The sequence below is a fragment of the Magallana gigas genome, chromosome 8 (genome assembly GCF_963853765.1).
Source record: "Magallana gigas chromosome 8, xbMagGiga1.1, whole genome shotgun sequence".
NCBI classification, from domain to species: Eukaryota; Metazoa; Mollusca; class Bivalvia; order Ostreida; family Ostreidae; genus Magallana; species Magallana gigas.
In genome coordinates, this window is record NC_088860.1 from 17,692,300 (window position 1) to 17,764,388 (window position 72,089).

At 34.8% G+C, this 72,089-nt stretch overlaps 4 protein-coding genes and 2 long non-coding RNA genes across 7 annotated transcripts; 1 reads left to right on the top strand and 5 right to left on the bottom strand.

Annotated features, from left to right (window-relative positions):
• Positions 1–201: 201 nt before the first annotated feature.
• LOC105319517 (uncharacterized) lies at positions 202–3,758 on the bottom strand. 2 transcript variants are annotated; one of them, XM_011417091.4, is made up of 7 exons: positions 3,615–3,758; positions 2,207–2,418; positions 1,883–1,961; positions 1,480–1,655; positions 1,030–1,211; positions 732–897; positions 202–410 (listed from the first exon to the last, which is right to left on the bottom strand). In XM_011417091.4, the coding sequence occupies exons 2-7, from the start codon at positions 2,412–2,414 to the stop codon at positions 286–288; spliced, it is 936 nt and encodes a 311-aa protein (XP_011415393.3). In that variant the 5' UTR covers positions 2,415–2,418; positions 3,615–3,758; the 3' UTR covers positions 202–285. The 2 variants fall into 2 exon arrangements, with proteins under 2 accessions (XP_011415393.3, XP_065926417.1); XM_066070345.1 differs by lacking the exons at positions 2,207–2,418; positions 3,615–3,758 and adding an exon at positions 2,668–2,890.
• Positions 3,759–21,822: 18,064 nt separating this feature from the next.
• On the bottom strand, positions 21,823–23,313 carry LOC136270571 (uncharacterized). The gene is made up of 3 exons (XR_010708366.1): positions 22,942–23,313; positions 22,620–22,659; positions 21,823–22,459 (listed from the first exon to the last, which is right to left on the bottom strand). It is a non-coding gene; the product is annotated as an uncharacterized lncRNA (long non-coding RNA).
• Positions 23,314–32,659: 9,346 nt separating this feature from the next.
• On the bottom strand, positions 32,660–34,471 carry LOC105341146 (uncharacterized). The gene is made up of 3 exons (XR_010708367.1): positions 34,332–34,471; positions 33,919–33,958; positions 32,660–33,283 (listed from the first exon to the last, which is right to left on the bottom strand). It is a non-coding gene; the product is annotated as an uncharacterized lncRNA (long non-coding RNA).
• Positions 34,472–36,400: 1,929 nt separating this feature from the next.
• LOC105319512 (uncharacterized) lies at positions 36,401–37,703 on the bottom strand. The gene is made up of 3 exons (XM_011417087.4): positions 37,566–37,703; positions 36,689–37,194; positions 36,401–36,578 (listed from the first exon to the last, which is right to left on the bottom strand). Exons 1-3 carry the CDS (start codon positions 37,657–37,659, stop codon positions 36,567–36,569), a joined length of 612 nt encoding a protein of 203 aa, XP_011415389.3. The 5' UTR covers positions 37,660–37,703; the 3' UTR covers positions 36,401–36,566.
• Positions 37,704–44,871: 7,168 nt separating this feature from the next.
• Positions 44,872–59,162, top strand: LOC117689975 (heat shock 70 kDa protein 12A). Its single transcript, XM_034472575.2, has 5 exons — positions 44,872–45,262; positions 48,257–48,563; positions 49,012–49,236; positions 49,536–49,665; positions 57,432–59,162. The coding sequence occupies exons 1-5, from the start codon at positions 45,210–45,212 to the stop codon at positions 58,490–58,492; spliced, it is 1,776 nt and encodes a 591-aa protein (XP_034328466.2). The 5' UTR covers positions 44,872–45,209; the 3' UTR covers positions 58,493–59,162.
• A 52-nt stretch (positions 59,163–59,214) lies between these two features.
• Positions 59,215–70,401, bottom strand: LOC105319526 (uncharacterized). The gene is made up of 5 exons (XM_034472576.2): positions 70,271–70,401; positions 69,641–69,781; positions 62,291–62,390; positions 61,955–62,085; positions 59,215–59,671 (listed from the first exon to the last, which is right to left on the bottom strand). The coding sequence occupies exons 1-5, from the start codon at positions 70,307–70,309 to the stop codon at positions 59,411–59,413; spliced, it is 672 nt and encodes a 223-aa protein (XP_034328467.2). The 5' UTR covers positions 70,310–70,401; the 3' UTR covers positions 59,215–59,410.
• Between the last annotated feature and the right edge of the window lie 1,688 nt (positions 70,402–72,089).

The window sequence follows — 72,089 nt, forward strand, 5'->3', positions numbered from 1 at the left end:
TTTGGGACGAAATTAACTTCCGTAAAGTTTCTGTGATTATAAACATGTATACAGGAAAAAAAATATCATTATGATAATAGATGTAGTGAGTTTGACCCTTTTTCTTTAACAAAATGCTCAATATAAATTTCATCACAGATATTATGATTTCGCAACCAAAAATTAACTAAAATTTTCTTATTTTTAAAGAAGACACACAAATGTGGTGACACAAAACCCGTTTATTGTTTTTGTAGGAGGTTTTATAACAATTTATACAATATAATGGTTTCTATTTCAGATGTTTTACTGTGGGTTGGCAGCTGTCTCGGATGAGGTGGCTGGGTTGTGGGAGAGGGTCTCTGTAAGAGCTGAGGCTCCGTGCTGGAGAATGTTAACGATGTGTGGCTGCATGTTGGTCAGAGTTTGCTCTGTTAAAACATAAAAAAAATATTTGGCTGACAAATATAACAATGATATGATAAACTTAAGCTATATGTAGATAAGAATCGACTAATACCCAATACATGTACACAAAAAGCCCGATGTATCCATGTATCCACATAGATGCACTGAAAAATTTTACGTCAACATTATGTTTTGAAAATACTAGTACCTTTTACACCACATTTGGAGTTATTCATTGTATGGAAATGTCAAACTTTATTTGACGAATCGCAGATTTGGAACATATTTTGTATAACTATCAGACAAAACAGCGACAGAATAAAGGTTTTAAGAGCTTTACGTACGGAGGATATCAGAGACGGCGTCCTTGAGGGCACTGAGGGCGTTCTGTCCGTGCTGGGCGAGTTGAGAGGTGGAATCAGTGATGGCGGCACCATGGGCTCCAGTGCTCAGGCTGGTCTGGAAAGCGCTGGATGTTTGCTTCAGAGACTCTCCAACTCCGCTCACCAACTACAATGTGTTATTAAAAACCTGAATTAACTGGAGATAATGCAATTATGGCACCACCAACGATTCTCTAGCTAAGAAGACAAACTTTATGGAGAAGATTTTCCTAAGCTTTGTAGAATCTACTGAATGTACCTGTTGGACAGCTTGAATATGAGGCTGGAAGAAGTTGGCGAGACCGGATCCGAGGGAACTGAGGGCGTCAGTGAAGGTGCTTCTCTTGGTTCCTGGGTGGTAAGACAAGACCTTTCCGAAAAGGGAGGTGAGATCTGTCACAAGCTCATTTTGGAGATTGTTAGAAACGGTGTGGTGGGCAGCTGTTGTGAGAAAAAACCCACCATAACTTAGTCTGTTCCAAAGATTATAAAAGAATGCCATTCTAAGCAACCTAATGGCTATCACCATTAATGTGGTTTCATTTATATTCGTTGGCATAAATGTTCGTGGATCAAATGAAAATGACTGCAATGTAAATTCGGTGCCAATGATTCTGTTAATACAAGACGATTTAAGATATGGCTATTCAATGAACATTAGATTTCTTGGATCAACTTAGCAACGACATCCTTCTAAACTGGTACTGACCTACGATCTGGTCAACTTTCTGGATGAGCTCAGAGGCTGGCATGGTGGTGAGCTGAGAGGAGAGAGCCTTGAGCTGGGTGAGGGCCTCTGCGTACACTCCGTTCATGTTGTCCATCTTCTGCTCGACGATGCTCTTGGCGGCATCAGTCAAAGGTTTCACCTCCTGGAGGAGATCACTGCCAAAGGCGAAAGTAATAAACCAATGACTCAAAATATCGTGAAAAATATCACATTTAATTAATTTTTAAACTCACATGTTGACAGTCTTTTTATTTCCAAACGGATTGAATTGCTGTTTCAAGACAGATCTTTATATATATATTACATATATACGCATTTGTGATTAATAAAGAAAACCGGAAATAAGTTGCCGATTTATAGTAACACAGTTGAGACGTCTTACCTCAGAGATCTCTTGGTTCCGGTGGCGGTGTCTGTGGTTCCCTGGGAGCTGAGAGCATTCATGGTTCCCATCAACAAACCTTTTGGTCAATACGAAATGTACATATTATTTTCACTTTTTAATTTTGGGTTATCTTTATATGCTTATATATCGAAATTCAAATCTTCATGTGAACATGTATGCAATGTAAAACTTTAATTCGAAAATTAATACTAATAAAAAAAACTTTGTTTTTTTGATTATATTTTTAAAACACCAATATAACATAAGGTTCTGATGCATGCACTACAACGAGCGGGATAACACATGTTTTGCAATTCTCACTTTGAAGAGCCTGGGAAGCAAGCTGTGAACCCTGTTCTTTGGCTGTGGAAAGAAGGTTTTGTCCTACAACTTTAGCCTGATCCCCAACAGCATGGAATGTAGTTGTCAAAGAGCTTCCGATATTACTGAAAGCACTTTTCAAATCGTCTAAGAAACTGGCCTGACTGCCAGCGGTCAAGCAGAGCAACACCAAGAATGCAACCTTCATTATGCTACAAGAAAAGCATGAAAGCATTGGGATATGTTGTTTGCTCATTATACCAAACCCTGTACCATAAAATTATGTAACATGTATTTATTTTCTTTAAGCAAGGTGTGTATATTCTGCTGCAAGTTTTATAGAAAGACTGCTATAAATCAGCATTAAACGCCCATCGAAGCAAATCACCATGTTTCAAAACCGACACCCATGGAAGTGAAGGAAAGCTATGTGCTGTTATTGTTGATTGCACATTGCTCACTCTGTAAGGCCTGGGAAGCAAATTGTTTTCCTTGCTCCGAAGCTGTTGTCAGAAGGTTCTGGCCCACAACTTTAGCCTGGTCTCCAACAGCATTGATTGTGGTCGTCAGAGAAGTTCCAATGTTATGAAAAGCATTTTTCAAATCGTCCAAGAAACTGGCTTGACTACCAGTGGCAATGCAAAGAAGTAGCAAGACTACAACCCTCATTCTACCGTTTTGCAAAATAACAAATAGTTTTAGCTTCCTTTTCTTGCAAGACATATCAAAACTAGACAGGCTTAAGCTTGTTTTGAGTAGAGGCATTCACCATTTAACATGTTTAACGAACTATACATATTTCAGTTCGACTACTAGTAATTCAACTTTATTTTTTCGGAATGTTTATGGTTTATGGTTTATGTGTTGCTAAAACAAAAGTAAAACAAATTAACACACAGGACAAGTAGGAAAGTAATTTTCCTTTGATCGACGAGTTCCGTCTTATCTTTAACTATGTTAAACGTGATTGCTACCTGAAGAACACTCCAATAATTGATATGCACTCTCTTGAAGTTATCGAAGAAATTTTCTTGACTTTATAGACGTCAGCTGGTTGGAAGACGAAAACGTGGTTTACGCTATTCTAAAGATTTTTCACAATAAGGAACAAGTTTTTATGCACAATGCACAGTGTCATATAATTTCAATGAAATAAAATTCATTGTCCGTTGGATTATTAAACGTCATACTCAAATTCTTTTTCTATCTTACACCCATAAAGTTGACAAATTACTAATTGAAACCATTTTTTACGAGTCCAAATCGTTTTGTTGAATACGGCATTACTAATGAAAAAGTGGCATCTTATTGTATTGGATCATTTTAAGTGTAGCTGTTATTGCAAAGACAAGATAAAAATATAAACAAGGTTAGAATGTAGGTTACCATTCCTCATGGCAATACTTACATTATCTGTAAAATCCGAAATATCAACTGACTCTATGAGATGACCCCTGGTCACTGGGGCCTTATATACCAGTTTTTTCCATCTGTCTCCGTTCTCATCACGATCATGCGATCCAACAGAAATTATTTGAGGAATTTCGATAAGAAAATCCCTCCCAAGATGGCATCATCCATTGGTAGACTGACTGAACCAATGGTCAACTTTTTGGCCTTCAGATGTCATTAAAACATCCCTTTGAGTCATGCTTGCGCGGATCTAGATACATGCATTTCCCAGTGGATGATCATGCAAACTCCAGAGCCGTGTTTTTGAGACCACCGGAGCTACAAATTATTGGCATAAACATTATAAAATTCTTGGTCTATTTAATATAAGCAGAAACGCTTTCACCAACAAGAAAGAACAATCCAGGAATGATAAGTAGAGAACCAATTTTAAATTTATCTTCTTTTTTTCATCTGAGGTCCATATAAAGTCCATATAATGAATTGCAAGTAGTAATGTTAAAATAAAGGCTCGTATCATGATTTTGTTTACACAGTTTATATGTTCGGATGATGCTAAACAACCTTAGTCTTGTGATCCTCAGAAAAATCTTAATTCTACTAATCAAGCAACAAGAAAAGAAACATAATGTTTTGCTATATACATGTACTTTCTCATCATATTTCAGAAATCGACATTTTTTGTATTAGAGTTGCGGGTATTTTAAATCCTTTAATGATTTGAAGGACAGCAGTTGTTTAAACAATAAAATGCTTTCTTTGATGATTCATGCGGGATATGAAGGTGGCGACATTGCAGAAACAATTTACATAGTATATTTTTTTTGCAATGATCACTGCCTTCTAAACCCGAATGAATCATCAAAGAAAGCATTTTACTGTTAATATTAATTAACATCTTTCTTTTAACTTATTAATAAATTGATCATAAAAAGAAAGTAAAATTTACTTACTACTGTTAATGTACATAAGCACATGTACGTTAGCTAAAAGAAACAGCCAAATCGTCTCCAGCGAGACTTTAAATCTGACATTATCATGATTATTTTTAGCAGTCTTTGATTTTTCTTAGGTTGCTGTAGGTTTCGATCAATTGATAATCAGGGCGTGTCGATTTCAGTTCTGTCTGTTTCTGACGCTGTAGATTTCTTCGACCAATCGATAAACAGGCCGCGTTTAGATTTCAGTCTAGCTGTTTCTATAGAGCTATGAATTTATCTATTAGTTTCCGTAGGAAATAGAGGGAACTGGACAAAATTGAGATGGTGACCATCTCAAAGGGCCCCGCTTAAATAATGGACAATAGGATGAAAAGCATTTCAGAGAATTTTTCCTTGACCTTGACCTATAACATGGACATTTTCCAACTGGCTTAAAACTTTAAATTCAATCTCATTACCCCTTAAAAACAGGCATTTTTCTTTAACCGGGGCAAGATTTAGCAAATGGGAAAAAATCTACGGTCTAAAACTGATTATAAAAAGATCAACTTTGACCTTCACATTGACTTTGTTCAAATTATAAAGTCACTGGACACCACTAAACCAACAGCTCTGTTAATGTGAAGTAAGAGCCGAATAGGGCTAAGTGGAGAGTATATATATGGTCTGAAAAAAGAATTTTGTGTGATCCAATACGACCTGGACACTTGATCTACAAACATCATTTAAGGTAACTGCTTATCCTTTAATTGTAGGCACTCTGTAAGTGAGGTATCAGCTAGCTTGGACCAAAAGGAGAGAAAACATGCTCCGGACAAGGATTTTTCATATAATTCTGCTATTATCTTCACATTTGACCTTGAAACTTGGTTCAAGGTCACTGCAAAACCTTACTTAGAAGCACGTTTTATGTGAAGTCTGATCCAAATAGGGTTAAGTAGAGAGTAAATATATGCTCTGAAAGAAAGAATTTTTGCATGATCAAATATCTTGACCCTTGGCCTATAAACTTTATTCAACATCACTGCACATCCTGTGATCATAGACACTCTGTGAGTAAAGTTTGAGCCAGATTTGACTAAGGGGAGAGAAGATATGCTCCAGACAAGGATTTTTCACATAATTCTGCTATGACCTTCAGCTTCGACCTAGAAACAAAATTCAAGGTCACTGCACACCCTTTACCCAAAGGCACTTTTACCCGGACGGACAACGGACGGATGGGCAGACTGATCATTACAGGGCGCCTGCAGAGCGGGGCCCTAGTAATACTCGGTAGATGTAAATATTCTCTTATGCTTGTTGAGATGTGATAAATCATATCATTACATATGAAATACTCTCGATGCTTTTTTTACAGAGAGAGCTCATGTGCAATAAAATGTTTGTTGTCTTTTGCAAAAAAATTCCGAGTTAAGAGTCCTTCAATATTCTATACACGCATAGTTGACATATACACAGATTCTCCCCCCCCCCTCCATCTCTCACCTCAAAGTACATGTATTTAGACACCCGGGACTTAACTCATTTTTTCTCTTATAATTAAATGTATACATTAATTGCACAAAATTTCATTTAAAAAAATTACATCCTCTCTCTCTCTCTCTCTCTCTCTCTCTCTCTCTCTCTCTCTCTCTCTCTAGGGGATATGATTTATTTATAGGGGGATATGAATTTTTTTTAAAATGTTTGTTTTATGTAGTTTTCTGCAATGAATGTATATAAGGATAATTCAAAAAAAAATAAGCAAGATGCTTGGGAAGGGAGATGGAAGGGGGGGGGGGTGCCGGTCGGTCTTGTCCTCAAGCATCTGTGATCAATTGAAAACACAGATAACTGACCTGGAGCATGAAATCAAGTACATTAAATTTTCAAGTCAATTTTTTCACCTTGTACCTATTTCTATATATTTAATTCATACCTACGACTTTTTATAACAATTGTTAGCGTACATACGTACTTCCTCAAGAACCGTCATATTAATAGTTTGAATGAAATAAAATAAAGTTCAGCTAATTACAGATGGCCCATAGGCAGTGGGCGTATGGGGCTGTTTTGGGGTTTTACAACAATACTGATATAGATGAGCGAGTAAAATGCGCGAATCTATTCTAGAAAGTCAGGAGGTTCCGACCCCACCACCCTTTCTGAAAAATTCAATTTTGTAGAATTTTCAAGGTAAAGTTAATGGCAGTAGGTATCGAAACCCCACCCATCCCCCAACCACCGGCAAACAATATCTCTCAGCCCCCCTCCCGAAATTTTTTTTAGACGTACGCATTACAACTATACAGCTAAATTGCCGAGAATTATGTTTTGTCTTATGGATATCATCACATTTTAAGGTGATTTGGATAATACGCACATATATTATCAATATACACAACAGGAAACGCGCATTATACAAATGGCGGAAAACCCTTAAAACACCCTTATAAATTCTTTACATCATTTACGTTGTGAAGTCTGTTTAAAGTTAAGTTCGGGAAAAATTTAGTTCTCAATGATTTTCCTTATTATATTGTTCAATATATAGGTTATGATTTTGTTGTCCTAAAGATAAACAAAATCTATAAATAAAGTAATTAATTTTCAAATCAATGCTAATTAGATACCGTGGTAATTATCCCAGGAAGATGACATTATTTATACATCCCCGTGTGGGTACTTCCTTATTCAAAATTTTAATTTAAAATAAAACTTTGCAAGTGATTAAAATGATGCCTTTTAACGTCTTTAATTCTGTATTTTTAAAGAAGGTGTGTCAAGTTAGTTATCAATTACTATTAAGTTATAAATATCAATTATTATTAAGTAATAAATATAATGCATCCCCTTTTCCATCGGACACCCTTTATAAGCCCTCGACCAATATCAGCCCTTGGGCCTTGGTCTTGACACACCTTCTTTATAAAATACAGAATTAAAGACGTTAAAATGTATTATTTAAATCTGAAAATTGACGTTAGCTAAAAGAAACATCCAAATCGTCTCCTTTTAGAATTTGAGGCCGACATCATCATGATTTTTTCGTGCGGTCGCTGATTTTTCTTAGGTCGCTGAACATAGGTTTCGACTAATTGTTAAACACAGCGTGAAGATTTCAGTCCTGATGTACATGAACAGTATTTTTTGATTTATTTAAAAGAAAGATTTAAATACAAACAACAAAATGCTTTCTTTGAGAACTCGTGCCCGTTATGAAGGTAGCGATCATTGCAGAAAATTTTACATAACACGCTGACGCAGGTTATGTATTTTTTCTGCAATGTCGCCACGTTCCAACCCCACATAAATCACCAAAGAAAGTATTTTATTGTTTAAATAATAATTAACGTTTATGTTGTTGTAATGTGAATTTTCTTATGTAAAATTTCTACATATTTTGCACAAAATCTTTTCTTAATAAATTCTGAAATCAGCGCATATAACAATGTCCCAGTGTACAAAAAAATATGTGATAGTAGTGCACGTGAAAAATGTTTTGTATGCATAGTGTAATTTTTTTTATTATCATAACACACAAAATTTCAGTATGAATATGATTACAAAACACTATAACCAATTTCTCTAGATGGTTTAAATATTTTTTAATATATATAATATAAGAAATTGGTAGAGAAAACAATCGAATAAATCGCAAACATGTTAGATTTCCGTTGAGTTTCCAAACTTTTCACAGCTTAAATATTCCGAAGAAATTCGCGTAAGGGGTGTTATCTATAAAACTATGATCATTGACAGATACTGAGATCTGATGTCCCTTGTAGAACTCCGATATTCCACACAGATAGCCCGTATGTCGCTTTTCCGAGAATGGAGACCCGCCATACTTACCCATCAAAACAAATGTGAAACGAGAAATTACGGGTAGGAAGCCAGTGATGTTGTAGTAGACCTGTGGAACTTTAGTGACGGTTCTGAAATCAAAGACGACGGCGGCATAAACAAAATAGTGTCCAGTTTTTTCAATGACAAGTTTGTTCTGATCTACGATTGGTATTTTTGAAAAGGCGGATCCAGTTTCTTCGGTAGCCGTCCAGTGCAACTGAGTCCGGTACAAATTTTTCAGATACAAGTGTGCTGAATTTGGCCTCTCTCTCCACCAAGAAAAAGAATCTGATAAAAGAAATGCTTTACAATTATTTTGGTTAAAAACTTTAGAAAAACATTGGGTTTTGTAATGGTACAATTTCAAACTATTGTGCCAAAGTGACTGCTTCATATTAAAGGTTGTAAAGAATCAAATATCATTGATTAAGCCTAAGGGCAGATTTTCATTCATAAAACCTGAAATGTAGTTGGTATGATACATGTATACTGTTTTGACCCAACATGCAGTAAATACTATACTAAAGTGTTGCTAAAGTAGGCCCATTTCCCTGTTACTAATATTGAATGTGTCGAAATAAATTATCATTTCACCGCAGTCATATATGGTTAGTACATGTATTTTAACGAGATATATTTACATTTTCCAGTGTCTTTGCCTGTGATAACACTACGTATCGATTCTGTACTATAAAATCCATAGAACCATTTTAACAAGACCTTGGAATTTTGGTTGGACGTAGCTATCTATTTCCTGCGTCAGAATAAGTTAAAATTGACGCGGTTTCAAGCGAAATGTGCACCAATTGTGTCGTCTTAGCACAACAGCTAGACAAATCTTGTTGATTTCAAGGAGCAATGGCTGAGTGGCCTACAAATAAATAGACAGGCCTACGTCACATTGCTGTTTGACACAACTATCCAAAGTCCAATTGCAAGCTCTTGTTAAAATGGTTTTAACTTCAAATAACGCCAAATGGAGGCGCCAGCGGGGTTTGCTTACTTATAATTAAATATTTAATCGTACGATGGCTTAAAACTATAAAACTATAAGTAACAAGGAATCATTCTTTGAATATTATGAGGTGATAATTTCGGTCGGGGCGTGATCAAATCTATCATAAAGCCCTTCAGGCTTTATTGCATTGATCACGCACGGACCAAAATTATCACCTCATAATACTCAAAGAATGATTCCTTATTCCTTAAATACATGTAAATTCGTACAGCTAAAATATACCTTTGTCGATCGGTTTTTCACTATCACCTATTTTCAAAACCTGAAAAATAACACTTAGAAATAAAAAAAAAAGTTTTAGAAAATAATCAAATCATTAAATGATATTTCATTGTTTGAAAAATTAAATAATTACTAAATAAATGTTGATATCATGCTTTCAAACTTCGAAGACTTTTAAACATCAACTACAAATACTGACTTCGAATAGTTTATACTCAAAATAAATCCACCCCAACTTTGCTATCCGATTTTTAAAAAATGCAGTTTCTAAAATGAAATATATAAATGTTATACAGAACATAAATTTCTTGACAAAATTCTTGACAAAACTTTCTACAAAAGTTAAGTTTTATACACCAGTTAATTTTACTTTCGATTTCATATGTGCCTACCTTTCGTGCGAGGCTTGCTAGGCTTCCATCTTCCAAACAGCACATCCGTGACCCATTTTTTGAAATCAATATTTGATTGTACAGGGTTTCTTCAGCTGAAATGTTTTCCCCTAAATATCCACACTCTACACAGAGAGTATTATCCGACACCGATATAAAGTCAGAGAAATAATTCTTTGCCAGCTGACCATTGGCGTGTGCACCTAATTCTTCTGTTGCATTGCCATCATCCTTCCTAATGTCGTAGAAATATTGCAAAACGAGAAGCGCAGTGAAAAGCATTGCATTAATTCCAATTGAACTGCATAATGCTCGCCTCGTATTCAAAAAGCATGTTTCGCGCGCCATAGCCGCATTTCTACTAAAATACAAAGTACTTTACATGCCTACACAATGCAGTGGCTAAAAATAGACTAATCAATTAGGTATTATTGAAATTATCAAACGATGATTGGTTTTATTAGCTGTTTATTTTTTAAACACAATTAACAATCATCGCCTACTTTCGTTTTCAAAGGTTTACTTTTTTTTGATATTGATGTTCTGCTTTCGATATTGTTTTTCGATAATCTAGTTTTGCAGAGATTTAAGTAAAGTTAAAAAAATTAAAAAAAAAACTCACTAAATATTATATAATTACTTTACAAAAACAATTAACTTGATAAGATTTTCCCGATTAATGTATCAAAAACTTGTCATATTTTCATGATCGTTTTCTCAAGAATCACCTTCATAATTTCCGCCAAACTTGGCGTAAATCACCCGTTTGTTGAAGAGGATTTATCAAGACCCCATTACAAGGGAGATAATTAAGATCAATGAAAATATGATGGTCTACAGGTTTTAAAATCTTCTCATGACGTGCTAAATGACCATGCATTGATGTCAAAACTTTAACAATGTACTTTTTTATGATAAATGATTCAATTTTTTCCCATAAAGCTAGTATAGTTGTTACTTTTACCAATTAAAAAAAGATATAAATTACATTTTAAGATTAAATTTGGTTAATTGTGTCAGCTGAAATTGAAAAGCCATTATCAAGGAAGCTCTTAATCAATCAAGGAAGAAATCATTACGGAATTTTCACGAAGATCCCAGTAGGGGCGTGTGCGGATCTAATGGGAGTCACGAAGTGTAGATGAGTCGTTGGTTAAAAACGAAACTTAATGTTTTGATAATTTGTCTGTTTTTTCATTGATTAAATATTAAAGAAAATAGCTTAATCTAATTCAAAATAAATTGTATTTTTTTATACTATTCCGTCTTCGGTTCCGGATTAATCCTAATATTGGACAACTGACAAAACTGGAAAAAAATCAGTGTATTGTGTCAGCCAAATGAAAAAAAAAACAGTAATAAAACTACGTGAATAGTTGAAAAAAATATCAATGAGCTGTTTTATTTGGATATGAATTTTAAAATATGAATTTATGTGAATCGAAAATATATGACTACGGCGTTTAGTGCAGACATCCATTGTTTTCGTTTTCGTTTTTCCCATTTTCGTTCTCCGGGAAAAAATAGATGACGTGTCAATGAAAACATCTTGATTTTTCCCCTTTAATCAATTTTAATGGAACTTACTTGACATGTGACTATGTTTGTTTTCGTTAAAAAACTTCAAAATGACGTATACAATAACTTGGTGCAGACTTGAACAATTTATTGGAAATTTATCAAAATCTCTACGTGAGAGTGTTAATTAAATCGATATTCACGTGGTTGTCTGATTCTAACCAGATTGCCTCTTTATAAGATTAATTAATCAATTACATCACCCCTGCAAATGTGTCCGGAATGTTTTCTTTTCCGTTGCTAAGTATGCAATAAATCCAGAGGTGCTCGAATGAAAGTTCACGAGACTTCACCGAGATTTGTTCGGTACCTGTGAAATTTCGAGCGGAAGTGTAAGTGTTTTGATAATATTCTCAAAATATGTAAGAACTGGTAGTTTTTTTTATATCATATTATACTTTGTTTTATGTTAAAACACGGAAATCTATTAAGATGCATGTCTTATTTCACCATCTAACAGTTATTTAGATTAAACGATGATATTCAGAACAGAGTTATCGTTCGTGTTCAACCACTCTACACGTGGTTGAAAATATAAACATAATACAAATATCCATGGACAGTGGGCGTATGGGAGTGTTTTGGGGTTTTTACAACAATACTGATATAGAGGAGCGAGTAAAATGCGCGAATCTAGAAAGTCAGGAGGTTCCGACCCCCCCCCCTTTCTGAAAAATTCAATTTGATAGAATTTTCAAAGTAAAGTTAATGACAGTAGGCATCGAAACCCCACCCATCCCCCAAAACCCCGGCAAACAATATCTCTCAGCCCCCCTCCCGAAAAAAAATTCTAGACCTGCGCATGAGAGCAATTCAGCTAAATTGCCGAAAATTATGTTTTGTCTTATGGATGTCATCACATTTTAAGGTGATTTGGATAAGTTTGTACATCAAAATGTGATCAAAATACGGACATATATTATCAATATACACGACAGAAAACGCGCATTATACAAATGGCGGAAAACCCTTAAAAATACCCTTATAAATTCTTTTATATCATTTACGTTGTGAATTCTGTTTAAAGTTAAGTTCGGGAAAAATTTAGTTCTCAATCATTTTCCTTATCATATTGTTCAATATATAGTTTGTCATGGGTTTTTTTTGTCCTAAACATAAAAAAATCTATAAATAAAGTAATTAATTTTCAAATCAATGCTATTTACCGTGGTAATTATCCCAGGAAGATGACATTATTTATACATCCCCGTGTGGGAACTTCCTCAATCAAAATTTTAATGTAAAATAAAACTTTGCAATGGTGATTAAAATGATGCCTTTTAAGGTGGATCTATACACCACTTTTTGATGACGCAGTACGCAAAAAAATTTAAAAAAAAAATGGCGTCGCCCAGTGAGGACGCCGTTATTCCGCCTGAGAGTGAAATCTGTGAAAAAATGAACTGTGGAACCAGTCTCGTGCCTGTAAGTAGTCAAGACCCACAGTTTAGTTGTGCACTGTTAGAAAATCAAGCTCATATTAATTGTCGCTCTGAGTATTATCCTCAAAATACAGACTTTGTACAAGCTGTCACCAACGGCTTATGTAGTGGTGTGAGTGACGCTCACTCTACACTCGAATTTACAAACACAAATAGCACAAATGTTTACGCTTCGTTTGATCATGCACTTCAAAATCTTCCTAGTGAGTTATATGTGCAAAAACTTCTCGAAATCACATCGAACAACGAACAGCTTATTAAAGAATATAGATATGCACTACTTGTGAAAGCAAAAACTATTCAGGGGTGCCCAACGGGTAAACTTATGACCAGAAAAAAATAACGAAAAGTTGCCCAAAATCCACTAGATACGCAAGAGACTGTTTTGCTCTTTATTTGTTCTGCAATGGCGATAGTTCGCATGTGTCGGATGTGTTTGATAAATCAAAACCAGATCATAATAATTATAATGATAATAATGAGTTTCCGATTCAATCGGTTATCGAACTTCGTTCGCTTACTCAAGCGTTAATGCAGAGAGTTACCGAACTTGAAAAAGCACAATCTAGCTATGTTAAGACTATAGAGTCTCTTAAAAAGTCAGTCAATGCTCTGAAAGCAGAAAATGTAACCCTTTCGAATACAACCAACAAGTTGCAATCCGACTTTGTTTCATACGCAACAGTATGCGAGACTGCTCGCAAAAACACCAAAGCTCAGTTAAAGAAACTCGACGGTCTCGACTTTATTGAGTACCAAGCTGTAAACAAAAAAATGAGTGACGAACTATCAAGATTATCCAAAGTATGTGTTAATTTACAAAAACAAATTTCAAACACAAAAGCACAAAAATCGTATGCTTCAGCTGTTTCCCCGCAGAAGGCCCTTACGCCAACCGAGGTGGAACTTAACGGGACTTCACACCTGAACGAACATGCTAACAGTACCTATTCAAATAGTGCTGACTGTACTGTTATGCGTCTGCCGATAAACGCCAATGACAAACCTTCCCCGTCTGAAACACCCCTTCGAATGTTATTGTCATTCAAATTTTAGACCACGTGGTTTTATTTGACCCTTTCAGTTTCGCAGTAAAAATCGTACCTCGTGTATAAAGTCTATTTCACAGTATCTAGGTTCTTGTAGTCAAATATAAAATCTAGAGGTTTATTGATTTTAAACTTTATCTTCATTAATTTGTGAATTAAATGTGTTCTAGAAATAAATGTGACTATACAAAAATTAGTTTTTGTCTGCTGTTGCAACAACTAACATGCTTAAAAGAGATCCCTCCTGAGGATTAATTTTCGATCCGCGCCTGACCTAGTAATAACATCAATAGTGAAACAGACTTTACCATTTTATGCAGAATGTTTCTTGAAAATGGCTCGATATACTAAGTTTTAATGCAAAACAGACACCCATTATTTTTTTAAAACATGGTATTGCACACCACAAGCATCAAATATGGCTATGATTTTATTAAGCAACCCAATGTTCATATTTTCAACCACTCTACACGTGGTTGAACACGAGCGATAATCTGTTCTGAATATTATCGTTTAATATAAATAACTGCTAGATGGTGAAATAAGACATACATCTTGAAAGCTTTTCCCGTTTTAACATAAATCAAAGTAGGATATGATATGAAAAACGACCAGTACTTAAGTATTTTGAGAATATTATCCGAACACTTATACTTCCGCTCGAAATTTCACAGAAACTGAACAAATCTCGGTGAAGTATCGTGAACTTTCATTCGAGCACCTCTGGATTTATTACTTACTTAGCAACTATGAAGAAAACATTTCGAACACATTGGCAGGGGTGTGAAACGATCAGACCGAATTCAAAGTACTCGTCTAATCGTTCCGACAAAAACGACTCTGTCGTTAATAAAGGCAAAAATGCCACAAATCAGCACACACACTCGGACAAGAAAACAATGGAAGACCACTCTGGTCAACATAATTCCACCCCAGACTCACGTTCCTTGTCGTCTGCAGTCCGTACTCGAGAATCTACCAACAAGAATACCGAACCCGGTGACCGCAGTGATCGTAGTGATCTTGTTCACGCCAACAATGTTGCTAGAGACACGCGTACGCCATACGCGGATGTAGCATCTCCAATCACTGTAACTCTTAAATCAACAAACGGCGCTGCAAGGTCGCAAACAATCAACATCTCCAACGACAGACCTAAAAACGCTTCTGAACCGAAACGACTCTATTTTCCCAGAAAAAGTCAAGTTTCCGACTTGAAGCAAGCGCCTGCTTCTTTCACACTTACAAACAATACTACAGGTGCCACAGAGGACGCTGACATATTTGAAGGCGTTACCCGCAGACGTAATGCACGTTTCTATATCTCCGGAATAAGTCCGCGGTCTACACAACTCGGTATGATAAACTTCCTTAAGGACAGAGGAATATCCGTTCCATTGTGTGTTCTCTTTAAACCTAAACGCGAAGGTGCACGACGGAACGCTAAAATCAATGCATCTCTGAAAGATGCGTCTACAATTGAGTCCGAAAATTTCTGGCCTAAAGGGATTTCCTGTAGACCCTGGCTTAGCAACAAACAGTGGCAGGACAGAATTGCGCGTTCGGACGATGGCGAATCTGACGACGAAGACCAGGACCCTCAAAACCGCGATGTTGATTAAAGATACATTTTTTGTGTCTTTTTTCTGTGTATCTTATCAATTGTTTTACATATGTCTCATAACCTCAGCATCCTCGCATGGAATGTAAGAGGCATCATGTCCTCTTCATTATGTTTGTCAAATATGCTTGATCTTGTTAAATGTGATATTGCTATAATATCTGAGCACAAACTTAAGTGTGACAACGTTTCATATCTGGACTCTGTCCACCCTGACTACCTTAGTTATGTTTGTATAGAACCTACTGGTACCAATACATCTATACAGTGCTCACGCTATTTGGGTAAAGGGGGCATTGCTATTATGTACAAAAAGGAGCTTGAATTGTCTATATGTTTGTTAACAGATTTAGATTCTACTCGCATCATTGGAATAGAACTCAAAACGTCATGTGACCGATCTTTGTTCATTGTTGGGGTTTATCTTCCCTCTGATAGTGCTATTCAGCCATATGCATCAGAACTGAACCTTTTGGAAGATCTTGTAGCTCATTACTCATTACTTGGTGATGTAGTAATTGGGGGTGATTTCAATGCTAGCTCCTATGAAGAAGACCTTCAGCATACAAATTTGTACAAATCAAAATTGCTAAAGGGATTTCTCACACGTAACAATATAGGACGTCCTCGTGCTGATTTTAGTACATCTGGTTCAGGCTATACATTTACCTCAACACAGACTACTCTAGATTTTATATTTTGTAGTAGTTCTCTTTGTAAGCACGTTAATTCGTACCATGTGTATGAGGAAGGTTCATTTATCTGTACATCAGATCACCTCCCAGTTGCAATTAATATTGATATTCATGTTAAAAATCGTATTTTACATAAATCGTTTAAGAGCTTACCTGCATGGCACAAAGCTGAATCTTGTAAACTTGAACAATACCAGGAGCACGTTTCTAGAGAGTCTACTTGGTTATTAGATAGACATCTTGATTGTGTTAATGACATTGAAAACTTTTGTTCTGATCTAAATCATATGTTACATGACGCTGCGTCCACAACAATTCCAACTTCCAAATATAGACCATACTTGAAACCCGAATGGACACCGAAAGTCAAGCATCTCCATGACCTAGAACGTCAAAAACCAGAATGTGGATAAGTGAAGGACGGCCCCGTGGCATGTGTCATGAATCGTATAGAAACTACAAGCGTGCTAAAAGGGATTTTCGGAATGGACTCCAATCTGCACACGACGAATTTACGACAAAAGCGTTTCAGGACATTGACGAGGCTTCAGAATGCGACGTTCGACTCTTCTGGAAGTTGATCAAGCGCCAGCGACCTCGAAGCTCTCGCTCTTATCCAGAAATAGAACTCGGTGATGACACATTTACAGATCCTAGTGATATTGCTAACGCATTTGCACATCATTTTAAAGACGTTTACAACCCTAAGGACAACGACTCGTTCAACCTGTGTTTTACCAATCTATTGAAACCCTGTACAAATCCTTAAAAACCGAAACGAAACAATTTTTTTTCCTGGAGGTGACATCAGCATGGACGAAATCTCCACACTTATTCGTGATCTGAAACGTAGAAAAGCTCCAGGAAAAGATTTCATCCAAAACGAACACATCATTTATGGTGGCTAAGAACTAAAACTCTGTTTGCTTCATTTATTTAACTCTATTATTAAATCTGGCCAGATCCCAGATTCTTGGAAAAGGGACATTATTGTCCCCATACACAAAGGAGGTAATAAGCCAAGGAAATCCCCAGATAGCTATAGACCGATAGCTTTACTCCCTTGCCTTTTAAAACTGTTTGAAAAGATTTTACTTACCAGGATCAAAACCCATGTTCTATCCTCATCCGACTTTCCTAACGCCCAGCAACAGGGATTTCAACCCAAACTCGGCTGTCTCACTGCCTCTTTTAACCTTCAAGAAACCATTTTCCACAACATTGAACGCGGAAGCCCGGTATACGTTGCATTCCTCGATACTCAAAAAGCATTTGATACTGTCTGGAGGCACGGTCTAATGTACAAGCTTCATCGTCTTGGAGTTTCTGGACGGTTATGGACTCTCATTGACGACTGCCATACTGGTACATCTTGCTCTGTCGTGGTGAACTACACTAACTCTGTTTGGTTCCCTGTCTCACAAGGAGTTCGCCATCAGGCATACTCTCAACTTTTCTCTATCTTGTGTTCATCAAAGACCTTCTCCAAGAAATTCAAAGTCAATGTTAAAATACGGGAATCTACAACATCGCTAGCTCCAACCCCACGCTTGCAGACGATATATCTTGCATCGCCCTGACGCCTGTAGCCATCCAAAACATCCTTACCACCGCTTATAAGTACTCCACAAATTGGAGATTCAAATTCAATGCAGATAAATCAAGCGTTCTTAGATTCTCCTCTTCATCAATTCGAAACCTGTCGAATCTCTCATGGCTTCTTGGAAATGAATCTGTCGAATTATCGGGATCATACAATCACCTAGGAATCCTCCTGCAATCTAAACTGGTCCATACCGAAAAAATCGAAAACGGATGTAGAAAAGGGAGACAAGCGTATTTCGGTATCAAAATACGGGATCATCTTAATCCCGACACTTTATCCCGACTGTATAAAAAAGTTGTCCTTCCATCTATTCTCTACAAATGCGAACTCTGGTGCGACCTTCGGCAACGAGATCTCCAAGCACTCAGCACGCTCCAACATTTCATATGCAAAAACGCTATGGGCCTTCCAAAAACAACGAGATCGGACATTTGTGAATCTCTCTTCGGACTTCTTCCCATATCATCCGAAATTGATGAAAGAAAACTTCTTTTTTTCGGTCGATTATGTGATCTAGACACTAAAACCCTTACCAAACAGATATTTCTACATCGACTGTTTTCCTACCTACAATCCCCCGAACGCAAACAACTTGGCTTTATTCACGACATCATTGCTCTCATGCTTAAGTACAATCTCCTTCAATACCTCACAGTTTATCTTCAAGTTGGCTATTTTCCCCCGAAACTTCTATGGAAAAAATCCGTAAAAGAAGCAGTAACGAACTCTCATATTGACTCAAGACGCCATCGGATGTTTTCTGACCCAGATTTTTACCTTTTCAGTACGATAAACGCAGGAAGACCACCTTCTGCTATATGGAAAATCCCATCCAATGTTTTCGAAATAGAACTCTGTAAATTTATTGTTAAATTATGGACACTTCCTGAAATTTCACCGGAAATTTGTCTTATGTGCCGCAACCATTTTACCAACGTCTTTGAGCACATCTCTACCGTTTGTCCAGGGACGTCTGCATTTCGAGAAGCTTGGTGGGATACAGTTATCGAAAACTTCGACATCTCTCTTAGTGCTGAACTCAGTGGTCTCTGTACACGTGACCTCTACCTCTTTTTGCTCGGGTCGAGACTTATCTCCAACATTACAGCTAACTTTGATTTACGCACATCCTCAACTTCCGCTTCTTGAGGGACACCGCAGCATGGTACAACCGATACCTGTGTTCTATTCAAAACACGACGTAAATAGTCAAGAATAGTCAAGATACTTTTCTACACTGTGCACATTGTTATAGTTGTAGTTTACATCAAGTCATACTCAAAAGGATATCCCCATGTATATATGTTTCTGTTTTTGTTTTCTTTGTCATTTTTTTTTCTCTTCGATGCTAAGTGGCAATAGGGTAATATAGTTTTTCTTTTCTTGTTTGTGTGTGTGTGTAATGATTTTTGTATATTGTTCTTTGTAAAATTTCATGCCACAATCTCCTAAGGGAGGAAATAAAGAATGAATGAAAATATAGTTTTTCCCCTCAGATCTTATAGCGTAGCGCAGTTGGTTAGTGGGTTCACTACGAACCTGTACTGAGGTCTTGAGTTCGAATCACGTGGAGAACAATAAAATTTTAAACTTTCCAAAATTTTCTAAAACGTATTTTTTGGTTGAATTCTGTGAAAGAAAATTCTGGTTTCAATTATAGTATACTTTAATCCACATTGACAGATGTTCCTTACCAACTTAAGGGGATGGGAGGGTGGCTTTGAATTTCTCTCAGGTTGGGAAACATAAATCACATAAGTCAATTTTCCCCTTTATTTATTTGACTTAGTTTTGCATTAAAGCGAATATATTCACTTATACAGGCCTATAATGAAATATGTATGTATTTATCATTCCAACATTATATTTAGGAAATTTTCTTCAACTCAAAAATGAAAAGTCCCCAAAATGTTTGGCCCTTGGGACTTAGGAACGATAACCCTTACCTGAGGAATACCATACCAATTAAAATTTAAAATATTTTTTGTGTTTATTTGCAATGGTTTTAGATTCAATTTTTACGTCACATTTATTAAAATACATTTTCTTCTAACATCAAGCACTTTTTCCAGATCATTTGTCAACAAAGTAAGAAATTATGAAAAAGTATGTTTTGGGGAAATAATTTAAAAAAAATGTAATAATAACATTTTTAAATGTTAATAAGTGTTATATTTTTTTTGGGGTGTCCGAAGGAAATATTCATCACATGACCAAAAAATTCTCTCAATTTTTTAATTGTCTTTTTAAAAATTATTTTACAAAAACACGAAAAAACATTAAAAAAAATTCCTTAAAAATACCTATAGTATCCCTATCATCATTTTAGTATTTGATAAGTATATGTTTTGTGGTTTTCTATTGAAAATTGGAATAAACTGTGGGTGTATAGAGCCACCTTAACGTCTTTAATTCTTAATTTTTAAAGAAGGTGTGTCAAGTTCGTTATCAATTATTATTAAGTAATAAATATCAATTATTATTAAGAAATGAATATAATGCATCCCCTTTTCCATCGGACACCAGTATACAAATATTGACTGGGGTTGAGGGCAACATTGATTATATTAGCCCCCGAGGGACGAAATATTGCCCGACGCGAAGCGGAGGGCAATATTTTCGTCCCAAGGGGGCTAATATAATCAATGTTGCCCGAAAACACAGTCAACATTTGTTTTGTTATATGAAGAAACAAACCAAAATTAAGAAAGTAGGCCCTAATTGAAAACAGATCGCCATATTTTTCTCGGCTCAACAAAGAATTCACGAATTCAGTTCTGTGCAAAGTTCATTTCCAAAATATCCTCAGCATCAAACGATCACTGGTGATATTCCGCCGACCGAAAGAATGAATATACAGATGTTCTACCTGATTTTACTTCGCAGTAATTCGCAAATCCTTATATCCGTTATGATAGCAAACCGTCGCATTGCGCGCCCGTTGTTTACTTGACTGTCTATTATGACGTCACCTTGTTTTAGAGCAGCGAAGAGTTATTTACGTCATCGTTTACGAATCAACTAATCAGAGGCGATTATTTGAAATAGAGGGAATGTTCTCTAGATATTATTCCTAGCCGGTCAATATCAAAAAAATATTGACCGGTCAATATTTTTCGGACGAGCTAATATTACAATTATTGACTATTCGTCTATATAGAGTTATATAGTGAGAATATACTACTGAATATAACAATACCCTTTATAAGCTCTCGACCAATATCAGCCCTTGGGCCTTGGTCCTGGCACACCTTCCTTAAAAAATACAGAATTAAAGACGTTAAAAAGTATTATTTAAATCTGAGAAAATTTACGTTACCTAAAAATCGTCTCTTTTTGAAATCTGAGGCCGACATCATCATGATTATTTTGTGCAGTCTATGATTTTTCTTAGGTTTCGACTAATCGCTAAACAGGGTGTGAAGATTTCAGTCCTGGTGTCCATGAACAGTAATTTTTGATTTGTTTAAAAGAAAGATTTAAATGCAAACAACAGAATGCTTTCTTTGATAACTCGTGCCCGTTATGAAGGTATCGATCATTGCAGAAAAATTTACATGACACGCTGCAGACACAGGTTATGTATTTTTTCTGCAATGTCGCCACATTCCAACCCCGCACGAAACACCAAAGAAAGCATTTTATTGTTTAAATAATAATGAACATTAATGTTAATGTAATGTGAATTTTCTTATGTAAAATTTCTACATATTTTGCACAAATTTTTTTCATAATAAATTCTGAAATCATCGCATATAACAATGTCCCAATGTACAAAAATATGTGATAGAAGGGCATGTGAAAGATGTTTTGTATGCATAGTTTAATTTCTTTTATTATAATAACACACAAAATTTCAATAATAATATGGATTACAAAACAGTATAACCAATTTCTCTAGATTGTTATAATCTTTTTTTCTATAAAATATAAGCAATTGGTGGAGAAAAAAATCGCATAAATCGGAAACATATTAGATTTCCGTTTTGTTTCCAAACTTCTCACAGCCTAAATATTCCGAAGAAGTTCGCGTAAGGGGTGTTATCTATAAAACTATGGTCATTGACAGATACTGAGATCCGATGTCCCTTGTAGAACTTCGATATTCCACACATATCCCGTATGTCGCTTTTCTGAGAATGGAGACCCGCCATACTTACCCATCAAAACAAAGGGCTGTAAATGAGGAAGTACTGGTAGGAAGCTAGTGATGTTGTAGTAGACCTGTGGAACTTTAATGACGGTTCTGAAATCAAAGACGACGGCGGCATAAACAAAATAGTGTCCAGTTTTTTTAATGACAAGTTTGTTCTGATCTACGATTGATAATTTTGAAAAGGCGGATCCAGTTTCTTCGGTAGCCGTCCAGTGCAACTGAGTCCGGTACAAATCTTTCAGATACAAGTGTGCTGAATTTGGCCTTTCTCTCCACCAAGAAAAAGTATCTGATAAAAGAAGTAAATACTTTACAATATTATCATTTTAGAAAATTACTTGGGCTTTTGTAATTTTAAAATATTGCACCAAAGTAATTGCTAAACTAAAAGTAAAGAATTCATCATTGGTAAATCATTGATAAATTATACATTTACAGCTAAATTATACCTTTGTCGATTGGTTTTTCACTATCACCTATTTTCAAAACCTGAAATAACACGTTTATAGTTGTAAGAACATTATAAAATCATTATTTCATTTTTTTTTAAAAATAATTATTTAATACATGTTAAATCATACTCTCAAGCATTGCAGACTTTTAAACTATTGACTTCGAATACTCATAATAATGTTATTTTATTTTTAAAAAATGCAGTTTCCAAAATAAAATTTAAAATATATTACGTAACTTTCTTGAAAAAGATTTTCTACGAAATGGATGACCAGTTGTACTTTTACTTCCGATTTCGTATATACACTGACTATATACCTTTCGTGCGAGGCTTGCTAGGCTTCTATCTTCCAAACAGCAGATCTGTGACCCATTTTTTGAAATCGATATTTGATTGTAAAGGGTCTCCTCAGCTGAAATGTTTTTCCCTAAATATCCACACTCTACACAAATAGTATCGTTTGACACCGATATGTCAGGGTAATAATTATTCGACTGACCACTTACGTGTGCACTAAATTGTTTTGTTACAGATTGCATCAAATTGTCACCATCCTTCTTAATATCGTGGAAATATTGCAAAACGAGAAGCGCAGTGAAAAGTATTGCATTAATTCCAATTGAACTGCATAATGCTTTCCTTGTATTCAAAACGCACGTTTCGCGCGCCATAGCCGCATTTCTACTAATACAAAGTTTTTTTTTCATGCGCATGCATTTGTCGATAAGCCCATGCATTTTCTGAAAATCCGTTGGCGTTTATTTTCTGAAAACGGGGCTAAAAATAGATTCTAATCAATAAGGTATTTCTCACTTGATCGATTAATAATACCTTTTATTTATAAAAATGTACACCTTAACAGAATTTGCCTTTTAAAGATATATTTATTACAAATAAACAATCTTTTTCTACTTTCGTTTTACAAGATCGATTAATTTTTTTTTTTTAATTCTCTACTTTCGAAATTGTTTCTCGCTAATCTGGTTTTTTAAAAAGCTGGTAATAAATACAGGGATTTACAGTAAAGTTCAAATATAAATACACATCACTAAATAATATTTTGCAAAAACAATAAACAATTAAGGAATTTGATTTTGCTGAGTAATATATATCGTAAATCTATCAAATTTTCGTCTTTTTCTACAGAACCACCTTCCTAATAGTTTGACCAAACTTGGGGCAAATCGGTCTTCTTCTTTTTTTTAAGAGGATTCTTCAAGACCCCGTTACAAGGGAGATAATTAGGAATAATGAAGTCATGATGTTCTTCTCATGCATGTGCTAAATGGCCATGCAGTGATTTCCAAAAACTTTAAGAGTTTTCTATGTGTAAACACATGTACATACGATATATTTCAATCTTTTCCAACAATAGCCAGAGATATAAATAATAGAGATTGGCAACTGATCGAAATCCTGCGATCCCTATGGTAAAGTATTCCCAGTTTACATCAGTATATCTTTCTAATAAACAATCATATTGAAATATATAACAGATAAAACCTATTACCAAAACAATATTAAAAAGAGAAGTTTTAGGAGGCAGTTGGCTACCCGTCGTCCGAGATTTCGCCACTGTTTTATAGCTGGCCAATATATTTTCTATATCTTAATCTTATTTTTCAATTTTTTGTTTCAAAATGTCTAAAACCTATGCATATTTTTCATGAAAACAATATGCTTTTGGTTTAAGATCATTATCTCAAAGTAAGGTTGGTCCCGTAACATTTATTAACATCAAAACACGCTAATGGCGGAGTTGCCAATCTCTGTTATTTATGTCTCTGGTTTAGGTAATGGAGCTCCATTTTTAAACTATAAACAATGCAATTTTTTATGAATTTTTTTTCCATGTTTGTTTGGTCGTAAGAATGAGGCGACAAAACGTAAAGAAAGCTACATGTAGCTACGTCATGTTCATACTTTTACCAATTTAAGAACACATGTACATGTATATATATATATATATATATGTGTGTGTGTTACATTAAAGTTTTAAAATTCAGAGAATTTAAAACTATCTATAACGCAAAACCTATCAAAATGCCATTTTACAGAACAACACCCAAAAACCATGCAGAGATTAACAGACAAGTAGAGGACCTACTGCAAAATGACATTATTCAAGAATCTAACAGTGAATGGCATTCTCCTTGTCTTCTTGTTAAGAAATCTTCTGGTGAATTTCGTCTGGTTACTAATTTTCGTCGTCTCAACAAAATTACTAAGCCAATGTCCTTTCCACTCCCTCGACTTGAATGTGTTTTTGATACTATTGGTCAAAGTCATGCTCAGTACTTTTCAAGTCTTGATCTTCATAGTGCTTTTCTTCAAATTGGTATGCACCCTGACTCTAGACACAAAGCTGCTTTCATCACTCAGAATGGTATATATGAATATAAACGTATGCCTTTTGGACTAATGAATGCCCCAGTCTCTTTTCAGATGGTCATGACTCAAGTTCTTAGAGGACTGACTTGGCGTCAATGTTTGATTTATCTTGACGATATTTTGGTTTTCTCTAAAACATTTGAGGATCATTTGACTCATCTTGAACAAATCTTTACTAGATTGCGTAGGGCAAATCTTAAGCTAAAGCCATCAAAGTGTGATTTTGCTGCAAAGGAGCTCAAGTATTTAGGTTATATCATTTCAAAACATGGAATTCGAACAGACCCAGAGAAAACACATGCAGTTAGTACTTTTCCAGTACCTAAAACCCAGAAAAATGTTAGGTCATTTTTAAGAATGTGCAACTACTACAGAAAATTTGTTAAAGATTATTCAAAGATTGCATCACCTCTTAACAGACTTTTGCACAAGGACGTAAAATTTATTTGGACTGAGGAATGTCAAAATTCTTTTGAGACTCTCAAACAAGCTTTACTTTCATCTCCTATTCTTTCTTATCCTGATGTGCATAAAAACTTCATTCTAACATGTGATGCTTCAGCAACTGCTATTGGTTATGTTTTGGGACAATTAGATGATAAAGGAAAAGAACATGTCATTGCCTATGGTGGTAGAAGTCTTACAAATGCTGAAAGGAAATGGTCAACCTCAGAGCAAGAAATGTTAGCAGTGTTAGAAGGAATTCGGTCTTATCGCATCTATCTCTCCGATAAGAAATTTACCATACACACCGATCACAAAGCTCTCAAGTATGTTATGGATCAAAAACGTGCTACTGGTCGACTCGCAAGATGGGCAATGGAAATCCAAGGATACCAGTTTGACATCATCCATAGACCAGGAAAACATAATGAGGTAGCTGATGCATTAAGCAGGAGAGAATATCCCATCCCTGATTCTCCAGAACAACACAAAGAAGCATGCGCTTCCTCCTTAATATCAGCTGACAACAAACTATCCCTTCCACTCGAAGAGAACACAGTCACCCAATCAACAGTTGATGACATCAATGATGATATAGCTTCCGAACAACCAGAAGACACCGACATCTGTGAACCTACTCAAATCACTTTCTTTTATAATGACACTCCTGATATTTGTGCTATTGAGCCAGAAATTGAAATTTGTTTTGAAAACCCTGATGTGTCCCATATGTCCAAGCTTTCAGAATTGCAACAAAATTGTCCTGATTTTAAACATATCTATTCTTATTTGGCAAATGAAACACTCCCTGATGATGAAAAATTGCAGAACAAGATCATCCAGACATCCAAATTCTATGAAATTTGCAACGGAATATTGTATCACCGGTTCCAAAGACGAGTCAAATGCAATCAACAATATGAAGATAAATGGATTCAGCAGCTTGCTTTGCCCCGAGACCTTCGACTTGAAGCCCTCAAAGCTTACCATGACAACAGTGGAGGAGGAGCTCATCTTGAATTCGAAAAAGTCATGGCAGCTATGAAATCCAAATATCACTGGCCCAAAATGCACCAGGAAATCTATGATTACATACATTCGTGCGACACCTGTCAAAGAATCAAGCGTGATACCCATGCCCGACCCCCTCCCTTAACATCACTTTCAGTAGTTGGTCGATTTCAGCGTTGGCATATGGATTTCCTGAAATTACATAAAACCAACAAAGGTTATCAATATGTTCTTCTTATTGTTGAATCTTTTTCCAAGTGGGTTGAAGCCTTTCCCATGAAGACTCAGGAAGCCACAGAAGTAGGCAGATGTCTATTTGAAAATATCATCACAAGATATCGTTGTCCAAAGTCTCTCGTCTCAGACAGAGGAAAGTCATTCACGAATAATCTCATTTCATATCTTTGTGACATTTTTGACATCAAACATTTCTTGACTTCAAGTTATCACCCTCAAACAAACAGCCAAGTTGAGCGGACAAACAGTACCTTGATCCAATGCCTTAGAGCATATGCTGACAAAGAACAAAACAACTGGCCTTCTAAATTACCAGGAATTCTCATGGCTTTACGAAATTCTCCTTCAACTCAGTCGACAAGTTTTTCACCCTTCTGCATGCTTTTCGGAACTGAAATGAATCTCCCTTTTGATGCCAACAATCTCCCAAAAGACAACAAACTAACCAAAACATCTAAATTTGAGCTTCAAGAAATAATTCAAAACCTGAAAACAGCCCATGAGATTGCTTCAAAGAATATCCAGAAAAGTCAGGAAAAGTTTAAAAACAGATTTGACAAACATGCAAAATCCCTGATTTCAAGCACTTTGATAAAGTCTTAATCAAGAGTAACAAAACGCTAGTAGGACTTTCGCCAAAATTAGCAGAAAAATTTCAAGGACCTTATTACATCTCAGATATTGGACCAAATTTTACCTACAAACTCAGGAGATGCTCCAATCGAAAAGAATTGAAGTCGTTCATGAATGCCTTGCAATTGAAACACTATTTTGATCCTGAAATAGAAAGAAACAACATTGCACAGCCTATGCAACAACCAACCATTCAGGATGAAGATGAACAGAACACAGATGATACTCAAACCCGTAGCCAACAGGACAATAAAAACACACAACCAGCCACAGAAGTTGATGTTGATCAACCCCAAGCACAACCTCAGAGTCAAGCAGATATTCTGGATGAAGACAACGAACGATATCCCTATGACATTCGGAAACTCATCAAATACCGTCACAAGGATGAGTATTTCAGAATTGAGTGGACTGATGGATCCAAAACATGGGAACCACAAGAAAATGTTAGACCAGACTTAGTTGAAGATGGATCCAAAACTACATGAATACTTGAAAAAAACATCAATGAGCTGTTTTATTTGGATATGAATTTTAAAATATGAATTTATATGAATCGAAAATATATGACTACGGCATTTAGTGCAGACATCTATTGTTTTCGTTTTCGTTTTTCCCATTTTCGTTCTCCGGGAAAAAATAGATGACGTGTCAATGAAGACATCATGATTTTTTCCCTTTAATCAATTTTAATGGAACTTACTTGACATGTGACTATGTTTGTTTTCGTTAAAAAAACGTCAAATATAACGTAAACAATAACTTGGGACAGACTTGAACAATTTATTGGATCAAAATCTCTACGTGAGAGTGTTAATTAAATGGAAATTCACGTGGTTGTCTTATTCTAACCAGATTGCCTCTTTATAAGATTAACAAATCAATTACATCACCCCTGCAAATGTGTTCGGAATGTTTTCTTTATCGTTGCTAAGTATGCAATAAATCCAGAGGTGCTCAAATGAAAGTTCACGAGACTTCACCGAGATTTGTTTAGTACATGTGAAATTTCGAGCGGAAGTGTAAGTGTTCGGATAATATTCTCAAAATACGTAAGAACTGGTAGTTTTTCATATCATATCATACTTTGTTTTATGTTAAAACACGGAAATCTATTAAGATGCATGTCTTATTCCATCATCTAACAGTTATTAAGATTAAACTATGATATTTAGAAGAAAGTTATCGTTCGTGTTCAACCACTCTACACGTGGTTGAAAATATAAACAAAATACGAATATAAAATAAAGTTCAGCTAATTATAAATGGTCCATGGGCAGTGGGCGTATGGGAGTGTTTTGGGTTTTTTACAACAATACTGATATAGATGAGCGAGTAAATTGCGCGAATCTAGAAAGTCAGGAGGTTCCGACCCCCCCCCCCCTTTCTGAAAAATTCAATTTGATAGAATTTTCAAAGTAAAGTTAATGACAGTAGACATCGAAATCCCACCCATCCCCCCAACCCCCGGCAAACAATATCTCTCAGCCCCCCTCCCAAAAAAAATTCTAGACCTGCGCATGAGAGCAATTCAGCTAAATTGCCGAAAATTATGTTTTGTCTTATGGATATCATCACATTTTAAGGTGATTTGGATAAATTTGTAAATCAAAATGTGATCAAAATACAAACATATATCATCAATATATACTACAGAAAACGCGCATGATACAAATGGAGGAAAACCCTTAAAAATACCCTTATAAATTCTTTTACATCATTTACGTTGTGAAGTCTGTCTAGTCGAAAGTTAAGTTCGGGAAAAATTAAGTTCTCAATCATTTTCCTTATCATATTGTTCTATATATAGTTTGTCATGTTTTTTTTTGTCCTTAACATAAAAAAATCTATAAATAAAGTAATTAATTTTCAAATCAATGCTATTTAGATACCGTGGTAATTATCCCAGGAAGATGACATTATTTATACATCCCCGTGTGGGTACTTCCTTATTCAAAATTTTAATGTAAAATAAAACTTTGCAATGGTGATTAAATGATGCCTTTTAAGGTTGCTCTATACACCACTTTTTGATGAGGCAGTACGCAAAAAAGTAAATCTGGAAGCATGCAATTCCGGTACTGGCTGATTTAAACTGAGGCGAATTGTATAGGGGCCGCTCTTTTGAAAAATTTGTTAAATGAATAGATTTAATTTAATAATTGGAAAATTCATTACTTACAAGTAATGTGGTATGTGACACCTCCACGTTGTGTGGTATTATTTATAAATAAATAAACAAAAAAAACTAAGTATATTTTTTATATAGTTTTTCCCCATCAGATCTTATAGCGTAGCGCAGTGGGTTAGTGGGTTCACCGGGGTCTTGAGTTCGAATCACGTGGAGAACAATAAAATTTTTAACTTTCCAAAATTTTCTAAAACGTATTTTTTGTTTGAATTCTGTGAAAGAAAATTCTAAACCGGTGAAAGTATTTCAATTATAATATACTTTAATCCACATTAATATTGACAGGTGTTCCTTACCAACTCAAGGGGATGGGAGGGTGGCTTTGAATTCCTCTCAGGTTGGAATACATAAATCCCATAAGTCCATTTTCCCCTTGATTTATTTGACTTAGTTTTGCATTAAAGCGAATATATTCACGTATACAGGCCTATAATGAAATATGTATGTATTTATCATTCCAACATTATTTTAGGAAATTTTCTTCAACTCAAAAATGAAAAGTCCCCATGGTGTTTGGCCCTTGGGACTTAGGAACGATAACCCTTACCTGAGGAACTTTCATACCAATTAAAATTTAAAATATTTTTTGTGTTTATTTGCAATGATTTTACATTCAATTTTTTACGTCACATTTATTAAAATACGTTTTCTTACAACATCAAGCACTTTTTTCAGATAATTTGTCAACAAAGTAAGAAATTATGAAAAATTATGTTTTGGGGAAATAATAAAAAAAAATGCTATAACATTTTTAAATGTTAAGAAGTGTTATATTTTTTTGGGGTGTCCGAAGGAAATATTCATCATATGACCAAAAAAATTCTCTCAATTTTTAATTGTCTTTTTAAAAATTATTTTACAAAAACACGAAAAAAACATTAAACAAGAGGCCCAGGGGCCACATCGCTCACCTGAGCAACAATTGCCTTAATTCTGATCAAATTAGCATTACAGTATCAAAATATGTTGACAACTAAGTACAATAGATCTTGCTAAAAAAAAACTGAAAATCTGCCAATTTTTATCCACCTCTTTTTTTATTGGTAAATACCAAGCCCTTTTTGTTGTTGTACCTGTAAGAAGATTTTCTCTATTCCTATATAACCCCCCCCCCCCCCCCCAATTTCGTGGCCCCACTTTTCTCTAGAAAATCATGGTTTCGTCAAACTTAAATCTGCATAACCTATGCTTTCACACTAAGTACTGAGTTTTGGACCGAAAACTTTCCCAGAATATTTTTAAAGATTTTCTCTATATATTCAAACCGCCATCACGACCCCGCCCTATCACTAGGGACTGTCTTGCAAACTTGAATTTACACTACCCGAGGATGCCTCTACACAAGTTTAAGCTTTTTCTGGCCAAATAGTCTTTAAAAAGAAGATTTTTAAATATTTTCTCTATATATTCCTATGTAAAAATTCATCCCCCCTTGTGGCCTCACCATACCCCTGAACTATTATTTAAACAAACTTGAATCTATACGATCTGGGGATGCTTCCACTCAAATTTGGGCTTTCCTGGCCTAATAGTTTTGAGAAGAAGATTTTTAAAGATTTTCTCTATATATTCCTATGTAAAACTTTATCCCCCTGTTGTGGCCCTACCCTACCCCTGGATACCATGATTTGATCAAACTTGAATCTACACTACCTGAGGATGCTTCCATTTTGATTTGAGCTTTTCTGGCCTAATAGTTTTTGAGAAGAAGATTTTCAAAGATTTTCTCTATATATTCCTATGTAAACCTTGATCCCCCCATTGTGGCCCCACCCTACCCCCGGGGACCATGATTTGAGCAAACTTGAATCTACACTACCTGAGGATGCTTCCATTTTAATTTGAGCTTTTCTGACCTAATAGTTTTGAGGAGAAGATTTTTAAAGATTTTCTATATATATTCCTATGTAAAACTTGATCCCCCTAGTGTGGCCCCACACTTCCCCCGGGGACCATGATTTGAGCAAACTTGAATCTACACTACCTGAGGATGCCTCCACACAAGTTTAAGCTTTTCAGGCCGAATAGTTTTTGAGAAGATTTTTGAAAAATACAAACAAATTTTCAATAATTCTCAATTATCTCCCCTTTAAAGAGGGCGTGGCCCTTCATTTGAACAAACTTGAATCCCATTCAACTAGTGGTGCTTTGTGCCAAATTTGGTTGAAATCTGCCCAGTGGTTCTTGAGAAGAAGATGAAAATGTGAAAAGTTTACAACGACGACGACGACAGACAACGGACAAATTGTGATCAGAAAATTCCTTTAAAATACCTATAGTATCCTTATCATCATTTTAATATTTGATAAGTATATGTTTTGTGGTTTTCTATTGAAAATTGGAATAAAATGTGGGTGTATAGAGCCACCTTTACGTCTTTAATTCTGAATTTTTAAAGGTGTGTCAAGTACGTTATCAATTACTATTAAGTAATAAATATAAATTATTATTAAGTAATAAATATAATGCATCCCCTTTTCCATCGGACACCCTTTTTAAGCCCTCGACCAATATCAGCCCTTGGGCCTGAATCACCTTCCTTAAAAAATATAGAATTAAAGAAAAGACGTTAAAAAGTATTATTTAAATCTGAGAAAATTTACGTTACCTAAAAGGAACAGCCAAATCGTCTCTTTTTTAAATCTGAGGCCGACATCATGATTACTTTGTGCAGTCGGTGCTTTTTCTTAGGTCGCTGCACATAGATTTCGACTAATCGCTAAACAGGGCGTGTAGATTTCAGTCCTGATGTACATGAACAGTATTTTTTTTATTTGTTTAAAAGAAAGATTTAAATACAAACAAAAAAATGCTTTCTTTGACAACTCTTGCCCGTTATGAAAGGTAGCGATCATTGCAGAAAAATTGACATAACACGCTTACGCAGGTTATGTATTTTTTCTGCAATGTCGCCACATTCCAACCCCGCATAAATCACCAAAGAAAGCATGTTATTGCTTAAATAATAATTAACATTAATGTAAATGTAATGTGAATTTTCTTATGTAAAATTTCTACATATTTTGCACAAATTTTTTTCATATTAAATTCTGAAATCATCGCATCTAACAATGTCCCAATGTACAAAAAATATGTGATAGTAGTGCATGTGAAAGATGTTTTGTATGCATAGCTTAATTTCTTTTATTATAATAACACACAGAATTTCAATAATGATATGATTACAAAACAGTATAACCAATTTCTCTAGATTGTTATAATCTTTTTTTTCTATATGATATGAGTAATTGGTGGAGAAAAAATCGCATAAATCGGAAACAGATTTCCGTTTTGTTTCCAAACTTCTCACAGCCTAAATATTCCGAAGAAGTTCGCGTAAGGGGTGTTATCTATAAAACTATGATCATTGACAGATACTGAGATCTGATGTCCCTTGTAGAACTTCGATATTCCACACAGATATCCCGTATGTCGCTTTTCTGAGAATGGAGACCCGCCATACTTACCCATCAAAACAAAGGGCTGTAAATGAGGAAGTACGGGTAGGAAGCTAGTGATGTTGTAGTAGACCTGTGGAACTTTAATGACGGTTCTAAAATCAAAGACGACGGCGGCATAAACAAAATAGTTTGCAGTTTTTTTAATGACAAGTTTGTTCTGATCTACGATTGATAATTTTGAAAAGGCGGATCCAGTTTCTTCGGAAGCCGTCCAGTGCAACTGAGTCCGGTACCAATCTTTCAGATACAAGTGTGCTGAATTTGGCCTCTCTCTCCACCAAGAAAAAGAATCTGATAAAAGAAAAGTTTTACAATTATTTTGGTTAAAAACTACACTTTAGAATAACATTGGGTTTTGTAATTATACAATTTTAAACTATTGTGCCAAAGTGACTGCTTCATATTAAAAGTTCAATGTAAAGAATTAAATATCATTGATTAAGGGCAGATTTTCATTTATTAAAACATGAGGTGTTGTTGGTATGATACATGTATACTGTTTGACCCAACATGCAGTGAATACTATACCATAGTATTGCTAAAGTAGGCCCATTTCGCCGTTACTTATATTGTATGTCTCGAAACAAATTATCATTTGACCGCGATCATATATGATTAGTATTTTAAAAAGTTATATTTACATTTTCCAGTGTCTTTGCCTGTGATAACACTACGTATCGATTTGGTACTATAAAACCCATAACTTCAAATGACGCCAAATTGAGGCGCAAGCGGGGTTTGCTTATTTAATTATAATTAAATAAATCATACGATGGCTTTAAATTAGATAATTATAAGTAATAAGGAATCATTCGTTGAATATTATGGGGTGATAATTTCATAACCTCAATCATATTGACTCATTATACTCAAAGAATGTTTTCTTATTCCTTAAATACATGTAAACTCGTACAGCTAAAATATACCTTTGTCGATCGGTTTTTCACTATCACCTATTTTCAAAACCTGAAAAATAACACTTAGAAATAAGAAAACGTTTTATAAAATAATCAAATCATTTAATGATATTTCATTGTTTGAAAAATCAAATAATTACTAAATAAATGTTTATATCATGCTTTCAAACTTCGAAGACTTTTAAACATCAAACTACAAATACTGACTTCGAATAGTTTATACTCAAAATAAATCCACCCCAACTTTGTTATCCGATTTTTAAAAAATGCAGTTTCTAAAATGAAATAAATACATAATTTTCTTGACAAAAGATTAAAAATAACATTGCGTAGATTTCTAAGAAACTCTAGTTTCAGTTTAAACTAAAGTTTTTCTGCGAAATAAACCAGTTAATTTTACTTTCGATTTCGTATGTGACTACCTTTCGTGCGAGGCTTGCTAGGCTTCCATCTTCCAAACAGCACATATGTGACCCATATTTTGAAATCAATATTTGATTGTAAAGAGTTTCTTCAGCTGAAATGTTTTCCCCTAAATATCCACACTCTACACAGAGAGTATTATTCGACACCGATATAAAGTCAGAGAAATAATTCTTTGCCTGCTGACCACTGGCGTGTACACCTAATTCTTCTGTTGCATTGCCATCATCCTTCCTACTGTCGTAGAAATATTGCAAAACGAGAAGCGCAGTAAAAAGTATTGCATTAATTCCAATTGAACAGCATAATGCTCTCCTCGAATTCAAAAAGCATGCCTCGCGCGCCATTGCCGAATTGCTACTATGATAACAACCTACACAAAGACAACAAGCCGATTTTCTGAAAATGCAGTGGCTAAAAATAGACTTATCAATTAGGTATTGTTGATATGATCAAATAATGATAGGTTTTATTTGCTTTTTCTTTTTCAAACACATTAACATGATTTGCCTGAAGATATAATTGTAAAATAACTTTTATTACAAAATTAACAATCCTCCCCTACTTTCGTTTTCAAAGGGTATATATATTTTTTTAAATAGGCCTATTGACGTTCTACTTTCAATATTGTTTCTCGATAATCTAGTTTTAAAAAAAGCTGCAGGTTATAAATACAGAAATCTACAATAAAAATAAAAAATAAAATACACCTCACTAAATATTATTTAATTACATGTACTTTACAAAAACAATTAACTTGATAAGATTTTGCTGATTAATGTGTCATAAACTTGTCATATTTTCATGATCTTTTTCTCAAGAATCACCTTCATAATTTCCGCCAAACTTGGCGTTAATCACCCGTTGTTGAAGAGGATTAATCAAGACCCCATTACAAGGGAGATAATTAAGATCAATGAAAATATGATGGTCTACAGGTTTTAAAATCTTCTCATAACGTGCTAAATGGCCATGCATTGATGTCAAGACTGTATGTAAATACATGTACTACATATTCCAGTCTGTTCTAAGAATTACTTCAATTCAGTGCTCCAGTTTTGAAATATAAACAATGTACTTTTCTACAATAAATGATTGAATTTTTTCCCATGTTTGTTTGGTCGCAAGAAGCGACAAAATGTCAAGAAATCTAGTATAGTTGTTACTTTTACCAATTAAAAAAAGATATAAATTACATTTATGATCAATCTTGGTTAATTGTGTCAGCTGAAATTGAAAAGGCATTATCAAGGAAGTTCTAAATCAATCAAGGAAGAATTCATTACGGAAATTTTACGATGATCCCAGTAGAGGCTTGCGCGGATCTAATGGGAGTCACGAAATGTGGATGAGTCGTTGGTTAAAAACGAAACTTAATGTTATGTCTGGGTTTTTTTTCATTGATTAAATATTAGAGAAAATAGCTTTCTCTAATTCAAAATAAATTGTATTTTTATACTATTCCGTGTTCCGTTCAGGATCAACCCTAACATTGGACAACTGACAAAACTGGGAAACAAATCAGTTTATTGTGTCAGCCAAATGAAAAAAAAAGAGTAATGAAACTACGTGAATAGTTGAAAAAACATCAATGAGCTGTTTTATTTGGATATGAATTTTAAAATATGAATTTATATGAATCGAAAATATATGACTACGGCGTTTAGTGCAGTCACCCTTTGTTTTCGTTTTCGTTTTCCGGGTGAAAACAGATGACGTGTCAATGAAGACATCTTGATTTTTCCCCTTTAATCAGTTTTAATGGAACTTACTTGACATGTGGCTATGTTTATTTTCGTTAACGTTAAAATCCGCAAAAATGACGGAAACAATAACTTGGGACAGACTTGAACTAGTTATTGGAAATTAATCAAAATTTCTACGTGAGAGTGTTAATTAAATCGAAATCCACGTGGTTGTCTGATTCTAATCAGATTGCCTCTTCATAGGCGTCGTTTTTTGCGAAGTTATACCTAACCATTAGGCACATAGCATCATAGCACCGACGCCACTGCTCTTTATAAGATTTACCAATCAATTACATTATAACAAAATAGGAACGAGTTGAGACGTTTTTATAAAACATTTTATTTCTTCAATTGCAATTTTATAAAAATAGAAATAACACATAAACCATGACAACAAGTCGGGACGTCGATGAATGAGTTTAGGCGCTTGGACCTCCTAGGGCTGACAGGAGACAAGGACCCTGGTAGGTGGTGTACTTGGTCACTTTAATAGTATCCCTGTAATATCAAAGGTCGCCCGTTAGTATAAATCAACAAGTGTACATACATTGATGAATACGAACAATTCACAATATACATGAATGATAATTCTGATGGATTATGCTTACCTTTCCTCTGGATCTGCGTCCGTATTTTCCACCGAATCCACCGCTGCTGTATCCAAGACTGCCTCCAATGATTCCTCCACTTCCGTATCCACCTCCGATACCACCGTATCCACCACCGATACCACCGTATCCACCTCCAATACCACCATATCCACCTCCGATTCCGCCGTATCCACCTCCAATACCACCATATCCACCTCCGATACCGCCGTATCCACCTCCAATACCGCCATATCCTCCTCCGATACCACCGTATCCGAATCCGTCATCAATACCGTATCCACCTCCGTATCCGCCTCCGATACCACCGCCATATCCACTGCTATATCCAGCAATTCCTCCTATTCCACCATATCCACCTCCGTATCCACCTCCATATCCGCCGCCGTTTCCGCCTCCATATCCACCTCCGTATCCGCCACCATATCCACCTCTTTTGTAGGTGGCGCTAGCGTAAACGACACAGAGGGCAAGGCATACAAACTTCAGCATTTTGAAAGGTGGGTCTAAAAGAAAAAGAAAAAGTTTTAGAATCAAGTAATTTTCATCACATTCAGAAAAAATTTATTTCATTAAAACACCACCGATTTGATCATTATACAATAATTACTGGACAAGATAGAAGTACTCTCTCTAAGAAAAGAAACATTCGCTAAATAGTCACACAAATTAAAAATTAACATATTTTTATACTTCTTATTTCACACATAAAAGATTATCCAAATGATAATATGTCCCTTTTATACCAAAAACAAAATGCTTCAACAGAAAATGCAGCCCAAGATTGTTTTACAATTAAGAATGATAGCGTTTGGTTTCAGCCTTTAAGGATGTTCACCCTCTTGGCCCAGGGAGAGCTCGGAGAACACCGTCTTACCTGTTCTGACGGCTGATCCTGTCTGCTTGGTCCTCTGCACCCGCTTCTTTATATACTCTCCCAGGAGATAATGACCGAATAACCGCGGACACATTTATTGTCCCTTTCTCTACGTGACCCTTGTGATTAATTAACCCCATCAATCAGACAGTTAGTTCTCACCGGGAATAAAAAGCGTATTCCTTATTGGTTTCATAATGTAAAATGTCTTGTTTAGATGACAATTATGACTTTGCAATGTTTGTACATGTTGCATGTTGGTGATTTCAACAATCTTCAAAGAGATGCCGACGCGGACGTTTAACTTTAAACATGCTTTTATTTATTTATTTATTTATTTATTTATTTATTTTTAGTTTAACTTTAAACATGGTTTTATCTACATGTATTTGTTCATTTATTCATTTACTTACTTTTTCATTCATTCGTTCATTTTTTTGATAATTCATTCATTTATTCCTTTAATCATTTTCATAACTTTATATGTATGTGTTTGTTTTTAAAGATTTTTTTTATTCAAACGTTCTGCCATTCTGAATGTTAAATAGATAATAAATGATTTATAAATACAAGTGTACATGCACCTCTTTTTTAATCAAAATGATAAATTACATATACTCATTCGGATATTACATAAATACTGAACATGTTTTGCATTAAGTGAGAACGTTAAAGTGAACACAATCTTGTTTATTTGAGACATGATTTGAAGAAAAATTTCTATGTTCTGGAAAGGGGGGGGGGGGGGGGGGGTACACGCACGCAATTTTGTATATCGTGTCATTCTTTTCCTGTGTTCTATGTTCAAAGATATACTAAAGATAGTTAATAAACAGTCCGTAACTCTCACTACTGAGTAATTACTAATTAGTTAGTGATTGCATTGGTGTTTCTCTTTGTGACTCATCGATATATAGGTATATTTTCAATAATCGTACAGTAAATGTTATTGGCCCAACATTGATCTGAGTCACTCACACGCTTAATAAGCAACCGAGACTACTGTTTACGAGATTTCCATGCCAAACAATAGTAGGGAAATAAATTACGGTGGTAATTACTGTTTCATCACATAATAAATGTACGTGCAGGCCCTTGTACACGAAATTCGCTGACCATTACTAACTGTCAATGTTTAGACGCACGCGCCTTTTGCCACATTCACGGGGGCATTCGAAGCGCGGTCTGGCATATGCTGGTTTTCATTGCTAGAGGCCCATGGCCAGATAGGCAGAACATATCAGGGGTGTGAATCTGCATGTCGTTATATAATTTACAAGGCGCATTATTTTTCTGTATAATACACTTTGTTGTTAACAATTTTCTTGGGTAAAAAAAACCCAGAAAGGTACTGATCTCGCTCGAAACGATCAAATTTGGAAAGCTGTGTAGTACCAGAGACAAAAATAATGTTATTTATGTCTCTAGTAGCACCTTAAAGGTATAGTGAGTATTATTTACATCGATGATTTCTCCAGTATCAGATTCTATTCGCGGTTCCATTTTGAATCATATTTGATTATGCTTATAAAATTGAACATAAAAGGTTAAAAAGCATCGGATTATCTGCTTGTGGTTTGAAAGATTTTAAGTCAAAAGTTAGGAACCCACTGGTCCTGGCATCATAAGCGTGTACATGGTCTTGCATGTGACATCTATCACCATAACCACAGCCAATATAAACAATCAATATGACATTCAATATCGGTGCAGTTGCGGTTGGTTCCTAGCATGGAGTTAGTTATGAGTAACCGTCACAGAATGTTACTGGGGGTTCGCTAACAAGACACAAAGTCTGGTCCTGGGGTACGGATCGCAATGTCCGTCCCTGTACAAGGCTTTATAATGGCTGATCCATGTTCGTTAAAAAAGCAAACAAAATGCATACATGTACATGTATACATAAATATGCATATACATGTAAATGTATGTCTAGACTGAGTAACACGTTAATTTAGACGGGGGATCTTTCAACCAATTTTTAAGGGGGCTTTTTGTTTTCTAAAGTCGACACCTTGAGTAAACGTCAAGCATGTCATATGTTCTAGTGTAAAAATGCGATTTCCTCAAGTGGAACAGGGCGTTGCAGTGTAAAATTATTTGTCAATGGATTTTTTTGCTTTTTTTTCAACACATCAGCATTAAGATGTCTTCTATAACATATATCATTTTCGTGACTACTTTCTCACTTTGCAAGGGAGATATTTTGACAGGAATCCCCTTTTATGGCATTATAAAATTTTCTGATGATATCAATTTTCTGCAATGGTTATTTTTTTTCTCTGGAATTTATTTGCATATTATTATATTAATTGATTTTAAGAGCAAAAATAAATTCTAAAATTATTTACAACAATGGCTATTTTACATTGGCAATATCATAATTCTACGAAAATATTGCTAGAAACAACACTTCAAATTTTGGAGTTTATCATTCTCAATTTGAACACAAATATTTTACAATACATTATATCATAAATGTCATGTGATCAATGAAAGTCACGAGCTCAACGTTCTATCCCCCCTTAAAGGGACTACGCTACAAAGTTGGAAAATGAATACAACGAATTTTACATCAGTATATAACCCTGTGTTTGCTGAAACTATAGTACGGCTTTGGAGAATATGTCTTCCAAAGAAATTGAATAAATTACCTATGCCTTTGTCCGAGAAGATATTTATTAAGGCAGTTATATATTTCTTATGTACGGGAGTGGACACATATGGGACAATATATCCATTTATCGTGTTGATAACTGCAGCCTAGATGCTCAGAAGACGCAGAAAATCCTAGGTAAGTGTCACCTCCATGAAGGCTCTACTTTGTCCACGTTATGATTAACTCGGTGATCAATGGATGCGCGCCCCCGAGCTGACACAATTAGCGCGGACTGCATTGGGGCGATAATTGTGCCTCTTTCTGTATATTCCACTTCCTGGTCCACGGTTAGTTTGCTCATTTGAAATTGATTCTCCTTAAAATGGATTCAGGGAGAATATTTACAAATAAGGTGCCTCGCCGTTTCTTCAAAAAAATATTTTTTTGAAGACCAAAATAATAGCAAGGAAAGAACACTTTTAAATAAAGAATGGTTCTCAAATGTCTATTTGCAGGCATCTTTGATTAAGTGAAATACTAAGCTTGCTGTTGGTTGATTTAAGTTTTATAATCATTATTTACACATGAAATGAATCAATCATTTAGTAATGCCTTGTTGAAGTGGTGTATTCAATAATTTTAAAGCTAAATAATTTATTGAATTTTGATATCACAAAGACCTGTCAATACAATTACAGATTGCGAGAGACAAACCGTACAAATGCATTGTTTCTCTGTTGCAGGTCAAATAGAATCATTCAAGGATGCCGAATCATTGATTATAGAGGAAAAAATAATATATCTGTGCATATCTTACACATGCTTTGATTAAACACAAACCAAAAAGCCCCAGTATTTGTGTGCATGTTAAATGTAATTTATGTAAATATTACTTACAAAATATATTTATACACATTCATGTACATATTAAAGCAATAAAGCCTTTTGTACAAAATCCGTTTGATACCACAAAACTACGTAAGTGTAACACAATTTTTTTTTTAATTTTATAAGTATATTCTTTGATTTTTCTCGGCAATAATGCAACATATCTGACCGTTTTCATATCCACTCTTTCTCCAAGCATGCCCCCATATACTGACCGCTTGGCCAAGTGCCTTTTGATTCCATTGTTTTGTGAAGCAGCATGTGTTTTTTTTTATGTACAGCAGTAAATTATAACGTTTCCATTCACCCTGAGGTTGACATGTTTATATTGCAATTAAATTTTCATATCTGCAGTTCGTACGTTTCATGACATAACAGAAGGATTTTCGCCGTTAAACGGACATTATATTGGGCTTTTTATCTTCCATTGGTTAAAACACATGATTTCACCGTTATGAATATTAATGATGTTTACATGTTCTCCGTTATCCGTCAATGACCACGGACGGTTCACGTATAACTACCGGTTATGATATTATACATCACATTGTTGTTGTTTATCTGTATACAGCCTTTCCTTATTGGTTTAAGATCAAGGGTTGGCTATCGCCATCAAACTGTTTGTATTCATGGGATGGACATGCTTTTTTTTTTAAATAAATGTAATATTAAATCGAATAATTGAATATTAAACAAATACTAGTAGGCCATATGTCTTTTATAATCGATTTGAATCAAAATTAAGATGAACAAATAAAAGAGAGAAAAAAGGAATAAATACATTTTAAATAATTTTATTTTACATTTTGTTTTTATGCATTAAGCCGTTGAGATTGTACATGTATTTGAATGCATGACTGTATAAAAACGTAGTGGTATTACATCTTTGTTACATTTTTAACACTAGCGACGTGACGTTTTTAAAATTATCAACTATAGGGGATTTGGTGATGAATAATTCGGATTGATTTTTTCCGAAAAAAGGTATATAAAAGCTTTAGAAAGCACCTTTCATTATTTTATTGAGGGTAAATCATGGATGAACACGAACACACACATGTATATATATTCAAACACATGAATATATACTGCATTACATACATGTACATACAATACAAGCATTATCTGTACATATATAATTTATATAAATATAAATAAATATTATAAGAAAACATACAGTAAAGTAAAATAAAGTGGTTTGATAAAGATATATGTAGTTATTCTTCCGATACATCGGTTACTTTCTTCGTCAAAGTTCGGTCTTGTGATAGCAGCATATAGATACATGTTCTGATGACTTTTAATAACAATCGCAAAATTAATTAAGCATTTTAGAAGTTCACAATCCTCATAATTCACCAACTTCAACTTGAGATAAAAAAAATCTTTAAAAAAATTAGCAAAACACTTTCGTCCTTTAGATATGCATCCATGAAATCACAAATATGTACATAAAAATAGAAAATGGCGTTAAAGATATAGTAGCACACTCATGAATTCTCCGATAAGATAGGTAATGGGTCCGTGATGAAGAATTCATCGTTTTCAAGAGCTTTGTTCGTATTCTCGATCCACCTGCCAATCCATTCCTGTTTTTCGTCCGATAAGTTCTGTGGCGACGCCGGGTGCATCTTGTCGCTCGCGGGTCTACGGAAACCCCTTTTCATGAAGGAATCACCATTAATTATGGACAACTTTGGCGGTGACACTTTCGTTTGGCGGAAGGTGGCGATGCTAGGTAAGTTAATACTCCTGGCTAGCGGCGGATCCATCTGTTTTGTAGCAAATCGTGCATTGTCTTTCTTCATAAACGAGGTAGCCACATTGATCACGAGTTTCTGCGTCCCGTGACTCTGGGGTCGCTCGATCTCGAAGGAGGTTTCCCGCGGGAGCTGTAACCCCCCGAGGGTCTGTGAGCGGTCCAGGCGGTAGGGGTTCTTCCCATTCTTGGTCAACCTCAGCCGGTGGTTCCGGGGGTGCTCGATGTGGCGCCGAACTAAGGTGGGCACAGGCGTGGCGTCTATTTTTAACGATTCCAGTTGCATTTTTTTCATTGAAATTAGTGTTTCACAATTATTGAATCACAATAAATCACATTGCAGAGCGCCCCATTTCTGGAGCACTAAAATCTACCAATTTGACACTAATTATAAAACATTTCCAATTGGTATTTTTTCATAATTATTAATCCATTCTAAAAGAATATTTAAATCAGACTGTTCTCTGATACTAGCTACCAAAAAAAAATCATGCCATGTAGCAACCCTATCCGAAGATCGCCATACGTCACAATTAGTCTTTTATCATGTAAACTATCAAAGACTGTGCCCCTGTGTACTTCAGGCATTTAAACATTTTTTGCTACCGTGAGACGCAATTATAAATCCGATCGTTAAAATAGATACATATTGCTGATTAATGGTGACCGACTACCGGCAATACACAGATAAGGCGAGCAGTTAAAAGACAACGAACCGGGTGTTAAAACTCAACACAGGGACCTCAACCTCCTGCGGTCCAAAAAAACAACCGTCAGCGAGGATTTTGGACTGTGGACGGTTTATAAAGAGAGAGATATTTTGTGCAGAGGAGCAGTGTAGGTAAATACACAAAACACGCACATATCTCCTACAAAGCCGGGAAAGAAAACTCGTGTACGCCATAGTATGTAGGTCATCGAACTCGTTTAATCATAATACAAAGAATTTTTATTTAATTTGCAATTTTAAAGAGGACTATAGATTTATAATAACACGAGTAAAAACAAATCAATTTAAATAAAATTCTTCGTCACTTTATAAAGTATGTACAGTGTATGTGTATACGCGATAGCGTGAAAGATGCGAAATACATACATATACATGTAGCAATTGTGAATTCAATAGTAAACTTCGTCAAAACAATAGATAATTAATTAAAACGCCATTGATACACATGTTTTAAAAATATGTACCAGAGGCAGTATTTAGAAAATACCACGAAAATCTACAATTACTGCGAGAGCTACACGAAATGATTAAAAAAAAATGAAATAAAATTGCGATTTGTCAGAATGTTATTTATTATAACCAGAGCAAAAACAACCAAACTACATATAATTTTGTACTGCTTTACCTGTCTCGTACAAGTTTCATACCACAGGAAAATTTATGTGTGGGTTCAACCAGGAACGAGCGACGGAGGAGACTCGAAAAGGATATGTGAAGCAGTTTTAAAAATGTAGTTGTATTGAACTGTTGTGAGAGACGATATTACAAGATGCCGTCTTTTTCCTTACCTCTTTAAAATCCTTGGATACTAGTAATATGTTGAAATTATGTGAACGCAGACCATTCGAACACATAGCCATGGTAGGAAAATAGCTTTTATATTATATATTAAACATTAAATCTTACTGTTCAGTTCGGTACATTTTGTGGTCTATTATTCATGTACATAGCTTATGACGGTCACGGGGAATAACTCTTGCAACAGCTTACATTTTTTCTTAACTCTATGAGTGCATAAATCGTAATTGTTGTCATGAAATAGACGGAATGGCAGGCCCAATGAAAAAAAAAAAACAAAACTCGGTACAAATTTGAAAGGTTCTGATTCGTAGAATAAAATGATACTAAATGGTTAATGAATGTGCTCTGTAATTGATGTTTTATCAGTGAAAATTTAATCGATCATTGTCTTAATTAAGTTATTGCTATCCGATAAACATAATTACTTACTTAGTTTCTAGAACCTCGTGTGGGTCTAAATTTTGTACATAGAGATTAGATCTAAATAACCTGAGGAATAAGGAATCGTTCTTTGAATATTATGATGTGATCAAATACGGCCCAAAAAATACAATACAGCCCAAAGGGCTTCATGAAAGATTTGATTACGACCGACCGATTTGATCACCTCATAACATTCAACTAAAGATTCCTTATTACTTACATTTATATAATTTTCAGCAATAGTATGATTAAATACTAAAACTGTCATTAATAACATGTATTGAATTACACGTTACAAAATCGATTCGTAGTGTTATCACAGAGAGTCACTAGAAAATTTAAATATTGAAAGGCTAAACATACTCTTGATCTAGATTTGTATATCGCGCTTTATCTTTGTACAATAAGAAGATCTGACAACTAGATGCACTTTACCTGTGCAATATGGGGAACTTTACCTCCACTGAAAAAGCGGAGGGAAAAGAAGTCAATGCACAGTAAGTATCATAACACATGTACAATTCACTATTTCAGTTTTTATCAAATATGTATTAATAGATGGTATGTAGCAATTATAAAGAGATAGTATTAATTTTCACTTTATGATGCACTTTCACTTTGACCCCTTAAAAGTTACATGCACATGTATACTATAGTATGTAAAAGAGCAAGAGAGAAGAAAATATATGCGGCTTTAGAAACAAATACGTTGCATGTTTATCCCGATTTGATATACTTAAAAAAACCAAAAACAAAACAAAACCAAAAAGTTTTCAGAAGTTAAAATGCTATTAATTGAACCTTATTCTATTTATAAAAAGTCGATAAATCACCTTTAGATTTGTGTATGTAACGCAACGTCTTTAAATCGTGTAGCTTATCGATTTATAATGTCTCAAGAAAAGACGACAACACATTTCGTATTCCCCATTGAAGCTACTTGGTCAATTTTTGGGCTATTACAGATAACTCAAGTATTTTTTCTCCTAAATCATTTTATCCTATTGAGATATAAACCTTTACGGATACACACCCGCAGAGTTGGTGTTTTTACAAAGAAAGGAATAAAATAGAGTCTGACACAAAATTAAAATACACACAGATGAAACCCTGGGCAAGCGCGGGAATTAAAACTCCACAGATTAATATGATACAATGCTTAAAATATGTTGAACGGTATTTTTTTTTCATTTTTGTATATACTTTGTCCGATCATTTTTGCTTAATTGCTTGTTAACGTATTCTTTAAAATTAAAATAAGCAACCAATTGTGTGGCTGGATATTTATTGGAGCGGGCAGGGATAAAAAATATAAACTGAAATGGATAATATATACATGTACATGGTCTGTTGCAGTTGATTGACAAAATAATTTTTTTTTAATTTCATATCAAACTAGTGAGTGGGTATTTAGTGCATCACTCGCTCTAGGTACATTAGGTCTAATTTTAATATAACTTGTACAGTGTATTACTATCATTGTTTATAATGTCATTGACAAAAAAAGGTCTGTTTTGAAAAAAATACATCATTTATCACGTAGAACACAATCTGTTCATTGTTTACAAATTGATGTTCAAGGTGTACTACCAATCTGTCGTGATATAAAATTATATGGAATTAAATATCGCCAGCGTATGCATAATTTTTTTCAAAACAAGTTGTCAGATTCAAAGGTTTTTAAATAATTTCAGAATTATTACTTATCAAAAAAATAAAGTTAAAGCTTACGGACATACTAAAGACGAATAGGGCCACATAAGAAAATATTTTTATCTCGTAATTAAGAGAAAAAATCTCGTTATTACGAGATAATTATCTCGTTATTACGACAACGAGAAAAGATCTCGTTATTACGCGAAAAGATTTTGTTATTTCGAGAAAAGATCTCGTTATTACGAGAAAAGATCTAGTTATTACGACAAATGATCTCGTAATTACGAGTTAGTTATCTCGTTTTAACGAGAAAAGATCTCGTTATTACGAGAAAAGATCTCTATAAAATGGTGCGATTCTGAAAAGAATTCCAAGTCGACTGAATCACCCTTTCAGTCTATCTTTTTTATTCAGAAACGTTGATTCAATTTTGATTAATATTTAAAGAACAACGATCATTATTTATTAATTTCTACCTATCAAAATGATTGGATTTGATATGTTATCTTATATGAATAAAAGGAAAGAACTTCATGTAATTTTACTATTCAACTTATATATATTATAATCCCACTCCGAAGTAAATACCAGGTAGTTCTATAGTCGTAACAAGTGAAAAGCTGTCAATGTGACAGCAAACCGGATTTTCTTTTATGTGAACTGTATCCATAATCCATGTCAACCCGTATCCAGTGAAATAGAGTACCCTTTATGCAATATTTTGCCAAAAAATGGCTAAGTTCAAAAGCTGGTATTTTTTTCATAAATAATCAGAAATCAAAATTCTAGCAATATGCACACCTCTGATATATGTTCCATTAATCTGCAAAAGAACAACTTCCTATCTTGAGAACTGTAGGAGGAGTTATCCGTACAATTAGGGTACCATATTAACATTTTGGAGTCTGAAAACAAATTACACGTATCCTTCTTAATTATTAATAAATAGTTCAATGAATCTATTAATCAATCTGCTTTGCTACTTCTTCTGAAATTTCTTTAAAACTGCTTGGTCTGATTTTATATCAAATTATGTGGACTTTTAAACGATGATTATGCTAAGTATGTGTTTATTAAAAGACATTGCAGTAGTTCATACACTTTACATAAAAAGAATAGAATAATGAAACGCGCCATTTCGAATAGTAATAACGAGATAATTAACTCGTAATAACGAGATCTTTTCTCGTAATTACGAGAAAATTATCTCGTAATAGCGAGATAACTAACTCGTAATAACGAGATCTTTTCTCGTAAAAAAGAGATAATTAACTCGTAATAACGAGATAACTAACTCGTAATAACGAGATCCTTTCTCGTAATTACGAGATAAAAATATTTTTTTAAGTGGCCCTATTCGTCTTTCGTACGGACATCATCTCACACGCGTTGAAAAAGCAAAGGTGTAAGCAGTTACTCTGGTGCAGGCATTCTGAACTTTATTTGCATCAAGAGACCGTTTAGTTTCAATTAAGTCTGAAATTACAGATAAAAACTTACAACGATATGTAGAAAAATGAACTCATATGTTTATGTTAGATTTGCAAAAACGTATAAGAAATATAACTTACAATTCACGAGGAAATAAATGTTTAAAATGTAAAGAATCGATCGGTCCTCTGTTGTAGACAGATCGATTTCTGCAAACACTTATAAAACACATGTACTTTAGAATATAATCATGTATCTTTAGTTTAAACATATTTTATTCTATTAACACATCTTACTAGGATTCCACCCTAAAAAATGACTTTTCAATTGTCATAAAACATGGTATATAGAACAAGATCCGTAAGGAAAATAATAATCATAATTATACACATTTATCTTTAAAGACAAGAACTAGACGAGGATTATCTGTTTGTTGCCGCGATTGATTTGGGCACAACTTATTCTGGATATTCGTTTTCTTCGAGAGACGATCACAAATCAAACCCAAATAGTCACCATTTAAGACAATGGCGTGATCCGTCCAATAACCACGTTTCTAATAAAACGTCAACTTGTATCCTGTTTGACCCAAAAGGTGAATTTAACAGCTTTGGTTTTGAAGCAGAGAAAAAGTTCTACCACTTGGCTGAAGACAACAAACATGAAGATTGGTATTTTTTCAAAAGTTTCAAAATGCAACTTTATAAGAAGGTAATCATTTTAATTTCATTCTGTTAACATTATTACTTTACACAACATAAAGCTCTGCCAATCAGTTAACTGAATGTTAATTGATTGGTGATTGAATGATATAGCTTTGCTACTCACTCACCTTTCCAAACTTTTCAGTAAACATTCAGTTGACTGAACGACAGAGCTTCATCCTGTGTTAAATCTTATACTTACAAGAAAAGAAGACACGTTTTCTAGTACTTATGGAGACTGGGTTGTCAGCAAAATAACCATCAGACTTACCTTAAAATTTAAGGAATGATTTTTTAAGCCACACACTATTATTAGGAAAGATTAGATTTAATCTTTAAAATTTGAATCCCTCCTTTTATCTTTAAGTCGTTAATTGACTACGAACTTCCAGCCGCCATCTTAATGCAGCATACTCTTTTGGGCATCTGAATTTTTTTTTCCTCATGAATGTCAGAATTTAGATGACTTGAGAGATTTTCAACTAACAGCTCAGAATGGAAAGACAATGTATGGACTAAACGTGTTCTCCCAATCCATACGGTACCTTAAGGACGCATTTTTAAGGCATTTCGAAGAGGCTGGTTTTAAATGTGAAAAACAGGATATCAGATGGGTTCTAACCGTTCCAGCAATTTGGCCAGAGGAGGCAATATCATTCATGAGAAAAGCAGCTGAAAAGGTTTCGTTCTATATCATTAAATTAATGATCTACACAAATGTAACTTTAATCTCTTTAACCTAATAGATGTATGTAAAATACAATTGCATGCATGCAATAAATATTTCCACCAAAGCAAGTGCCTTAGCCAAAATACAACTTTTTACAAGAATATCATGTACCTCGTAAATATATAGCACCCATAAACCATAAAAATGATAATAAACAAAAACGAAGTATATATATATATATATATATATATATATATATATATATATATATATATATATATATATATATATATATATATATATATTCAGGCTGGTATAATCGAACAGCAAATGAAGATATGTTTAGAACCGGAGGCGGCAACTATATTCACGTACGAGTCCGAGTCCAAGAAACACCTTTTCCATCCCGGTCGCAAATTTATTGTCGTGGATGCTGGAGGTGAGAATAAATATAGAACCATCTATAAAAAAGTTAAAATTCAGAGAATCATGCATTAGCATCTTAGCATCCAATCCCGTCCTGTTTTTTACTTGAAATACATGAATGAATGCTTACAGGAGAGATTCTAGTATATTTTACAATTAGACAAGGATAAGGTACTTACCTGTAGGATAATTGGGATAATCCGAGTCCTTGTCGTACATTCAAAGCTAAATATGCAGTATCCAGCGCATGCACATATAATGACCACTAATTCATAGAAAAAAGAAAGTTTTTCCGCCACTACTCAACATCGAACTTTATGAAGTGTGTGCAAATGAGAAATGTGCCAATAAAAAACAGGGATGGGTAGGTAGGGGTTTAGCTCTGAATGTACGACAAGGACTCGGAGAATCCCAATTCTCCTTCAGGTAAGTACCTTACCCTTGTCTAATTGTAAATTCTTTCGTCCTCTTACGTTCATTTATAGCTAAATATCCAGACTTCATAGCATGTATATATACTATGCACTCAAAAGTTGAGTGCAACTCTTACCTAAGTAGAAGATTGTAAAATTGTCTGTCCAAAAGAAACGTTTGATGACCCAGTCACTTTTTTGTAGAATTTGTTGAAGGTTGAAGCATATGACCAGTCAGTCACATTCATGATATCTTTCACTGAAAGTCCCTCTTCTAAGGCTGCAGAAGTGGATGCGCTTCTTGTAGAATAGGCACCATATCCAATGATTCCGGACCTTATCATCACAGATTTAATCCATCTGGCAATAGCACATGAAGTAACTTGCTTATGAGGTTTAAAAAGTGAGATAAACAGCATCGAGTTGCTCTGTAATTCTTTAGTTCTATTAATGTAACACTGTAAAACTGACTTTACACATAATTTTGTACACTTTGTGTAAACTGGTAGAATTATTCTTTTGGCTGGCTTGCCTGGTCTGGAGGTTTTAGGCGGTTTGTTAATTACAAACATAGCCATTGTCGGAAATATCCTCACGTAATTAAGATCCAAAAGTGTAATGAATTGTCTCCTATCTGCAGACACTTAAGCTATTAAAATAGCTTATTTATGCGTTAAATCTTTAAACGATAAATCGTCATTACACGGTAATGAATTAAGAAATTTCAGAACTACTGAAACATCCCACAAACATGCATATTTTGGTACTACTGCAACAGTTGGGTGCTTTCCAATCGTAAAAACCATCAATCAGTGGAATAGTGGTAGATAAAGTTGAGCGATAGCTGTTAATTGCACTTTATGACTTATTTTTCTGAAATTCACAAGACACAAATTCCACAATATCAACTATAGATAGTTGAAATGGATCAACACTCCTGCTGCTACACTAGCCCAACCACAGTCTCCATGCAGATTGATATTGTTTATTAGTTTTGGTTCTCCATGCCGTACTAAGTATTTCCGCTGTTTTCTTTGAAAAGCCTCTTGTAATGAAACGTTTTAAGCACACTGTCCACGCGACTAGCTTGAGGGTCCTCTCCATCGGGTGCTTCTCTTCTAGGTCGTAAGGCAATGGCAGTAAATTGTTCACTGTTGGAAGGGGAATAGGGTTTTCGCAAGACGAACGAACTTGTGGATACCTGGTTGTGTTTTCCAAGGCGGAGTTATCAGTATTAGAAGAGGATCATCCCTTAATACTTTCTGAAACACTGCAGATATTAGGTTAAATGGAGGAAATGCAAAGAATTTTAGGTTCTGAATGAAATTGAGAAGGCATCTGTTTTCAATGCCATAGGATCTGGTTGCCATGGCACATAACGTGGAATCTGGAAATTTAGGTGACTTGCAAATAGGTCTACTTCTAGCTGGAAAAGTCGTTGAAATATCTTGCAAGTTATCTGTTGGTTTAACTGCCATTCCATCTGATCCATAAAATGTCGACTCAGAAAGTCAGCATTTGTATTCTCCACTCCTGGAATGTGAACCGCTGTCAAATGAATTTTAATCAATATTGCCTATTCCCATATTTCCTTTGCAAGAGTGTTCATTGATGTTGAATGAGTTCCTCTCATGTGATTCAGGAAAGTGACTGCTGTCTTGTTGTCTACTTGAATTTGTTTATTCTGGCCATAAACGTGATTGGCCAAAGGGTACCTTGGGTATTTTGAAAGCCATGGTCCTAGTCTTTATTAAACCTAGACATATTCTTATAAATCGAACTGACTTTGTTGGTGACTGTCGGCACCAACAAAAATGGAACATTACTTGGTCGATTACTGTAATCGAATTATATTTGGCGTGTACGATATTTGGTGGATAATAGTTTTTAAACAAGTTGGCATGGATTTGAATTAGCGTTTTCCTGAAAGTGACTATTCTTAAACATATGTGCATGGCATTTACCGCTGTGTTTGATTTAGCGGAAGCTGCATTCTGTCAAAAGCGTTAAATAGAATACAGTATATTTTTCTCAATGTATATATTTTTTTAACACTGGCATCGATTCCGAACGCGAAATGTTTTGATCGGGAATGGGCGCCGCCATGTTTGAATTTACCTCACTCGAACTTCCGGTAACATTCGAACCCGACTGTGTGGAGGAATCCGGAATGCTGCTCGGCCTAGTCGCTGTACTTGCTACTTTGCGCTTTTCTGCAACATGTGTGACTGGTGTTGCAAACAAAGGCTGCTTTGATGGCGCAGACTGGCGAACTTTGCGCCAAAGCAGAGCCACTATGAGCAGGCCGAGAGGAAAATCAAATTACTATCAGCGACTTCGAAGTCGAATTGTTTTCTGTCAGCATCAACGGTGACAGAGTCTGGCAATACCACAGAAATGGCGGGATCAGAACCACAAATGATTGGCATAGAAGCCTCTGTGGGCACGATAGTAAGCTGCTCTGAGGCAGCGTGCCCTCCACTGACCAATGGCGTCAGAGTGGTCAGCATCTGCGAAGACGATGTCGAATTTTTCGCCCAACGATTGCTAGGGGAGCCCGGGCGCTGCTTGATGATGATAAATTCCTATTTTTCTTCCAAATTAATCCAATAAAACGCGAATTAAATGAAAAGTTCTCACAAAAAATTAATTAGAAGGAAATAAATTTAATAAACTACACGGGCAGTCTTCTCTGAGCGAGCATTGAATTAACTATGAGTGGTAGTGGCAGGAAAACTTTTATTGTTTTCTATGAATTAGTGGTCATTATCTGCGCATGCTCTGGATACTGCATATTTAGTTATGAATGTACGGAAGAGGACGAAGAATACATTTCTCCTCCATTTCTCTAAAAAACCGATTTTGATTCATAATTCTATAGAAATTGAAAGCACTGAAATCTTCTCTACACAGATAATCGAAACTTTCGACAATCTAAGAGAAACACAGAATGCACAAAATATTCATGATGATGTCAGACTCAAATTCCCATACAAGTCGACTTGGCTATATCCTCATCTTACAAAGGCTACTGATGTTAAGCAATGATTTTGTTACTTTTATTTAATCTTCACGATCAATTTACTAATCGGATAAAAGAAAGATGTAAATATAAACAATAAGATGCTTTTTATAGCAGGTAGCGATATTTTTTCTGCAATGTCGCCATCTTCATATCCTACATGGATTATCATAAAAGCATTTTATCTTTAAATAAATGAATTCATACTCTGCCTGACCAATTCGTTTGTTGGTATGCTTTGTGTTATTTTGCTACAGAATTAGATAAAAGTGGATTTCTTGATTTTTAAACAGATAAAATATCTCAGTAAAATCGGTTTCTTGTTTCAAAATGAAGATTTACAAACTGTTATACTCTCTTAAAGGGGCATGGTCACGATTTTGGTCAAAAATTATTTTCCGATTTTAATGTATACAATGCTTCAGTAAGGCATTTTTAATAGGTAAGCAAAATTTTAGTGTGATTGGTTGAGTTGAATAGAATTATATAAGCGAGTTACAAAGCTTACATTTTTTAGCTCACCTGAGCTGAAAGCTCAAGTGAGCTATTCTGATCGCATTTTGTCTGTCGTCTGTCTGTCCGTCTGTCCGTCCGTCCGTAAACTTTTCACATTTTCAACATCTTCTCAAGAACTACTAAGCCAATTTCAACCAAACTTGGCACAAATCATCATCTTAGGCAAAGGGGATTCAAAGTTGTGAAAATTAAGGATCACACCCGTTTTCAAGGGGAGATAATTAGAAATTAATGAAAAATTTCGAGAAATTTTCAAAAATCTTCTTCTCAAGAACCAGAAAGCCAGGAAAGCTGAAACTACCCCCGGGGGTAGGGTGGGCCACAATGGGGGGGTCGAAGTTTTACATAGGAATATATAGGGTAAATCTTTAAAAAAGTTCTTCTCAGAAACTAAACAGCCAGGAAAGCTGAAACTTGTGTGGAAGCATCCTCAGGTAGTGTAGATTCAAAGTTGTGAAAATCATGATCGATGGGGGTAAGGTGGGGCCACAATGGGGAGTCGAAGTTTTACATAGGAATATATAGAGTAAATCTTTAAAAATCTTCTTCTCAGGAACTAAACAGTCAGGAAAGCTGAAACTTGTGTGGAAGCATCCTCAGGTAGTGTAGATTCAAAGTTAAGAAAATCATGACCCCTGGGGGTAGGGTGGGGCCACAATTGGGGGTCGAAGTTTTACATTGGAATATATAGAGTAAATCTTTAAAAATCTTCTTCTCAGAAACTAATCAGCCAGGAAAGCTGAAACTTGTGTGGAAGCATCCTCAGGTAGTGTAGATTCAAAGTGATGAAAATCATGACCCCCGGGGGTAGGGTGGGGCCACAATGGGGGGGGGGGGTCGAAATTTTACATTGGAATATATAGAGTAAATCTTTAAAAATCTTCTTCTCAGGAACTAAACAGTCAGGAAAGCTGAAACTTGTGTGGAAGCATCCTCCGGTAGTGTAGATTCAAAGTTATGAAAATCATGACCCCTGGGGGTAGGGTGGGGCCACAATGGGGGGTCGAAGTTTTACATAGGAATATATAGAGTAAATCTTTAAAAATCTTCTTCTCAGAAACTAATCAGCCAGGAAAGCTGAAACTTGTGTGGAAGCATCCTCAAGTAGTGTAGATTCAACGTTGTGAAAATCATGACCCCCGTGGGTAGAGTGGGGCCACAATGGGGGGTCGAAATTTTACATAGGAATATATAGAGTAAATCTTTAAAAATCTTCTTCTCAGAAACTAATCAGCCAGGAAAGCTGACACTTGTGTGGAAGCATCCTCAGGCAGTGTTGATTAAAAGTTGTGAAAATCATGATCCCTGGGGGTAGGGTGAGGCCACATTGGGGGGGGGGTTTACATAGGAAAATATAGAGTAAATCTTTAAAAATCTTCTTCTCAGAAACTAATCAGCCAGGAAAGCTGAAACTTGTGTGGAAGCATCCTCAGGCAGTGTAGATTAAAAGTTGTAAAAATCATGATCCCTGGGGGTAAGGTGGGGCACAATGGAGGGTCGAAGTTTTACATAGGAATATATAGAGTAAATCTTTAAAAATCTTCTTCTCAGAAACTAATCAGCCAGGAAAGCTGAAACTTGTGTGGAAGCATCCTCAGGTAGTGTAGATTCAAAGTTGTGAAAATCATGATCGATGGGGGTAGGGTGGGGCCACAATGGGGAGTCGAAATTTTACATTGGAATATATAGAGTAAATCTTTAAAAATCTTCTTCTCAGGAACTAAACAGTCAGGAAAGCTGAAACTTGTGTGGAAGCATCCTCAGGTAGTGTAGATTCAAAGTTGTGAAAATAATGACCCCCGGGGGTAGGGTGGGGTCGAAATTTTACATAGGAATATATAGAGTAAATCTTTAAAAATCTTTTTCTCAGGAACTAAACAGTCAGGAAAGCTGAAACTTGTGTGGAAGCATCCTCAGGTAGTGTAGATTCAACGTTATGAAAATCATGACCCCCGGGGGTAGGGTGGGGCCACAATGGGGGGTCGAAATTTTACATAGGAATATATAGAGTAAATCTTTAAAAATCTTCTTCTCAGAAACTAATCAGCCAGGAAAGCTGAAACATGTGTGGAAGCATCCTCAGGAAGTGTAGATTAAAAGTTGTGAAAATCATGATCCCTGGGGGTAGAGTGAGGCCACATTGGGGGGGGGGGGGGTTTTACATAGGAATATATAGAGTAAATCTTTAAAAATCTTCTTCTCAGAAATTGATCAGCAGGAAAGCTGAAACTTGTGTGGAAACATCCTCAGGTAGTGTAGATTCAAAGTTGTGAAAATCATGACCCCCGGGGGTAGGGTGGGGCCACATGGGGGGGGGGTTGTTAAAGTTTTACATAGGAAAATATAGAGTAAATCTTTAAAAATCTTCTTCTCAGAAACTAATCAGCAAGATGATTCTTTATAATTGTTAAGACTTTGGCTCCAGGACAATTCTTCGGCCTCACAAGAAGGTTCAGAGTTTGATGTAGCTAAATATCCCATATATAAACAATTGTAAAGGATCTTTTTGAGAACTGCAATACTCAACATGTGATATGACTATAAAATTGAAGCAGGCAGCTATTTTTTCATTAGAATCTTTTTGTATTACTGTATTGAGTTATTGCCCTTGATTTATTGATTCTTGATTATTTTAATTAATGCATCCACTGTTAACCAATTATTGTGATGATTATTTTTATACAATAATAAAAATTCAATGTATATAAGTTGCTCTGCATAAGACGTTTTGGGTTAGGCCGGATAAGTTTGTTTATTTTTGATTTCCAATTTTTAGATACTATGAATTATTTTAGGCCGGCACATATATAGAGACAGTGTCTATAGCATTGCGATGAGAGACTGTTTGGTGGTGGTTGTGGCGGTGGTGCTTTGTAATCCTTGCTGGTGTTCAGGCCTTTCTAGCACAAGTGTGCGGCACTCCCTGCTTGCGTTAGGTTGAGCTGTTGGCGCAAGTGTGCGGTCATCCCTGCTTGTGTTAACGTTGGTACCTGTTGAGTTGCGTAGGTGTGCGGTCATCCCTCCCTGCGTAACGTTTAGTCCCTATATATGTGCAGGAGCGGTGATTAAAGTAAATATTGGCAGCAATCTGGGCTATCCGAGTTCTAAGGGGGGAAAAATGGATTTTATCTATACAGGATCTACATGTATTATTGTACATTGTCCAGATTGTTTGTATTATGACTCCATTAAGCTGACTATCATACCTATTGTTCCTCAGGTGAGCGATGTGGCCCATGGGCCTCTTGTTTCTATGTGAACAAAGCATTTCTTTATATTTCGAATGTTGAAGGAAAAATTCCAGTTTTAGACGTAAAATGAATGTTAAACGTTAGGAACTGTTTATATATGCTTAAAGATAGATGAATCGGCTTGAAAAATGTTTAACTCGTATATTTAATCTATGTAGAAAAAACCCCAGGGCAAGAGCCTTGTTTACTTGACAAAGAATTCTGAGTCTTGTATTTTGCTTATTACTGTATGACTGACTTTCAAATTTCATTTGATCATTAGAAATACATTCCTAAAGCATTGAAAACAATTAAAACAGAAAATGGAATTTGTCGAAAATCCTGACCATGTCCCTTTAATTTTACAGGCAAAGTCATATGCTTGAAATTTAAAAAAGACAGCAGCAAATGAAAATTCCAAATTTAAATGCATATCTTAGACCTCATTTTTTGTCAATCACATTCAACTGCACAGTTTTGTTCAACTTTTTTTATCTTTAATATAAGAGTAAATCTCTCTCTCTCTCTCTCTCTCTCTCTCTCTCTCTCTCTCTCTCTCTCTCTCTCTCTCTCTGAAAGCGATATTTTCTCCTCACAGGTGGCACTGTGGATGTGACCAGTTACGAAGTATTGAAGGGGAAAGGCCTAAAGGAACTCTTTCCTCCGTCGGGCGGGGACTGGGGAGGAAACAGAGTCAATGAAGAATTCTTGTCACTTTTGGGTGATCTTTTTGGAACGGATGCTTTAAAAGAATTTAGACAGAGCAATTCAAGTGAATATCATGAACTCGAAAAGTCAATTGAGATCTCAAAAGGAATGCTCAAAGATGATGATGATGACACCGACTTCACTTTGAAAATTCCAGGTGCATTGTGGAATATGGATCGACATCGCTCTAAAAACAATAATAAAAGTAACGAAATTACTAGAGAGGGAGAAACCTATAGAATTGAACAGAGAACGGACAAAATTCGTTTTTCTACAAAGCTGGCAAAAGCATGTTTTAAACAACCCATATATTGTATTTTGCAACATCTGAGAAGCCTTTTGAATTGTTCCACTGGGAAGGGCATTGAACTGATCATTATGGCGGGTGGATTCTCAAATTCAATGATTCTTCTTGATGCAGTTAAAAAGGCGTTTCCAGACGTCCAGGTAGTCACACCGCACTTCCAAGAGGGGGAAGCTGCATGGTCCGTATTGAGAGGAGCTGTTTATTTCGGCCATGGGTCCAATCTAATAGAATACAGACGGTGCAAGAAGACCTATGGGTTTGAGGTCACTCTTCCTTATGACGTAAAGAAACACGGTGAACGACAACCAGTCAAAGTAAATGGAGAGAACCGGTGTTATAAAGTTTTTAAAAAGATCATAGAAAAAAATGAGCCGTTAAAAGAGAATGAAACACGAACAGAAACGGTTGGAATTGAACCAGATTGGGACGGAAATTTACAGTTCTATGCTTCAGACAAAAAGAATCCAGTTTTCACAGATGAAGAATCGTCTTGGATGTTCGGTAAAATTCACGTGGATAAACCATTTCCAAAGAAGTCTGGTCTAGAGATCAAAATTTTTTTCGGCATGAGTGAAATTGAATTTGAAGTAACAAATCCCGATAATGGTATAAAAGTTAAAAAACGTCTTCTGTTTGATATATGATATATAATTTAAAAAAATATTTTATCCAAACCTGGAAATTTGATCATACCAGAGAACAGCTGTGCAATTGCATATGCACAGGACTGCAGTTTATGCCTTAGAGATGACTCATGTGATGACCACGGTATCACAATTAGTAAATGAATTCGTTTGCTGATAATTTTATGTTAACCTCAGTGAGTTCTAAACCTTTAAATGACTCCAATAATTTTTGTTTCTACATTGTATGTAATTACAAAGCAAACTAAGTTGTCTTTTTATGTACTTCATAGACCTGACAAATTATACATTTTTAAGCGTGATCAAACTACTTGTATTCTATATCATAACTACACATTTACTGTTGCAAACGTGTTTTTGGACTCTCTACTTCACTGAAAATTACCTGTGCATCACGGTTATATAGAAAGATAAACTCATTAAGTTGCAAATAAGACCTTAATTTTTATTATAATTGTTTTAAGGCATTTATAAGCTTCTTTTCCAATATACCATACCAGATAAATATTGTCCATTAGAAATATGATTTGGTTTATGGAATTTCACAGGACTCATGTTTACAGTTACCAGTGAAGATAAACTTTGCTTTAAAGAAGTACAGTTGAAGAAATCGTATCAAAATAATAACGTTATTGTAATAAAACTTACATAATTTTCAACTTACCTATTAAGTGGCAATATTATTTCATTTTATGGTAAAATTTCTTTTTAGAATCTGTGTCTTATAAAACACATCATTATATAAAGATATACATGTTCCATCGTGTACTTTACTAAGTTCTCATAACATACAATTTTCATTTGAACATTCGAATTTTTAAAATTTTAATGCAAATAAAGATAAATCTAATTATCAATTATACCATATAACAATCACATAGTGACTTATGCATGTCAATTTCAGTCAATTTCTTTGAATCACTTTTGTTTGGGAATTCTTCCCATCAAATAGAACTCTTGATTCGGTTTCAAGTTCATTAAAAATGCCATGCGATTAGACAATGCAAATAAAGCTGTGACTGCTCCAATATCCCATAAATCGTCTTTATCAAGACCATTCTTTGTAAGGTTTTCTATCTTATCCTCTGTGAGAAGCTGACAGCGGCACAAATCCATGGCAACATCCAAAATGGCGCGTTGTCGATCGTCGAGATCAGCTGTTTTCCAGTTTGCAGCAATCTGTATTTATTTAGATACAATGTAAGTATTATGTACTCATTTCGACACATTTTAGCAAGTTTCACCAACTGACAAATCAGAAAATATTGGTGATTTTATTTTGAAATTTTTTATCGAAATGAAAAAACTTAATTTAACTAGGTATTTGGGGGCATGTACAGCTCTTTTAATTTTAAAATAAAAATCTTGAGCCCATACAATTTCTGCTATTGATGCATTTCTGATATCAATAGTGTGAAATACTATGGTATTGTTTCCATTTATTAGGATCTTTTAAAAATAGGATTTTCTTAAAGACACGAATTACAACTCTCCATTCTTTTCTACATTACCCCACTGAAGTTATACACAAATCGATGCTGTAAGACAACGTTCCTTTCTTTAAATTGTTTTTAATTACTTTCTAATTACTAAACTTGTGATTATTCTGATTAAATCACATATATTTTGGGTTAAATATCCTCCATGTGTTACGACTGATCCGGAAAATGAAAAATTTTGGTTGAACGACATTAAAAGTACATTACTTGCAGTTGTTTAAGACTTTTTGACGATTAAGTACGCACTATAAATATGCGGTTAATAAAATAACAGAATTAACCGTTCCAAATGATATTACACACAGTACCACATTTGGTTTGTAAACCCAAAACAAATTCCCAGAAAAATAGGAAAATACATGATAATCATTTGAAACTGATATCTTATTAAGCCAACACATGTTCTACCATAGTTAGAATTTACATACGTGTACAATAGCAGTGCCATATTGTAAAGTTTGAGTTTACCGGATGCCAGTAAATACAAAATTTACAACATGTTGTAAATTTTGCATTTACTGCCATCTGGTAAACTCAAACTTTACAACATGACAACATAGGACAGTATATTAAAATGAGTTACCGTTCTTATACCTAGGCAAACTAATTCACAAGAACAGAATTACCCTTACTAAGAGGTTCGTTTGAAAAATTGATAAATCGGCGAGACTACATAATGTAATAAATATAAAATGGATAATCGGCAGAAAAGCAATATCATTAAAATTTTACACTGAGAACTGTGCACCAATAATAATAAAGATTTTTATACCTCATGTTAAGGCATGCCAAACCAACACTTTTTCTACCACTATAACATTTTACCATCTTATATTTTAATGTTTCAGTGTAATTTGTGTTTTCTAAGCAATTCATTTATCATAAGGGCATTTTATAGCAAAAACGTTCTTTTTTTTTTTTACTAATGGGCAGTACTAATTTACTTAATGCATATTTTTAATGTTATCATACGTAAATTTGGATATTATTGGGGATCCTATTGAAAATAAGCTTCCATGTTTTTATGGGTTATCCTGGTATCATAGCACAGTTTATATAGCACTATTTTTGTAATGCATTTATAATGTCCCTCAAATACTACATCTTTTAAATTGCCATTAACAGTGTATATATGATGACAAAATACCAAGTAAGTATAATACATGTGTCTTGCAAATGCATCAACGACGTTTGTTCATTTTATGTTTTGCTATGGTTTCAATGAAGTTCAACGGGATGAAACAGACAATGAGAAAAGAGGTACATGTATATGACTTTTTCGTTTGTTGCGATGTCTAAAAAGCATTGTTTGAAAAATTTTCAGGCACAAACAAGTTACACTCTCCTTAAAATAAAAAGAATACATGTAATTATTACAAAATATTATTTGAAAAACAAGGGTGAAACTATGTTTCAGATTTATTTTAATGAAAAGAAGGAGTGTCCATGCCCCAAGTCCATGTGGTTTGAATAAAAGTTGTTCAGCAAAAACCTTTGACATATAGTGTATACATGTACATATTTACTGGCTATGAGAACGATAGTAAGTTTATTGTCCCCCGAGACAGTAACTATTTAACGAGGCGAAGTCGAAGGAAATAATTGCTGTCGAGGGGGACAATAAACTTGATTCCGTCCGAATAGCCATTAATAGGTATTTTATTACACCGAAGAAACTTTGAATTGTCGGCGATGCAGATTTTGTTGGTGAGAAACAAATAAGAGTTATCGGACTTTGAATTTAGCGTAGCGACTCAGAATCGAAAGCTTCGATGACTACTGGGTATTCACCATGGGCAGATAGCATGGAAGTTATTTCACGGTTAGATAAAATAGCATGTTTATTCGTATAATTTTACATAGAAAATATTCGCAGAGGTTTAATAAAAATACTATTTTCTAAAGAACTGCGCTGCTCTTGAAGGAGTATATTTTCATTCGACATATTAATAATTTGGCTTACCTGGTCAGCAAGAAGAGGCTGTTTAGAATAGATTCGATGTAGGGCTCCGTGAGCCACAATACAGTAGAGGCAATGATTTTCTGCTGATGTAGCTAATACAATCATTTCCTTATCCGCCTTCGTCAAGTTCCCTGTCAGTGTCACCATTAATTAATATATTTAATGTAAAATGTATGATAATCTGACTTTACTCTCACACTAAAAAAAAAGAATTATTCAGAATTGTTGGAATGACAGCAAGAAATGCAACAAAATATATCCGATGTATGAAATATTTTTAACATAATATACATTTAATTACGTTATGATGAAATGGAGAAATACTGTTAACAGTACCTTTGTTCACCCCCATTACAACATCATAATACTGCATAAAGGCTCGTAATTCGTCGGGTCGATATGACATAGCACGGAAAACATTGGGTGAAAATCCACTCTGGAAGATTAATAAAAAAAAAAAAAGAAAGAAAGGAAAATTGGTCAGTTATTCTTATTTGGAAAGTTACAAAAGGTTTAAAAGACTACCAAGAATGTAAACTTGGTTTTGTTTTTTTAAATAAGTATCAAAATTTTTAAAGGTTAAGATTTAAATTACTATAAAAATAACTTCTATTGAATATTTCCTCAATTAATTCTTTGAAAATAGGATTTTGTTAATATAGTCACTGCCATGTGACCGGTGTTGCGTAAGGTAAAAATAAAAAACGCAAAAAAAAACCCCTCTGAGATTGTAGCTTGTATCCTTCATATTTTATTGAAAACGACAATTACGATTGTTATACTTTCATGTTAAATACTGAAATCTGATTGGTTAAGACGCAGTTAATAATATTTTCTATTACCCTCAGCGTTAGCAACGCACTTAGCAACGGGTAACATAAAAAATGTTACATGCGCGAAAATTATGCGCGTACGGTTCGCTGTAGAATTCACGTTATTCCTATATAAAAGCAGTAAAATTTTCTTAAAAAATTAAGACATTCAGTATAACAAAATAAATAGTGCCTGTTTGGGAGGATAACAGTTGAAATTAACACCCCTCGAAAACCATTGTCAACCTCCGCTTCGCGTCGGTTGACAAGGGTTTTCTCGGGGTGTCAATTTCAACTGTTACCCTCCCAAACAGGCACTATTTATATAATACAGCTTTTCATCGTGGTTTTCTTCAAATCAAACCCGAAGCACCAAATTAAACTAAGCTATTATCATATAGCGTCATTAAAAGAATTATTTTCCAAAATCAGTGATCTGTAGGCTACTTCCATTTATTAGATCTTGATCTTACCTACATGTATCTATACTTATAAATTAAGGCATTTTGCAAATAAGCTACAAAATGCCTGCACCAGAGTACTTGCTTACACCTTTGTTATTTCAACACATGTGAGATGATGTCCGTAAGGTATAATTGAATTTTAACTGATGAGTTATTTTTGTGAAATTAATCAAAAACCTATTTTAATTTTCGAAAACAAGCCCGAAATAGCAAAAATGAAAAACGGGTTGACTAATTGACGTCATGGCGGAAAGTGTAGGGCGAGTTAACCATCGGCTTTGACCAGCTACATCTACTTTGAATCTGACAACTTTGATTGAAATATGCATGCAAATCAGAGGCGGATCCAGCAATTTTGAAAAGGGGGGGGGGGTTCCAATTGATGAAAATCAATATGTGCAAAATACATTATTTGTCAATAAACAAGGCCTTTTGAACGTTTTCCGTGCGTAAATTTAATAAACAATTATCTCTGACATCAATATCTATTTCACATCTATTTTAATATCAGAGTGCACTGCATTATTGAGCGTTTTGGTTTAGGAAAGGAAGATTTGCATAATTTCTAGCCATAAAAATAAACGAGTCTCCAGCAATGAGAACGTGCGTCTATGCTATGCTTAATAGAAAGAAACGCTAAGAAACCAAAAATAATTCAGACTTTTTACGTCAAGATATTATAAAAATGAATTTTTGGTAAAAAAAAAAAAATATATATATGTCTTTGATGTTTAAACTCTGAACTATTTAATATTTATTGATTTTGAGTTTTATCGATTGCCTTCTTAAATAAAGGTCTAAATGATAGGATATAACAAAAATGGGGATAGTTTATCTGCTGAATAGATGGAACATGTGTAATACAATTGTACAAGCAGTAGTCGTCCCACGGAACTTGATGTGACCTCTGTATAATGGATGCGCCACATCACCCGGTGTAATGAAGAATAATGACCCCCGTAGAATAATGACCGGGGGTCATTTTTCGACGTAGAATAATGACCCCACGGTCATTATTCTACGCAGAAAAATGACCCCCCGGTCATTATTCTACGTAGAAAAATGACCCCTTTGCCTGAAGAATAAGTGTCATTTTCATAAAAATAAGCACACTCCACATGAAGAAAAGTGACCCCTGTAGAATAATGACCCCCTTGTAGATTAAAGTTTTTTCTTATTTATTTTTTTTATTATTTGTGAAATAGTCTTTACACTATTGTAATTTTTACTGCTACAGTTTACAGAAAGCGACAGAAATTATAATTCATATTCAAATAAACTTAAAGTGAAAAAAGGGTATATCTTAGAAATAAAAATCCTTCCGTTATAACAAGACATTGATGTATTGCATCGGGGTATGGTTGTCATCTTAAAGGGGCATGGTCACGATTTGAGTCAACAATTATTTTTCCGATTTTAATGTTCACAATGCTTCAGTAAGGCATTTTCAATAGGCAACTAAAATGTAAGTGTCATTCGTTGAGTTATAAGCAAGTTACAGAGGTTGCAATTCTTTGCTATGTAAACGAAGCTTTTGTTTACATTTTGAATGTTGAAGTGAAAATTCCAATTTTAGACCTAATGAATGTGTTAAACGTAAGGAACTGTTTATTTATGCTTAATATGAATAAGAAGATAGACAAATCAGCTTGAAAAAGATTTTTTACTGGTATATTGAACCAATGTAAACAACGTCAGGGCACAAGCCTTGTTTACATGACAAAGAATAGTGAGCCCTGTATCTTGCTTATTACTTTACAACTGACCCTCAAATTCCATTTGATCAGTAGAAATGCTTTCCTTAAGCATTGTAAATAATGAAAACAGAAAAATAAAATTTGACCAAAATCGTGACCATGCCCCTTTTACAATTACATTTACATATATCGATAGGGCCACTTCGACCTTAGGGCGAAGATGCAAAGTTGCAAAGGCGATAGTGTGAAGGCGAAGGAGCAAAAGTGCGAAGATGCGACGACGAAGCGCGAAGATGTGATGCCTAAAGTGCGAAGGTGCGAAGGCGAAGGAGCGATACTAGCTACTATCGCTCCTTCCCAACTTCGCAGTTTGGCCTTCGCATCTTCGCACTTTCGCCTTCGCCTTTTTTGAATGCATTCAGCAAGTCTCGGTCGATTACATAGAATTTAATGCAGGCACCGTACTTGCCAAGGTATTCCGATTAATCCAGGCTATTATTGGTACGCATGCGCTAGGCCATTGCGCTTAATATGAATGTTTATAAATATTTTAATGTGTACATGTGACATATATGTTTACCAGTGCTGGCTATGCCTAATCATTATATAGTCCACATAAAATTCAATGTCCACCATAATGTGTACATATGCACTTCCAGACTCGTGTCACTTACCAGGTGTCTGTTTACCGTGGACCAAACACAGTAACATTCTAATTTCATTATGCGAAACTCCTTGCTCATGCATGGATCTAGAGGGGGAGAGCGGGTCCGTCCCCCCCCCCCCCCGGAAAATTTAATATTAATAATTTCACGCAGTAAAAGGGGAGAGGGGGTCCTGACCATATCCCCCTGGATAATTTAATTTTATTAATTTTATAGGAAAAGAAATTCCAAAATATGCCTGGGAACCCTTAAACGACAGAGAGCTCCGCAATTATAAAACATAGGTAATCACAGATTACAAGGCTCACCAAGACGAGGCATCACCTTTATGGGGCATCACCTTTAAAAGACCACATTTATCATATTATATGAAAACCATCCTTTATAATCTTGGATATTCATGGATTCTTCGCCTCGCGATCTTTGAGATTGATCAACCCAATATATTTCCGTAGTGAGTCAGTAACTAACCTAATAATTAATAATATTGTATAATATAGTATGATATTGTATAGAATGATACTGTATCATATTTAATAAATAATATGATATTGTAATATATGATACAATATAATTTGACACAACATTGTATCATATCAAATGATACAATATCATGGGAAAAAATAAAATATTATAAAATACAATTATATTGTACATATTGTATCATATGATACAATAATATATATGACAACGTCATACAATACAATTTCATGTGATATGATAACATATCATATAAACCAATATCATATTATACAACATCGTATGATACGATATTTTATAATATTACAATATCATATATACAATTTCATTTGATATAATTCTATATTACAGAAACCAATATCATATTATATAATACTGTATGATACAATATCATAGAATATACAATATTATATCATAGGATGCACTATTATATATTGCAATATCATATGTAATAGTATCATGTGATTAAATAATTAATTTATAATACAATATAATATAATACAATATTGTGTCATAATTTACAATATTATACATAACAATATTATGATACAATATCATATCATTAAATATAAGAAAGGATACAATATCATATCGTATCATATAACGTTTTACAATATAACATATGGTATTATATTGTCTCCTATTAAACAATAGTGTTTCATATCATACAATACTATATCATAGGAATCATGTTTTATCATTTAACAACAACCACATATATCTATCAAGCAGGCTTGAGTGAGGTAGGAGATTTCTTTAGCATCCTTGATAATGGAGATCAGGCTCTGCATCTGAAGCAACCTCTGCGTTTCATTTATAATATAGTTAAATCAACTGTGCAAGCTATCATCTATAAAACATGTGATCTGTTCTAAAACACTAAACCACATCAAGCATCATAAACCTATGGTTCAGATTCAGCATTCAAGCCTGTCAGGTGCATCAGTATCATAAGACGCACCATCCATGCAAATTTGGTGAAGTTAGGACCAGTAATAACTACGATATCATCATCAGAGGACACCAGCAATTAAAACCTTTACCTCAAGCATCCCCAACCTAAGACTCTGATTTAGCATCCACGCCTGTCAGGCGCATCTGTTTCATAAGACACACCATCCATTAAGGTTAGGTGAATTTAGCAAGTTTGGTAAAGATAGGACAAGTAATTGCTTAGATACAGGACCTGCAACAAAAACTTTAACCAGCTCCGGGCCCCGACGCCGGGGGTATAGCATTAGCTCCCCTTGACTTTGTCTCTGTGAGCTAAAAAGGGGAAAGCGCGAAAATTCGAAGGCGAGAGTGCGAAGTTGCAAAGGCGAAGAAGCGATAGTAGTATCACTTCTTCGCCTTCGCAACTTAGCACTTTCGTCTTCGCATCTTCGCGCTTCGCCGTCGAATCTTCTATATTCTTCATATTGTTCATGAATTATACTTGCATTGAGGATTTCCACTATTACTTTGGACACAATAAAGATCGTGTGATCAAAATCAAGGGGGATATTAACCCCTTACATGGGCCCTAACCTCTTATCGACGTTTTTAGAAACAATCTTTTCTTATTATAATCGATCAGTGTTTATTATCTATTAAGATTTACTATAGTCAGGTACTCTTCACACATTTGCTGCAAAAGAATAAAGTCTATTCATGATCACAAATACAACATTACAACAAATGTTTAGAATATTGATGTTCATGTATTACGTATAAGAAAACAAAACTAATACAAAATGATTTTTAAAAAAATCACTTTCCTCAAGAAATGTAAATAAGAAGTATTCATATTCCTACGTTACCTGCCCCCATAGTCTTTATCCATCAAGATATATACATGTATCATTCCAAGATTGACAATTCATTCACCAATGAATATTGCTTATATAATTACAACAATTATTCTTTCATGATTATTGTTCGTAAATTATCACACAATACCCTCATTGAGTATGAATCTTTCTTTATTTGCGTCATTTCCCGCCGTATGTCGACGAGAGAAGTGACGTAACTGTGTACTATCAATTTGTGGCAATGTAAGAGTGTTTTGTGTGTGCTTGCAACGGATATGAAAAACTATATACAGCGATTTATTTACGGGAAAACCTATTTCTTTTCATGTTTACGGGGGGGGGGGGGGTCATTTTTCTATGGGGGTCATTTTTCTTCATGTTCAACATGAAGAAAAATAACCCCTGGGTCTTTTTTCTTCAGAAAAATCCAATTATTCTTCAGCTAGGGGGGTCATTATTCTACGTTGAAAAATGACCCCCGGTCATTATTCTACGGGGGTCATTATTCTTCATTACACCGGCACTAGTACTGATGCGATCTTATTCAGGAAAGTTTTGAAAAGTTGTGCATTTTCATGATGGTTTATATATAAACCCCTTACACGATATTTTGTAGCATAATTTCCGATTCTTGGAAACAAATCAAAAAAGGGGCTTTCTTTTGTGTTTCATGTGGGTACGAGGTACGGTATAGCTAGCATTCCAGAAAAATAGCATAACTTGCATAAAATTAACTATAATTGATTTTTTAAAGAAATAGAGTAGACAATACATTGTAGATGTAATTATAAATCTGTGTTTTTAGTGACACTGCTTGGTTATTTTTTTTTTAATTTTCCACATGTTTACTCACAGATGTACCTTTTTCGAAAAAAAAAATCGTAAGGGTTTTTCATATGAAATACATGAACATGTAAATTACGGTGCGTTGTAAAAAATTCTTTAAATTAGCAATTTTAAAGGCATTTATTTGAAATAATTACAGTATTTATATTATAAATGGGGACAATTGCCTTTAAATAGGCATTACAAGTTTTCCAAAAAATTTATATGCTCCAGAGAAAGGGGGGGGGGGGGTTCCGACCCCCGGAACCCCCCCCCCCCCCCCCCCCCTCTGGATCCGCCAATGCAAATAGATAATAATGCATAACCTAGCGTGTTTTAATTCATTTTCATACCACGACAAATTGGTTGTACACCTTAAACATTAATAAACAGATACACTAAATACTTATTCACTGGTTTGAAATAAATACATGTAGAGAAAAAAGTTTTTTTCAAGTCAGCTGCAAGAAACTTTATTAAGGCCACGCACATGTACATGATTGTGTATATTATCCATTTCAGTCTATGGTTTAGATTTTTCATCCCTGCCCGCTCCTTTAAATATCCCACAATGCAGGGTTTTTTTTTCAATTTTAAAGGGTTAAGATAAAGAAAAATTTGGACAAAGTGTATACAAAAATGAAAAAATATGGTTCAACATATTAAGCATTATATGATAATAATGTGTAAAGTGTTAATTCCTGCGCTTGCGCGGGGTATCATCTAGTATTAATTACTCAGTTGTAAAGAAAAGTATGAGCAATGTCATGTTGTAAATTTTGAATTTACCGGGTGGCAGTAAATACAAAATTTACAACATGTCATGTTGTGAATTTTGTATTTACTGCCACCCGGTATATTCGAAATTTACAACACGCCAGCAATATCCATTCCCTGTCTTTATCAGAACTATCAATTATTAAATCATATATTAATAAGAATTAATACCAAACCTTCTCTTCTGTTGTTTCCATGGCAATTCTTACGTCATCTGGCAGACTTTTGACGTCCGGAACAGGAAACCGACTAAAGCTGTTCATCAAAATGGGTGACCAGTGTACATTTCGTGCAAAACTCCTCATCAACCCACCCACCTTGTGGTATCATTAAAAGAAATAAATAAATAATAAATAAATAAATAAATAAATAAATAAATAAATAAATAAATAAATAAATAAAATTCTAATATATCAAAACACCTTCCGATAAAAAAAAGAATGAATGACAAACACACACAACTATGGTCGCTATTGTTTTTGGGTGAAATAAAATGTTTGTATTTATAACACAAAGTGTTTTCCATATATTTTTCGTCCTATTTATTAAACAGACATTCATTTGGTGTCTACAAACACACCATTCAGTTTTTAAATATCAGAATCATAAATCCGTTAACCTGATAAGCTTCTTTTGTCAAATTAAAAATGAATGCCCCTGTGGTGTAACATTGTACAATACGTGTGTATGTAAACAAACAAACAGTCAAACGAAACGAAATGATCTGCCCTGAAGTCGCATAATTGTAATACAATATACTCCGATGTCTTACGTTAGAATATATAACATTCTTTTGTTTTACTTACCTGCCGAGGAATGCAAGTTCTTAAAACAGATATGAACATATTTGCAGTACTATGGAATACACTGTGTGCTTTCTGATTAGGGTCTCAAAACCACGTGACCTTAATTCATACTTTGTTTAAACAGTTAAATGCACAGGCACGTAGTATCAGGCGGGGGCCGGGGGGGGGGGGGGGGGGGATGCTACGTGCCTGTGCACTTTTTCTCGCAGTTACTAAGTTTTTAAAATTTACATATAAAAATTGAATTATCATGGAGTTGGCCCCCCACTTTTTTGGGAGGATGTGAAAAATTAATATGAAGATAAGGAAATTAGGATTGATATTGAAGTTATATACTACGCAAAATTTATACACATTGTAACAGTTTGAAAGTGACTTATACATGTAGGTCCGTTGGGCCAGACAGATGTATTGATGTTATATTTGTAAAATGAATTTTGTAATCATGCTATATACACATGTCACTATAATAAATTATTTACTTACTTACTTACTATATTCCTTTCTGTCCATGCGTAGGCTAGTGTGATTCAGAGATTCAACTGCGGCGCGAAGCGCTGAAGGGGTAGATACGGTATGGGATAGCCCCCTCCAATTTTGTAATGCACCCGCCGAAAAAAGTTGAAAATAAACGCGAAATCACGAGGTTTTACGATATCAATATGAAAAAAAGAGTCTAATTGAAATTTTTTAAGTACATATGTATATAATGCTAGTCGTACTGGCACAAGAGGGAGAAAAATCGTCCTATTCATTACTTTATTTAAAGGTAGGACTTTTCTGTAAATTACACAATTAGATTAACCGCGTTTTACAGATATAAAAATCGTTTAAAATTTTAAATTGAACGAACATATGTATCATGTGTATCTACACTCAATTTCGTAATTTTATTATTTTTTTTAGTACAGATACGCCATAAATAGCTTTAACACTTTCATTATATAAACAAATATTTTGTCCAGTAACCTTTTCTTATTTTGACAATAGGCGCATTTGTTTTTCGGGGTTTTTTGTTTTGGAAATAAACTCTGTTTACCATTATCAATGTCAAACATAAAGTCTTAATTAACATGAATTACAGCAAAATCAATGAGTCGTTCTTGGGCTAGACTTATTTTTGAATTAGTGTTATTATTAACTTTGTGTATTTTTTTTTAACTTTCAGACAATATATTTATATATTTATGCACCTTGATAAAAAAATCTGTAGACTGCTGGCGTTTAGCCTATATGGAATATATGCCACTGGAATCCTATGTATAGCAGCCCCTCTCTTCAACGCTTCAGTGACCTATTTTCGAAGATTTGCTAGTACTTTCAACATAAATATGTCTACTTAAAAAAAATTGATATGAAATGGATTTTGTCAAAGATTTAAATTACACATATGAAGGAAAACACGTAACTGCGTAGCATAGGCGTCGGAAACAGGGGGGGGGGGGGCTTACCCCCCCCCCCCCACACACACACACAGAGCCCTCTGGTTGTGTTTATATACAAGGACTTACCGAAATAATATTTCTTAAGACTTTTATTCCACCACCAGTAAGCATCCTTATTCACTATTTTCATTAGGTTATAGTGTTTGTTTTATAAGACATCAACAACTGTTGCTCGTTCGAGTCAATTCAAACTAACGAGCATTCGCAACTTTGTGTATGTCAACAAACTTGATTATTCAAGTCTTCTGATCAGTATTTACATCTCACCAAGTGAATAAGCTCTAAGAAAAATCATTTAGGACTAAAAAAATATTTCAAGGGTTAGTTCAGTGAAACAGTAAGATTTATCTCAGAAATGACGTATTTAATTGTAT

Excerpts from the sequence above, each read along its gene's own strand:
- LOC105319517 (XM_011417091.4), bottom strand. The coding sequence starts at position 2,414 with ATGAAGGTTGCATTCTTGGTGTTGCTCTGCTTGACCGCTGGCAGTCAG. Across the intron at positions 1,656-1,882 it reads GGAACCAAGAGATCTCTGAG|TGATCTCCTCCAGGAGGTGA; the intron begins GTAAGACGTCTC and ends CGCCTTTGGCAG. Across the intron at positions 411-731 it reads CGCCGTCTCTGATATCCTCC|AGCAAACTCTGACCAACATG; the intron begins GTACGTAAAGCT and ends ATGTTTTAACAG.
- LOC105319512 (XM_011417087.4), bottom strand. The coding sequence starts at position 37,659 with ATGTGTCCGCGGTTATTCGGTCATTATCTCCTGGGAGAGTATATAAAG. Across the intron at positions 37,195-37,565 it reads AGGATCAGCCGTCAGAACAG|ACCCACCTTTCAAAATGCTG; the intron begins GTAAGACGGTGT and ends TTTTTCTTTTAG.
- LOC117689975 (XM_034472575.2), top strand. The coding sequence starts at position 45,210 with ATGGGGAACTTTACCTCCACTGAAAAAGCGGAGGGAAAAGAAGTCAAT. Across the intron at positions 45,263-48,256 it reads GGAAAAGAAGTCAATGCACA|ACAAGAACTAGACGAGGATT; the intron begins GTAAGTATCATA and ends TTATCTTTAAAG. Across the intron at positions 48,564-49,011 it reads AAATGCAACTTTATAAGAAG|AATTTAGATGACTTGAGAGA; the intron begins GTAATCATTTTA and ends CATGAATGTCAG.
- LOC105319526 (XM_034472576.2), bottom strand. The coding sequence starts at position 70,309 with ATGTTCATATCTGTTTTAAGAACTTGCATTCCTCGGCAG. Across the intron at positions 69,782-70,270 it reads GAACTTGCATTCCTCGGCAG|GTGGGTGGGTTGATGAGGAG; the intron begins GTAAGTAAAACA and ends TGATACCACAAG. Across the intron at positions 62,391-69,640 it reads TGGAAACAACAGAAGAGAAG|AGTGGATTTTCACCCAATGT; the intron begins GTTTGGTATTAA and ends TTAATCTTCCAG.